Raw genomic sequence first — 72,089 nt, 5'->3', positions numbered from 1 at the left:
ATGAGGACATGAATGAGTTGTTGAAAGCTAAGGAATATTAAAGTCAAAAGAACCAAAGAAAGGCAAAGTGAGAAAGCTCAAAGAATAGGGAAGCTTGAAGAAAAGATGAACTCAATCCAAGGACAAAGCATGAAGACTCAAGAACCTAGATTGTTAGTGTCTTGGAAGTCTCATGTAAGTGCTTTAATGTTTAAAATATCGTTTGAAATATTATGAAGCTCTTAGGTTAACTTCTTGGACCTAGATACCTTTTAAAATACTTTGAAAATATTTGTATAAGGTCAAAAATTATTTTAAAAGGGTTAGAATCATTTTTGGAATGAAAAGCACCAAAAAGAGTTTTTCCAAATGCTATCAGTTTTTATACATTCGCATTGAGGTAAATTTTTCTCTATCAAAAACTCCTTATTTTAAAATATGTTCAACATGAAAGTTTTAGTATTTTCTCTTAGATTTCTTTTGACACTAATAACACCTAATTTTTAGTTATACAAAAAAATTTATAGCCAAAACACTGAAACGGGGTCAAAGCTGTCAGGCAACTGAACATTGTTCACGACAGAACTTCAGGCACCTAAATAGCAGACAGAATAACCTCAGGTGACTGACCATGTGAGTTTAGGCACCTGAACCTGTACTAACTTTGAAAATTACAGTCTTATAAAACTTCAGACGTCTGAACCCTCTCTTCAGACATCTGAACTTTGTTCAACGAGAAAATTTTTAAATTCTAATATTTTAAAATATAGCCGTTTTGAGCTCCAAATTTTCTAACAACTTCGGAAACTCTCTAAAGAAACTTTAGCAACATGGAAACAAGTTTGAAAGCCTATAAATACATGGTTTTGCAAATCAAAATATATCCAAGAATTGAAAAATCTATTTTGAGAAGCTGAAAGCACTCTTGTTCTTACAAGTTCTCTTGCTCACTCATTGCAAAACTCTTTTTCTAAGATATTCTGAAGTGCTAATCCTTCCTTCTCTGAATTCCTACTGTTAATCCTCATCTAAGAAAAATATTGGTGAATTCTACACTTAAGCTTCATTGTATTTCATATTGATATTTTACATTGAAGTATATAGTGCTGAAATTGTACTAACTTGCTCTTTGAGAGAGTATACTTGTACGCAGATCTTATCTTGTATTTCTTGTAGTTCTTTGAAGTTCCAAGGATTGTTTGGATCGTTGGCTAAGCAAGGGGATATTGCTTAGAGAGGCAGGCTCTAGCCTAAAGGAGTGACTGAACGAGGGGACATCGTTTGGAGAGGCAGACTCTAGCCTAAGTGAAGGAGTGTTTGAGCGTGAGGTATCGCTTGTAATCAGGTTTTGTTCCACCTATCAACAGAATAGGTTTAGTGAATCCTTTGGTGGTTTTCCAAAGGCGAGGGCTTAGGCTAGGTATAAGCCGAACCTCGTAAAAATCTCCGTCTCTCTCTCTCTCTCTCTTTCCATATTCTTTATTTTCAGTGCATATTTAAATTGCGTGGATGATTTAAATTTGAAAATCATATAAACTACGTATATTTGGAAATCAAACAAACTTAAGGTTTAATTTTGATTTGGGTTGCGAAAACTGAAAGGGAGTATGTTGGTTACACCATATCTTGCGGAAACCTTACGAGAGTACGTTACTTGGTTAACATCCCAAAGATAAATTTACCAAGAGTTTATTTGAGTTCTAAATATTTGGAAAGAGTGATTTGATTCATCTATACAGGGTTTTACATCAGCAAGCATAAATTCTCATTCACTACAGAGCTTGGTTCAAATTTGGCTAAAATAAACAAACAACCATCTTGAGGTTTTATATTACATAAGTGCTGTGTATTTGCTTGTTTGTTTACTTTCTAATTATAGTTGATTGGTTTGGTTGAATGATTGGATGTTTGTATGGTTAAGAATTAAATAAAGAAACTAAGTTCTTGAGTGCTTAACAAATTAAACAAATAAGTCACAAATTGGTTAAAAGAAATAAAATAAGTTTAAGAATTCTAAAAAGAAATTAAAAGAAAATTTTAAAAGCCAATTCACCCCCCCTCTTGGGAAGCTATTCCTAATTTTAGGGACTTTATCTCGTCCTTCATTGCAAGCTCCCACTTGCTCAAATCTCCCGCCTGACATGCTTCATCATAGCATTCGGGTTCTCCTCCATCTGTAAGAAGTAAATAATTTAAATAGCTCTTATTTGGTACATGCTGCCAAGAAGATCTCCTAAGCTCCGGAGCTAGAGTAGGAGGAGGTGGTGTGACAATCTGCTCCACACGTTCCTTCGCCTGAGGAATCTCGGCGTTTTGCTGTTGTGTCTCCTCTGCTTGAAGATTCTCAGTGTGTTGTGTCCCAACACCTTCTAGGACATCATCCAAGTCTACATAGGTTGTTTCATTCTGAACTGGTTCTGCGAGTTCTGTTGGTTCTGTTATGTGTCTGTCTTTGTACATCACCTTTTCATTAAAGACTACATCTCTGCTTCTGATCACCTTCTTATTTTCATCATCCCAAATGTGATACCCATACTCATCTTCACCATAACCGATGAATGTGCATTTTCGGGAATTTGGATCAAGCTTGTTTATGACATGATCATTAACATGCACATATGCTACACAATCAAAAACTTTCAAATGTTAAAGTCTCACCTCTTTTCCGCTCCATGCGTCTTCTAGTAGACTGTAGTCCAACGGTACTGATGGACTCCTATTAATCAAGTATGCTGTTGTGTTGATTGCTTCTGCCCAGAACTGCTTTTGTAACACCCTAAAAATTTTTCTATATTTTTTTTTTCATATATTAAACTCTGATACCATCAACTATAAACAAAGTTAACCCAGACCCAAAGTGGAGTACCAGGGATATACCTATTTATAAACACATATCAACTATGCAGCGGCAAACATGATATACCCAAACCTTATATACAATACCAGAGTTCTACTGTATCCATAAATACACATATACATCCCCAAAAAGAACCATAAATATCCTAGGGACACACAAAATCCATACTCTAGCTCAACACTTACCCTGCAGTTAGGGCAGTGCTAAAGTCCCCTCTATCTCGAAGTTCACTCCACACATCGGTCTGGATTTCCTAAAATGTTTGACTTTTGGGATGAGACACCTCTCAATAAGATGGGGTAAGTTATTACCAGTGTGTGGCAAATGAGTTTTACATAAATAACATACCTATTAATTAAATTGTAACTGGGATAGTAATTGAATATAAATACATATCTTTATTTACACCTTTGCCATTTAAAATACAAACTTTCTATTTAATCATACTTTTAACTGTAATACATAGTTCCCGTTTTCTATAAATATGGTTATATATATATATAACTATGAAAACTTCCTTGGATGGATAACTGTAATCATGAATTAACCCTACATGATCGGTTTGTGCGGCCCGTGGGCTGGACTTAACCATGGCTGGCCTACGAGGTTAAGTTAAACTATAAATCGTCTGTAGTATGATTGACCTGCTCAACCTGGTCCGGACTGCCAAGGAGCTTCTCTATTCTCCTCTGAGGCATAATCAATTGTCAACACCACACTCTATCTGAGATGCGTGGTTGCACTATCTATATTGTATTATCTATGGTACCGTGCTCTGTGTTCTGTTCTAGTCCATCAGGGTTCTAATACTGTATAATACTATTACTGTACATTACTGTTTTACTATGATTTTGTATAAACTGTATTACTATGATTTTGTATAAACTGTATTACCATGATTCTATAGTAACTGAAATATCATGGTTTTGTAATAAATGTAATATCATGGTTCTGTGTAACTATAATATCATGGTTCTATAAAACTATAATATCATGGTTCTGTAAAACTATAACATCATGGTTCTGTAAAAGATGTATAAAATTCTATATTAAATTATGTACTAAAGCTAGTATTTCTCATGCCACACAATTAAGTAATGCTCATAATACTATATTCTATATGAGAAAAATTGTATTTTACTACTATATGGAAAAATTATATTTTCTGTTGTCTGGAAATAGTATATATCATCTATAGGTTTTTCTTGTAATTCAAATTTCTGAATTTTCCCAATTATACATATCATATAAAAAAATTATAAATTTTCATGCCCATAATTTCATATCCTGTAATATCCAGAAAATCATACACCGCTATCTCATTATCTTATACTATACTTTAACGAGTAAAATTTCTAAAATGAACTAGTATAACTTATCCCCTTACCTGATTCTTGAGGAAACAAACGTAGGGATCCTAAATTTGTGCCTGTGGCATTCGCACAAAACCTTGTATTCCAAAATCCCCAATTTATCAGCTCAAACCCCGAATGCATACCATCCTACTATTCCTAAGTCCTCATAATCTCAATAACTATTTAAACTTAAAAATAACTCCCTTACCCTAGTTTTGGAGTGGTTCCTGAAAAGCCTAAACTGCAAATCTGCTCCGGTTAACTTGTAGAGAATCATCTCTAGAACCTTGTGGTGATGTTTGATCATCGAATCAAGCTAAAATTGAGCCAAAATTGAAGAGAGAGAAAGAAAAAGAGAGAGAGAGAGAGAGAGAGAGAGAGAGAGAGAGAGAGGAGAGAGAGAGAGAGAGAGCTAAGGCCAAAACCCTAGAGAGAGAGTGAGGAGAAAGTAATTTTTTCAGGAAAAATGACTTAAAGCCTATTTATATGCTATTGCTCCACATGTACTCGTTGACGAGAGCAGAAAATTCATCGACGAGTCAAAGAAGGACACTCATCGATGAGAACAATGGATTCATCGACGAGCCTTTAAATATGAGATTTCCTGACTCTCGGGATCTCCTCGTTGACAAGCACGAGGCACTCATCGACGAGTCCCTGTTGTGTTACCCATTTAAATTTTCTTCCTTCTTCTTTTCTTTTATTATTTTCATTGTTATTACTTTTTTGGGTCTCTACATCCTCCCCTCCTTATAAAAATTTCGTCCTCAAAATTTGCTATCCAGTACTTTTATTCTCCTTTAAAAGAAACCATCGAAATTTTATAAATCACCCTCACTTATGGCAGAGGAATACAGTGGTTACCTTTACGGTTCTAGGAGATTACAATAACCAAACCAAAATTCCCCCAAAACCACCAAACATAAAAAATTTTACATACAACTAATTAACCTACACAAAAATCTACTTACATACCATGAATTCTTACCTGAACTATTACCTTTTCTTTTCTAACTAATGTTGGGCCCACTAAATAGATGCAGGTACTTCTGTCGCATTTCCTCTTCTAATTCCCACAAAGCCTCCTCAACTGCATGGTTCCTCCGAAGTACCTTTACCAGTGGGATTTTCTTTGTGCGTAATTCCTGTTTTTTATGATCTAAAATCTGAATGGGTACTTCATCGTAGGATAAGGTACCACCTAACTCCAGTGCCTCATAACTAATCACGTGGGAGGGATCTGAAACATACTTCTTCAACATAGATACATGGAATACGTCGTGGGTTCTGGATAAAATCGGTGGAAAAGCTAACCTGTAGGCAACTGGAACCACTCTCTCAAGTATCTCGAATGGTCCAATGTACCAATGGCTCATCTTGCCCTATTTCCCAAATCTCATTGCCCCCTTCATCGATGCAACTTTCAAAAATACATGTTCCCCTCCATCAAACTCTAACTCTCGCGAGTGAGTATAACTTTTCTACTGACTCTGAGCTGCTTAGATTATGTCTCTAATGAGTCTGATCTTCTCTAAAGTTTAATAAACCATCTCTGGCCCCAAAACCTACCTCTCATCAGTTTCATCTCAATATAATGGAGATCGGCACCTCTGACCATACAACGCCTCATACAGTGTCATCCCAATGCTAGCTTGGTAGCTATTATTATAAGCAAATTTGACTAGTGGTATGTACTGGATCCATCTACCACCAAAGTCTAATACATAGGCTCGCAGCATATCCTCCAGTATCTGAATCATCCTCTCCGTCTGTCCATCGATCTAAGGATGAAAGGCTGTGTTGAACATCTGCTATGTACCTATGGCTCTCGGCAAACTTTTCCAAAACTATGATGTGGACCGTGGGTCTCAATATGAAAAAATGGACACTGGCATGCCATACAGTTTAACTATATCCTATATGTATAATTCTATCAATCTACTCATGGAGTAGTTAACTCTGATTGGAAGGAAATGAACATTTTTTGTCAATCTATCAACGACTACAAAGATGGCGTCCTGTCCATGCAGTGTCAGCGGTAACCTCGATACGAAGTCCATAGAAATATGCTCCCACTTCCATTCAAGAATGTGAAGTGGTTGCAATGGCCCTGTCGATCTCTAATGCTTAGCGTTTACTTACTGACATGTCAAACACTGCTCTATGTATTCTGCAATTTCTCTTTTCATATTGCTCCACTAGAAGGATAACTACATATCCTTGTACATTTTTGTACTTCCTGGATATATTGTATACAGGGAACGGTGCGCCTCTTTTAAGATGATCTTTTTAATTCCGACATCATTGGGTACGCACAACCTGCTACGGAACCTCAGAGTTCCATCATCAGATATATTGAAATCAGCTCCCTGTTCGCTCTGCACTTTATCTCTCATTTTTACTAATTCTATGTCATGCAATTAAGCGGTCTTATTTTTCTCTAGTAGCATCGGCTAAAGTACCATATTGGCAACAATTGTCTGGTGATCACCCTTTACAAGCTCTACCCCAAGTCTTTCCAAATCCATTCTGATATGATGCTGCACCACCACTGCTGACATTGAGGCACTCCTTGATTTTCAACTCAAGGCATCAGCTACCATATTTGCTTTCCCTTGATGGTAACTAATAATACAGTCGTAATCTTTAATTAACTCCAGTCGTCTCCTCTGCCTCATATTCAACTCCTTCTATGTGAAGAAATACTTCAAACTTTTATGATTAATAAAGATCTCACATTTCCCACCATACAAATAATGCCTCTAGATCTTTAGTGTGTATACCATTGCAGCCAACTCCAAATCATGCGTCGGGTAATTATTTTCATATTCTTTAAGTTGCCGAGAAGCATATGCAATGACCTTCCTTTGTTGTATTAAAACATATCTAAGTCCCTTCTGTGACGCATCACTGTATATCACAAATCCACCATCTTATGATGGAGTAGACAAAATCGGTGCAATGACAAGTCGCTGCTTCAACTCCTGAAAGCTCTGCTCACAATCATTGGTCCACTCAAACTTCACATTTCCTCGTGAGTCGTGTTAGAGGACCCGATAATCCGAAAAATCCTTCCACAAACCACCGATTTTATCTCGCTAGACCTAAGAAACTCCTAATCTCCTGAACATTCCTTGGTCTCACCTAATTCACTATCGCTTCTATCTTGCTTGGATCTACCAAAATACCATCTCTAGAGATCACATGTCCAAGGAATGTAACTTCCTTCAGCTAGAATTCACATTTCTTGAACTTATCGTACAACTTATTTTCTCTCAACACCTGTAGCACCATCCTCAAATGATCTTTATGCTCCTCATAATTCTTTGAATAGACCAAAATATCATCAATGAAAATCACAACAAACTAGTCCAAGTATTGGTGGAACACCCTATTCATCATGTCCATAAACGCCGTCGGAGCATTAGTCAATTCGAAAGGCATAACCAAGAACTCATAATGGTCATACCTAATTCAAAAAGCTGTCTTCGGAACATCCTCTGCTTTAATTTTTACCTGATGATATCCTCACCGAAGATCAATCTTGGAGTAGACCTGGGTTCCCTTGAGCTGATCAAACAAGTCATCAATATGAGGAAGAGGATACTTATTCTTAACTGTTACTTTATTTATCTCTCTATAGTCGATACACATCCTCATTGTCCCGTCTTTTCTTCACAAATAGAACTGGCGCTCCCCAGGACAATACACTAGGTCTGATAAATCCCTTATCTAATAATTCTTACAACTGGTCTTTCAATTCTTTTAATTCCGATGGAGCCATTCTGTAGGGAGTTTTAGAAATTGGTGTCATCCCTAGAAGCAAATCAACGACAAATTCAATCTCACGGTCAGGAGGTAATCCAAGTAGCTCCTCTAGAAAAACATTTGAAAATTCCCTAACTACCAGAATATCAGTAAGTTTCAATTCTCCCTCTGGCATTTCCTTAATACAAGCTATATACTCCTAGCAGTCGTCCAGGAGTAGCCTCCTCACCTGAATAGCTGACACTAACCGTGGTGAGGCTCGCACACATGACCCCACAAATCTGAACTCCTATTTTCTAGGAGGTCTGAATACCACCTCTTTCTTATGATAATTGATACTGGCGTAATTAGCAGCTAGCCAGTCTATACCTAAAATCATGTCAAGCACCTGCATATCTAATACTACTAGATCGACTGGTAACACTCTTCCCTGAATATCTACTAGATAACCTTTAAGCACTCTTCTACACCTCATTATTGATCTTGTTAATGTGACTACTGCTAATTTGATATCTAACAACTGAGTTTCTATCCCACATAACTTGATGTACCCAAGCGATACAAAAGAGTGCATGACCCCTAAATCAAATGAAACAATAGCATTATATGACAAACAGTAATAATACATGTCGTGTGTCGTCTCAGCATCTCTCAGTGTCAAAGCATAGACCTGCACCGGGGCGGGATTCCTCTGTTGATTCCCTCGGGGTGCTTGATTGTTTCCTCGGAACGGTCTAGGAGCTGGTGGCTAGTGCATTGTTCAATGGCCCATGACATGCTAGGGCGATGTGTCCAAGTCTCCCACACCAATAATAAACATTCTCTCCCACACAGTATTCTCCCACGTGCCTCCTGCCGCATCTAGGACATATAGGATAAGTTTGCTCGCCCTGATACCCACAGTTCCCCTTCACTTGCCTCTCACCTCCACCGTACCGGTCTCCCTTCTATGGACTCCGATTGGTACCTGCCTGAAACCCAGGAGGCGTGGGCCTCTTTCTTTGGTTCTATATCCCAGCACCCCTCTGCCTGCTTACCTCTGCTACAGCGGCCCTGTCTACCAATTTTGAGAAATCATGCTCCTTTAAAACTTCCACATGTTCATAAATTTTTTGCCTCAGGCCTCTCTCAAACTTTCTTGCCTTCCTAACCTCGTTAGGTACAATGTATGAGGCAAAGCGCAACAACTTAATAAACTTTGTTGCGTACTACTGAACCGTCAGATGCCCCTGGGTCAAATTCAGGAATTCCTCCACTTTGGCTTCTTTGATGGTGGTGGGAAAGTATTGGTCAAAGAAAAATTCTTTAAATCGGCTCCAAGTCATGGCTACTATACCGACCTCTACTCCTCGAGCAATTTCACAACTGTCCACCACCTCTCAGCCTCACCCGTTAACCTGTATGTGGCATAAAAGACCCTCTGTTCATCAGTGCAGTGCAACATCGTCAGTATTTTCTCAATTTTTAGTGTCCAATTTTCAGCAACTATGGGGTCGGCTCCCCTTGAGAATGCTGGAGGGTTCATACCAGTAAACTGCTGGATCGTGCAGCCTTGATCAGTTAATGGGCGATCCTGTTCTTTGGTATTCCATGCTATTTCGGCCATAACTTGTTGTGCTACACTACGCAACACCTGATCTGAGTCACTAGCCCCTATACTAGAAGGCCCTGCATCACTTCCTCCTCTAGCATTTGTATTGCTATTAACCGGATCCATCCTGCAAATAAAATGAACATAATTTGAGAATCCTAACTTCATAGTACAACCATTACATTAATCTAACTAAGAACCATCAATCAACTAGTTTAAGGTTCAGAATTACCATTCAGAAACAAAAACCGACAATAGTTTACCATGACTTTCCTAAAATTGTCATCCTAGGAAAATCACAGAAACCACCCCGAAGTTTCTGCTTCCAAACTATGAGACAAAACCCTAAATTCTCATCTTAATCCTTCACATTTACTTTACCAAAATCCCAGCCCATCCACTTCCTACCCTTATAAAAATCCATTCCTATACTCTGGTATTGTTTTTCGTTATACACTATAGTCTATAAAACCTAACAACCTTGGTTCTGATACCACAATGTAACGTCCCGAAAATTCTGCTATATATATATATATATATATATATATATATATTTTCATATATAAGACTCTGATACCATAAACTATAAACAAAGTCAACCCGGACCCAAAGTGGGGTACCGGGGATATACTTGTTTATAAACATATATCAACTATGTACCGGAAAACATGATATACCCTAACCTTATATACAATACTAGAGTTCTACTGTATCCATAAATACACATATACATCCCCAAAAAGAAACATAAATATCCTAGGGACACACAAAATCCATACCCTAGCTTAACACTTACCCTGCAGTTAAGGCAATGCTAAAGTTCCCTCTATCTCAGAGCTCACTCCACACGTCAGTCTGAATTTCCTGAAATGTTTGAATTCTGGGGTGAGACACCTTTCAGTAAGATGGGGTAAGTTATTACTAGTGTATGGCAAATGAGTTTTACATAAATAACATAACTATTAATTAAATTGTAACTGAGATAGTAATTGAATATAAATACATATCTTTATTTACACCTTTACTATTTAAAATACAAACTTTCTATTTGATCGTACTTTTAACTGTAATACATAGTTCTTGTTTTTTGTAAATCTAATTATATATATATAACTATGAAAACTTCCCTGGATGAATAATTGTAATCATGAATTAACCCCGCATGATTGGGTTGTGCGGCTTGTGGCCTGGACTTAACCATGGCTAGCTTACCAAGTTAAGTCAAACTATAAATCGTCTATAGTATGATTGACCTGCTCAACCTTGTCCGGACTGTCAGTGAGCTCCTCTATTCTCCTCTGAGGTACAATTGATTGTCAACACGATACTCTATCTGAGATGTGTAGTTGCACTATCTATATTGTATTAGCTACAATACCGTGCTCTGTGCTCTATTATAGACCATCAGGGTTGTCATATTGTATATTACTGTTTTACCATGATTCTGTATAAACTGTATTATCATGATTCTGTATAAATTGTATTACCATGATTCTATAGTAATTGAAATATCATGGTCCTGTAATAACTGTAATATCATGGTTCTGTGTAACAATAATATCATGGTTCTGTAAAACTATAATATCATGGTTCTGTAAAACTATAACATCATAGGTATGTAAAAGCTGTATAAAATTCTATATTAAATTCTGTACTAAAACTAGTATTTCTCATGTCACACAATGTGTAATGCTCATAATACTATATTCTATATGAGAAAAACTGTATTTTACTACTATACGAAAAAATTATATTTTCTATTGTCTGGAAATAGTATATCATCTATAGGGTTTTCCTGTAATCCAAATTTTTGAATTTTCCCAATTATACATATCATATGAAAAATCATAAATTTTCATGCCCATAATTTCATATCCTGTAATATCTAGAAAATCATACACTGTTATCTCATTATCTTATACTACACTTTAACCGGTAAAATTTCTAAAACGAATTGGTATAACTTATCCCCTTACCTGATTCCTGAGGAAACACACGCAGGGATTCTAAATTTGTGCGTGTGGCGTTTGCACAAAACCATATATTCCAGAATCCCCAATTTATCAGCTCAAACCCCAAAATGCATACCATCCTACTATTCCTAAGTCCTCATAATCCTAATAACTATTTAAACTTAAAAATAACTCCCTTACCCTAGTTTTTAAGTGTTGCCCAAAAAGCCTAAACTGCAAAATCGTTCCAATTAACTTGTAGAGAATCGTCCCTAGAACCTCGTGGTGATGTCTAATCATCAAATCGAACTGAAACCGGGCCAAAATCGAAGAAAAAGAGAGTTAAGGTCGAAACCCTAGAAAGAGAGTGAGGAGAGAGTAATTTTTTCGAGGAAAAATGACTTAAAGCCTATTTATAGGCTGCTGCTCCACATGTACTCATCAACGAGAACAGAAGATTTGTCAACGAGTCATAAAAGGACACTCGTCGATGAGAACAATGGGTTCATCGACAAGTCTTTAAATCTGAGATTTTCTGACTCTTGAGATCTCCTCATTGACGAGCATAGGGCACTCGTCGATGAGTCCCTGCTGTGTTGCCCCTTCAAATTTTCTTCCTTCTTTTTTTTATTAATTATTTTCATTGTTATTACTTTTTCAGGTCTCTACAACTTTGGTAAGCCTGACTGCATACATATGCTTTTGGCTCTTTGAGTCAATGATCGGTTCATCCACTCAGCTATACCGTTGTGCTGAGGCGTACCTGCCATAGTTCTTTCCATACTGATCACCTACTCATAATAGAATTTCTTGAACCCAGTGTCTTCATACTCACCAGCGTTATCTGTTATCAGCTTCTTGATTTTCAAACCAGTTTCATTTTCAACCATTGCTTTCCAAATCTTGAAAGCATCAAAGACATCAAATTTATATTTCAGAAAGTAAACTCATACCTTCCGAGAATGATCATCAATAAACATCACGAAGTAATTCCTTCCACCTATGGACGAGATAGTTGTCGGTCCCCATACATCTAAGTGGACTAGTTCAAGTCTCTCATTCTTTGGGGTACTGGTGAATGTCTGGAAACTGACTCTCTTCTATTTCCCGAGTATGCAATCCTAGCACATATAAATCTCTACTGACCGTATATCACTCAACTTTCCCTTTGAGTGCATCACCCTGAGTCCCTTCTCACTTATGTGGTCGAGTCGTTGATGCCAAATATTGTTATCGTCATTTTTTATAGCAACTGAAATAGACATACAAGCATTAGAGGTCACATAAAGTGTTTCACTTTTCTTACCTCGTGCAATTGTCAGTGCACCCTTTGATATCTTCCATTCGCCGCCAATGAATGTTGTGGTGTATCCCTCATCTACTAGTTGACCAACTGAGATCAAGTTCTTTCTTAGGTTTGGAATATATTTGACATCTTTTAGCTCCCATACTGACTTGTTCATCTTGTTCTTCACAATTCCCTTGTCAGTTATGTTGCAAGTTTAATCATTGCCAAGGTATACCTTACCGAAGTCATTTAGTATATACTCCTCTAGGCAATCTTTACTGCAAGTGGCATGAAATGAGGCTCCAAAATCTAAGACCCAAGACTCCTTCTTGTTCTCCAAAGAGCATATCACCTTCTTCTGAAGCAACATTTGCTTTTGTTTTCGCCTCATATTCCTTTCTTGTACCTTTGCACTAGTTTCTGAAATGACTCAACTTTCTACAGTTCCAATAGTCAATGTTCTTTGTGCCCTGGGAACCTCTGGGATTTTTAGATTTGAATCGCCTGGTCCTAAATCTACTGCGATTGTTTGATCGTCCATGCCCGCCTTTCCATGAATATCTCCCTCGACTTTCCATATTCAAAGCTGAACTTGAAGTGGAAGCACTGTTTGACTACATCCTGATCTCTTACGTCAAAATCATGCTGACGACTTCATAAAAGTTCAATTTTGATTTTCTTAAGGAACTACTGATCGCAGTAACAACACCTTTTCAACTCTCAGACAACTAATTAAGAATCAGTAAGGCACGGATTTCACTGTCAAACTTGATTTCAACTGAGGTGAGTTGATCCGATAGATCGTTGAAATTATTTAGATGTCTACTAAAACTTTCACCTGTTCATGGTAAATAACTTTTTCATTAAGTGTTGGCGGCTGATGGCTGCTCGTACATGTTGGAGAGCTCATCCATAAGAGACTTGGTGGTTGTCATATGCTTGATATTAAAGGCAACAGACTTTGCTACCGTCATCTTGATAAGTGCAACTCCTTACTAAACAAGTAGTCCTCATTTTGCATCTTCTAGAAACCAAAGTTGGTACCGTTAAACATCTAGATCTTTGAGCTCTTTCGTTCGACATATCGATTCATCAATGTAGAGATGGAATCAACTCAAACGGACAACACACTTGGATCTTGAATGATCGAAAAATCTTAGAAATGGTTCAAGTCGTTCGAAAAATGGATCTAAAATGACTCCAAAAACCTGGTTGCTGATGTGGCACTAACGTGGCATGTGGGGTCCTAGAATGACGTGGACGCTGACGTGGCAAGTGGGGCCTAGTGCTGATGTGGCATTGCTGACGTGGCAGTGGAGCCTAGTGATGATTGTGCTAAATTACATCAGGTAAATTCCCAGGGAGGTGGGGGTTCACAATGGACCACTTAAGTCCTACTTTCCTAGAAAGAATTTTCTTTAGACACATAATTAGCACAATATAGATCTTGGGACTTACGATCTGGCGACTTTGCCGTGACCTGACAATTTTGCTTTGATCTGGTGACTTTGCTCCAACATGTCTCTGATACCACTTGTTAGGGATCTAGGAACAATAATCACACACACAAGCAAAACAAGCACACAAAATAAGAACACCAGATTTACATGGTTCGGTCTAATCTAACCTACATTCATGGAACACACCAAATTTACTATAACCTGAGAGAAAAACAATAGGATGAGACACACACTCAACTCAACTCAACTCAACTCTTCTCACACTTTTCTCTCTCTCACCTTCATCACTCTCTCACTCCTTGCTTACTCACTTCACTATATTCACATTCACGTACAGTTGCTTCATTATATAGCTATATTGAATGGATAGGAAAGGAACGGAGTAATTGGGATATTTAATGGGTTATTTTAGCACGTGGGCATTATCATTCCAGTGCATGAAAGCTAGCTTCTTCGCGGCTCATTTTCATCTACAACTCATCCTCTTCAAGGTCATTTAATTTTCCGTTTCTATTTAATTCGTTTCCATTTTCTTTGTTTCCATTTCAGCTTAACATGTCATAATTTGAATGAAAGACTGGAATGTACCAACGTGATTTGTGCGGCTTTTATGTAAAATATTATTAATCTTAATGTACTCAAATGCTTTTAAATTTGCATAGACATATCACAAGTTATCTTATGTTGGGTAATTCTAATTCTACTCGAGAGAGGGTGTTAGATAAGTTAGAATATTTTGACGTCAAATAGGATAATAATTGATTAATTGCATGATTAGGATTTGTGATTGGATCGGTTAGGTGAGTCAGATGCCTTAGTATTTTCTTATTGGGTGAAATCTTCTTCCTTTTAAGTATTTAGTTAATTTAATTTAATTTTTTTTAATTTTTCAAATTCAAAATCTACCACTTTTCTTGATTTTCAAATAATTTAGAATTAGAACAGTTTCAATAGTTAATAGATAAATATTCTTTGTAGGTTCGACATCCTTCTTTATCACTATATTACTTGTTATGATTTCGTGTACTTGCGAATTTTCACAACAAATATGTTGGTTAGAATTTAAATAATTTAGAATAATAAAAATAATGGTTTTACTAAAATAAATTTATTTTTTAATTAATTATAGTATATCAAATAGTTTTAGTCTTGCAACAAATCTAAATAATATATTAACGTTTATTGTAGATTTAATATATAAATTAACATTGTACTCTCTTTTTATACTTAAAAAATTTATTTAAATATGCCCCCAGGGCATTGGCGCAGTGGAAAGCAGACAGACATTCCAGTAGGAGCATCAAGGCTTCGAATCCTGGTTGATGCACTCAGTTATAGATTCCTAGTTGACGCAGTGATGTGTCCTGAGGCAAGTGTCCTGAGACGGGTCCTGGGAAGCAAGTTAGCCGAATGCCTAACCCGACTGTGATTAAGTTGTGTCCGCATCCATTTAACCCAGGTGGTGAACTAGGGGGGGAGGCCGCCCCGTGGGTTTGGTGCCACACTGGGGGGTCCAAAGGGCTCTTTGGTAGCAAGAGTTTCCACGTAAAATAAAAAAAAAAATTGTTTAAATGTGACAATAAGAATAGTATTGGATTACTTTTACTTTGATTCATAAATATATAAATCTCTATTTCTTTATTTTATTTTTTGTATTTTGTATAAATATTAAATTTTACAACATGGGATAAGATTGAAGCATGTGATGACATGAAAATTGGTTTTGAAAGGTCTTGACTTCAAAAATTGGTTCAAACCTTGATTCCTTAAAGACTCCCTTATAACATAGTAGTTTAGTAAAGTTCTCCAAATTGTAAATGATTAGGTACAACATGACATACCCACTTCATATGACTTTGAAATTAATACTACATCTAACAATCATGCAAATCGAAATAAAACTTATACATTCATCATTTATATATTTAAATTAACATAAGATGAAATAAAACCTTAATAAAAAAATTACATTATTGATTAAACATTCAAATAATTATGAAATTAAATTAAAACCCTAACAATAAAATTTTTTAATATGAAACACATGACTTCAAAATTAAAGCTAATTTTAATAATCATGCAAATTGATAATAACAATTTCACATTCATCATTTGTAGATTCAAATAAACATGAATACAACTCTAACTTCAATAGTCCGCATATTAATATTTAAACATTCAAATAATCATGAAATATAATAAAAATAGTCACATAAAAACTTTCCACTCTAACCTTCTTACTTTAAAATTAGAACTAAATTTAATATGCATGCAAATGGATAATAAAATTTACATACAGTGAAAAACTTAATATGTATTATCATTAATACATGAAAAATTTAAACATGAAAAAAACCTAACCTCAATTTAGGGATTCCACAGTGATGCTTCAAATTACCAAATTAATTTCAATTCAAATCAATTCAAGATACAAAATAATAATTTTTACTTCAAACTAGTAAAAACTTCAACTCAAATTTCAGTTTATAAGGTTGGATGTAGGAAAACATACCTTAATTTTGTTTCTTATATAATACTCCTCCAACTTCGCTTTGTATCTTGTGGCAAAATGTTCGAATTGTACAATTTGAATAAGAACAATAACCTACAAAAAGTGGTAGACTCCCTTTTTGACTTTTGCATGGCACTCCCTCTTGTCTTCTAGCGGCTTCCTTCTATCACAAACAGAAGGGAAGGAAGAAGACGAAATTTAATTGAGTGAAAAATGCTTGATGAGCCAGGAATTTTTTTAGACATAAAGGCTTGATGGACCGCTCAGATTAAAAAACTTTGGTTCATTTATTTAATAAATTTTTAATGAATTAATGTTTTTTTTTGGATATCTTGAGCTATTATTAAATAATTTTTATAAAAATAATATTAAAATTGGAAAAAACTCAACAAGTCCCCTGTCTCTCTCTCTCTCTCCCCCCTTCGACAGCGAATATGGAGGGTCACTCATCGCACCTAACCGCACCAGTTCGATCCCGCAGCTCCCAATCGCCGTCCCCCTCTCACTCGGCCTCCGCTTCTGCCACCTCTTCTATCCACAAGCGTAAGCTCGTTTCCGACGACCACGCCCCGCTCTTCCCCCCCTCCTCCTTCTCCGCTGACACTCGAGACGGCGCCCTCACCTCCAACGATGACCTCGAGAGCATCAGTGCCCGCGGCGGAGCCGCTGACTCCGACTCCGATGCTTCCGTCGACGACGACGAGGACGACTATGACCACTCCTCCATGCGTACTTTCACCGCCGCCAGGCTCGAGAACAATGCGGCTACTGCGCCGGCGAGGAATACAAAACCCAAGTTGGAGAATTCGACGGTCAAGATTGAGGCTACCGAGGTCGGGAAGGATAGTGGCATATCCGCTGGTTCAGCGACAGTGGCGCCTGCGACCGGTTTAGTTCCCGGAATTGTGGTGAAAGAGGACTCTGCAAAGATATTTACTGACAATCTGCAGACCAGTGGGGCTTATAGTGCGAGAGAGGAGGGTTTGAAGAGAGAGGTGAGTGCTTTACTTATGGATTTCTGAATATTTTGGCTTTCTGTTGTTTGATTTAGTCGCATTGGTATATTAATTATTGAGGTTGCGACAGTTTGTTGTATTTCAATGAATTAGTCATGGAATTTTATTTATTTACAATAAAATGTATGTAGTAGTTGTTTATAAGGGTGTTCTGGAAGCTGTCATATGAAGTAGTGAAAAATATAACTTATGGTTGATTGCAGGACTGAAGAGGCTCCAATTCCAGCTCCTGACTTTTATAATAACATTCAAATTTCATGTATAAAAATCCAAAAATGATTTTCTGAATTTTAGGCAAGAACTTGCACGGAATAATAATTCTAAAAGAAACCCAACTGTGTTTCGGACTGCATCCTATTTTATCATTTTATAAAATTCTGATTATTTATTTTATGCTGAAATTTCTATGTCAATTTGAGGCCAATAGACTTGATTTCAATTTTTGCTCATTTTTCTGTAACGAGGCTAATTAGTAGGATTGAAATTACTCAATTTGAGGCCAATAGACTTGATTTCAATTTTTACTCATTTTTCTGTAACGAGGCTAATTAGTAGGATTGAAATTACTATCTTTTATTCCAAGAGTTTGATTCTGTGCATCTAGATGCAGCCTTCCTTGTTTTTTTATTGTAAACTGTGGAATCCCACCCATGGCCCCCATAGGGACCTCCACTCACAATATGTGATAACAATTTTTGTAGTCATCTCTCTCTCTCTCTCTTTGATGGAAAAAGAAGAAATTCATTATGAAAGGAAGAGAACACGAAGAGGATGATAAATACTCACCAAGCAAAAGAAAATCAAAAACAAAATCTAGTACATGTTGACAACAAGATATAAAAGCTCAAGGACTTAGGAGCCTTGGGTTATGTGCCCCCATCGAACCACATAATTTTGTGTGGGGCCACATTATTGATGCAGTACCATTTTATTGTATGGGAGACATGCCCCATGTACATCTAAGCCCTTCTTTGGTTTACAACTCTTGCAAGTTGGTAAGACACAAAATCTTAATTTTGTTGATACCCTAACATATAGTTGATTCAACACTTTTTGTTTCTCTCTCTCTCTCTCTCTCTCTCTCTCTCTCCCTTCTAGCACATGGTGGCAGCATTGTGGTGTCCTTTTAATGAAATATCACTTTATTGATAAAAACTAGTTAATAAAATAAATAAAAAAAGAAAAATAAGCTAAAAGGGCTAACCAATCGTGCTGAATATTAGGGAAGGAATACTTCCTCATGCCCAGTAGTCAACACTCTCAAACTCGAAGAGGCCAAAAAAGCAATCTTGTCCCGAATAAGATCTATAGGTGAAGCATGATGTTATAAAATCCAAGCATACCTCTACAACCAGATTACCAGATAACTGCAAAAGACTGCACATGGCCACAAAACCTTTCCCTTCTTTTCCCTTTCAAAACCAACAAATCATTCAACAAGAAATCCCTTAAATGATTGAGAACAAATCTAGTGCTCTCCTGACAAGCAAAAAGCTTACTAAGCACTGGGAGTTAGAGAAACAAAGAAATAAATGAATGTGATCCTTAGTACTATCATAATAGTAGACTTTATGTTTGAATGAATTTTTGCTCTCAGTGATTAGCAATAAGGATAGAATGGTAAGATCAATTTAGATGAAAGTGGAATGATTTACTTGAAAAATACTGCAATTAACCAAACACCAGACTGTAATATCTCCAACATGAGAATTCGTAAAAGAATCCAACAAGCCTAGGAGAAAGGAAAGCTCCTTGATCTCTCTTATCATTAAGGTTTCTACAAATGATCCCTAGAAAACTCAGTGTCATGAATATTGAGAAAAGAAGAAAAAGGTGCATTAGGACACAAAGTAAGATGGAAGATAGAAGGAAAGGTGACCAAAAATCGCAGCTTGGTGCACAAAGCTCTTGCATATGTGGGGGTCTGGGGAAGGGGCGGACCACAATGGGTCCCAAAAGCAAAATTCTCCTAGCTAGAGGTCTTTCCAAAACCAGACCCTACAACCATCTCCCGCATTATATTTGGTACAAGGAAAAAAAAAAAAAGATACCAGCCAAATGAATTTCCATGGGCTTTCATGAGTAGTAATATTAGCATCCCACCCATTCTCTCACAGACCGAATATACTTTTAGGAACCCTATGCCATAGAGAATTTGTTTCCAAATGGGAACATCATTACCATTTACCCACCAAGCAATGTTCTTAGACACCAACTTACCAAGACCTAAGCCTCCCTCCTCCTTAGACCTACAAATTACCTTCTAACTCACAAGATCATCCCTCCTCTCACCAGCCCTTGGCCAAAGGAAATCTCACATAATCCTCTTTAGATGATTCGCAACCCCCACTAGAATCTTAAACCAGGATAAAAAACTATAGGGAAACTTAAGAGAGACAATCTGGATTAAAGTAATGTGACATCTCAAGTAGAAAAATGTACCCTTCCACCCATCAAGACGTTTAGAGACCTTAGAAATAACTGGATTTAAAACCCCTCAAGGATACCCACCTAAGAGCTCCTAAATAAGTCAAAAGCTGTTGCAAAATCCCACAATTACAATAGTAACAAACCATTTGGACCCAGATTAATGGCAACTAATCCACACTTAGTTAAATTAATCTTAAGGCGGATAACTATTTCGAGAACTTGTAGAATGGTGAGAGTGTTACAAAAAAATTTCCGATAATTTGACAAGAATTGAATTGTATCATCAACAAACTGCAGATGATGGACGACTGCAACATCCGTATATACAACAATATGCAGGACAAACCCCTCTCAATGGTCCTATTGATCATCCTACTCTACACAAACATCTATATACCAAAATAAAGAGAAAGGAAGAAAAGGGATCCACTTGCCTCACACCCTATATGTAGAAAACAACCTTATCCAAAAACCTCCACTGAGCCAGCATATAATTAATCTATTCTTCCTACTCCTAGCATCCTCCACAACCTCTTTAGACTCGAGGACGACATCCAAAATAAATTTACCCTCCAAAAAGCCACCTGGGAACTAGAAATGGTGACCCCTTTCACCTCCTTAATCCTGTGACTCAGGATCCTTTCAAAGATCTTATAGACTCTCGTAATAAAACTAATAGGTTGGAAATCACTAACCCTAACTGAGCAGTTCTTCCTTGGAACTGAAGTGATAATGTTGAGTTCATAATCGCCCCATTTGCATGAAAGTCAGGAAACACCACCATCAAATTACCCTCAACATAGCCCTACAATTTGGGGAAAGGCTAAATTAAAGCCTTCTCACTCTGAAGATTTCTTCCTATTCATGTTGGACCCTGCCCATCCTCATCAAAAGATCGATCCAATCGATCAGACATCTCACTGGAAATGGGACACCAATCTCACCCCTTGATCATAGGATGACAAGTACTGCCCTCTGTAAAATGATATCTGACCTTGTACTCTCCTTAACAATAAGAGTTTGATCCCTAAGAACAACACCCCTATCAACTTCCAATTCTGAAATCGCACTCTTCTTGAATCTGCCATTGGCTATTCTATGAAGGAATCTAGTAATACGATGCCCTTCTTTATCCCAGGTAAGCTAACCTTTGGTTTACAGCTCATCTCCTCCATTAACAAAGCCCCAAAATCATTCTTAAGAGGAGCTCGCACCAACTCCTCTGAAATACTACCCAACCTTTCATGTGATCAATATCCTCAATCTCTCTTCGTATATTACTTCCTAATCTGCATATAACCACAAATTTCCCCATTCCATATTTTCTAGGCTACCTTTAAAGTTTTCAACCTCTTCCTATATGCTATATCAATACCCCGCTCCCGCCAAAACACACACACACACTCACACCATTATCCCAAGATTCCTGTACAAAGGCTAGAAAAGGAGAATGAGAAATCCACCTACTTTCAGCATGGGATTAAATAGTATTCCACCTGATATTAGACAAATAAAAAATAACGGGAAAATGATCAGAGACCTGCCTAGTATCATTGCTTTGACTGTAAACAATGGTATATGTTCTAATGACCTTTGCGTCTTACATGCACCTGCTGTAAATCTAATCTTGAATCATTGGAACCTTAGGCATTGACATTCTTTGTTCTTGTGCATAGCATGTTCAGTTCATTAGCAAGCTGCAAATTTCATATTTCTTTTCTTAGTGCTCTGCAGAGAGAGGGGGTGGGGTGGTTGAGTTATGCACGTCTTGAAATGAAATAAAAATTTGAATTTATGTCCTGGATGGTTAGTTGGGAAATTAAATTTTATGCACTTTAGAAAAAAAAAACAATTGTTTACTGTGCACTTTTTCTCTTTTTTGATTAGTTAAATTCCAAGGTGGGGAAGAAAAGCAATTGCTTATATTGGCTAATTCAAACCTAGGCTTAATATTGGTTTTCTCTGAACTTATTTTCTCTCGTTACAAATTTATTTTAATTTTTTTTGTGTTGTGATTCTATGATTTAGTTAGTATTTCTAGTTAGAAAAAAATAATAAGTGAATATTGTGGGAACACATGGAGTAATTGCATTTGTTTTAATTTGGGAATTGTCAAAAAAAAAAAATAAAAAATTAAAGGGCGTATAAACGAAGAACCTTGTGTGTCAGATAATATGATTGTTCATTTTTGTTTTCTGTAACATCATTTTTTGTTGTTGTTTTGGGGGGGGGGGGGAGGGGAGGAGTGGTGGTGATTGGGGGAGTGGGAGGGTGGTTATGTCTGCATTTTACACTCTGTTAGTCTATTAGTTGAAATTTGAAAGACTGGTCAATACAATTGAGTTGTTTGGTTATGTTATTCTTAATTAGTTTTCCAAATTCTAAAGCTGTTAAAAGATGGTTTGAAATAACATCATATTTAATTCCTGAGCTGTTGCTGAGATTTTGAAATTCTTTTTTACCAGCAAAATTGTTTGATCATGTGATGAAACAACACGAGTTTTATGTGTCTTTTCATGATATATATGTATGAATGTATTGATTTTGATTTAACGGAGCTATTCATCTGTAATCTTATAGGAGGAAGCAGGAAGACTCAAGTTTGTATGTTTTTCAAATGATGGTGTCGATGAGCATATGGTTTGGTATCTTTTTCTCTCTTCCTTAATAAGCATGCTGCATCCACTTTCTCCACATGAATATTAATATATATCCTATAATGTTCCATTTCCTTTTTTTTTTTACCATGATTATTATTTCCTTTGAACAAAAGTTCAAAATTGGAAAAATAGTGGATTGTATGGAATTCATTGTGTACTCTTTTTTCTTACTCCCCAGGCTAATAGGATTGAAGAATATATTTGCTAGGCAACTACCTAACATGCCTAAGGAATATATTGTTCGTCTTGTTATGGACAGGTGCGATTGTGAATTTCCTTTAATATAGCAGGCAATGCTTCTCAATCTTTATTTGTTTCTGTTTTACAAGTTTATTGGTCTAATGATCCAACTCTTTAACCCAATGGATGGCAACTGCTCCAAAATAGTGAGAAAAAAAAAAAGCACTCATAGCTGAGCAAATTGAAGAATAAATAGGGCAAAAGACGCTAGTTGAAAAGATGTGAATCTCCCCTGAGGTTTCAAAAATCTCATGGAGAGGTTTTGAAAAAAAAAAAAAGAAAATGCAATTGACAAAATGGTAGTATACAAATGAAGAATGGATCCAATATGAGAGTAGAATGACTTACAAGAATAAACACCTGCACTTTCAGAAGTCCAAACCACAGTATCCCCTTTTGAAGGACAAGAAGTATCAAGAAATTGAGCATAAAGATGAGCTTTAAAGCCTCTATCACTAAGATTCCTGCAAAGATGAAAACTGCAATAGACATAGTCCTGCTCCTTTTTCCTGTAATTAAAAAAAAAAAAAAAAAAAGGTGTGTTATGGGATAAGATTGAGGAAAAGCAGTAGAAAAAGGAGTATCACCAACACACAAATCTTTTCAACACCCAAAAGAGAGCTTGCATGCACTGTAGGAAAAGAATTTTCGAAATGAGCTTCTAGCGCTCTCATGAGTAACCTACTACATATATTGGCATCCCGGCCATTCTCTTTGCACATGTAAGAATGAGATTATCATGTTGCAAAAGTATATATGGTCCGGTATTCCTTTGTTCCCTGTAATGAAGGTGTTAAGTGTCGTAGCCCGTGGAGTATATACGTGTGCCCCGGAGCGGATATACAATAGAGTCAAGAGGGGGGGTGAATGACTCTTTTCGCGTATTACAAGTTTTCTCTACAAAACAAAACTCTTGGCAAGGTTCAATCAATTATATCACAATATATAAATTAAAACAAGCACAAGACAAGTAAATAAAAGAGTGTGGGGAGAGAAAAATCAACACCGGAGATTTTACGTGGTTTGGCACCAAGCCTACATCCACGCCTTGGGACCAACCCAAGGATTCCACTATCCAATCTCCTTCACTGGCAGAGAAGCCTTACACCTTGGGAACAAATCCCTACACTTGGGAATAAATCCCTATCGCTCACAAAGAGCCTCTTCGGTTCACAAAGAACCTTCACCCAACAATGTTTCACAAAGAACCTTACAACGAAGAAATGGAAGATTACAAATCAATGCTCCTCAAATGAGCAAATATGAAATACAACTCAAATCTCACACTATTCTCTCAACAATTGAATCACACAAGATTTTCTAAGCAAGAGAGAATTGAGCACTTGGAGATGAATAACTAAAATGCAAGTGTTGAGTGCTAGGATTTTGGAGTCAAATATATTTTTCACCAATATGATCAATAATACTCAAAACCCTTCCTAAACAAGTTTAGGAACATGTATATATAGCCCAAAGCCCCCTAATAGCCGTTGGGAGCACTCCCCAAACAAAACTAGCTGTTTTCTAGCCGTTATAGCGCTGGGCATGAGGCCAGTGGTCGACCATTCACCCATTGGTTGACCAATGCCCTGCAGTGGTTGACCATTCACCTGGTATGTGAGGAAAAATTAGCTACTGGAATGTCTGGTCGACCATTCCCCTATAGTGGTCGACCATTTCCCTGTCTTGGTCAACTGTAACCCTAAATCAAAAAAAGTCATCAACACAAAAGTTGTGGAAAATTTTCTTAGCTTTCCGTAGACACCAAGATCTTCCTATTTGGACCTTTCTAGCAAAAGTTATGTCCGAAATACCGAAAGGTGTTTAGGACTCGAGGTCGCACTACGTTAAACGACGATTGCTCGATTTTTCCTTGTCAAAAAGCCTTTTGATGACTTAAAACATTATTGGACAAAAGTTTATGAATTATATAAAGTCTAATGAAGATTAAAACTTGTCCAAGTGAGCTTTTCCTCAAATATAAGATATCTTGAATTATGAAAACATATTTGAAAGATCATTTAGATATCTTATATGCTTAATATATCCTTTATAAAATATTTTTGACTTTCTTAACACTTTAGGACATAAAGCTCATTTTGACACAAATGGGACTAAACTTTCTTAACACTTTAGGACATAAAGCTCATTTTGACACAAATGGGACTAAGTACGAAAATGTTTATAAAACTGAGATGTTTAAAAACTTTGTCCCTTTGAAAACGTATTTGAGTTTAGGATTCATTTGACAAACTCTTAAGTTTAACTTTGAAAACCATGAAAGTTGAGTTTGTGATTTTAGTGCAATCCTATAAACTCCTGTGTCCTAGTATGCATGCATTTGCTCAACTCTTGCTCAGAAATCATGCAAGAAGGACACCTGCAAGAGTTACAACATTGACTACTAGACACGCAACCTTTATTACATATAATGCAACAATTAAGCTTCCTTTGGTTGTGCTTGGGTTCTTCTGGGTACGTGACCTTTTGATCTTTCCGACATCAATTGTCAACTCGGTCCAATCTTTGCCTTCGATCCAGTACTTCGTGAATGTGTCACTTGTACCTATACTAAGCATAATCTACAAAGATGGGAAACATTAGGAACAACAAGTAGGTTAATATCATCAAAACACAATAAACCATGATGGTGTAGCCACCAAGGCTAACAAAAGATTTTAATTTTGATTTTGATTATGATTAAAATTTTGAAGCCTCCAAAGTACTGAAATTTCGATGGAAATTCCAATTTTGATGCCTATTTCTACTTCATTTTGAAAAGATGGAAATTAGTAATAAAGCATGAAATTCTTCTATGAACTTTAGAAATGGTTAATAAACATAATAATTTAAGTTTTAGGACTAATGTATTGCAAATTAAATATATCTATGTTGTGTATGATGTGCAATAGTTGTAATATAATATGTGTATTAAACATATTAGGTTAATATAAATGAAATTCATAAATCAGTTAAATATTATTTATTATACAAATAAAGATAATTTAGATATGAATGATAAAATAAAATGTTGTTGAAAGTGTAATTTATCATGTAATTCCAAAAGCCCTTGTAACAATCTTTTGTTTCAATAAAAATGAAATTGGATAAACTAACAGTTAAATATCACTTTGCGTTTAAATCTCAAGAATTCTAAGGAAATTTCATTATGTAGTTAAGATTTTGACATGTTTCTCTATGATTTCAAGATTTCGATAAATTTGGATGATTCGTTGAAATTTTGATGGGAATTATGCAAGACGGAAATCGGCTTGCATTTTGATTTTGAGGGTGACAGAAAGCACAACTATCAAATGGAAATTTTTGATAATTTTGTGGAAATTTAAGACCATGCTTTTAATCACCTTATGCCAAAGAGAGTTAATTTACAATGGAAAGTGCCACAGCCATTTCTTCATGTGAGTGTGCATTTAAAAGCTCCATCATTTGCAGATGTATCTGCCTGTAATGTGTGGGGAAAATATGTTGTGTAAAAGGTCTTAAATTTCATCGAAACTGTCAAAATTTCTGATTTCCATCACCTTTGAAATCGAAATGGTAGTTGATTTTTGTATTACAAAATTTCTATCAAAATTTCAACAAATCATCAGAAATTTATTGAAATATCAAACTTCAATGAAACTTGTCAAAATTTTAATTATAGGATGGAATTTCCATGGAATTCAAATGAGAGATTTAAACACACAGTGATTTTTCTCTCTTAATTTATTTTTATTGAAATAGAAGATTATTACAAGGGCTTTTGAAATTATGTAAAAAAATTGAACTTAGGTCTTAACAACTACATTTTATTTGATCATTCATGTTTAAACTATCTTTATTTGTATAATAAAACATATTTAATTGATTTATGAATTTCATTTATATTAACCGAGTATGTATGATACACATATTATATTAAACCTATTGTACTTGACAGCATAGATGAATTTAACCGAATATGTTTGATACACATAATATATTACACCTATTGCACCTGAAAAAATAGATGAATTTAAGTTATAGTATATGAGTCCTAAACTTACATTATTATGTCTATTAACCATTTCTAAAGTTTCATAAAAGAATTCTATGCTTTACTACAAATTTCCATCATTTTTTCAAATTGAAATCGAAATTTCATACTTTTGGAGCTTCGAATTTTAGTTGAAATTGAAACTAAAACCTTGGTTGTGTTTCTTGTTTATATATATATAGTGTTTAAATCTAATTCTTATGGTTGAAAGTGCCACTAAGTTTTTAAATTCCAAGGTGTTCATAGCTTAAGCATAGAACCTCATATAATTTGCATTGATGTTGATTCCTTAGTTTTAAGGTCTCATGAACTGCAATGATTAAATTTAAATCTGCTTTCAGGGCTGTCAATATTATAATTTTAATACAAAATTTAAAGTATCACTACCTTCTCATGTAGAGATGGTAACTACTAACTAGGTTATGTTGTTCTTTCTAACTTTACATACCCTCTTACGTTTCTTTATATCTAGCAGAGCTTTAATTCTTTCCAGGTTCTCATGTATGCTTTTTACGGCTGTTTGACAGAAATCATAAATCCGTAATGGTTACTAGACGTAATCAGGTTGTTGGTGGCATTACATATCGCCCGTATGTCAGGTATGTTTGTGGTCTTGTTTGTGATTGGTTTTGACCTTTCTTCATGTATCAGCTGGAGAAGAGTTTTGATTAATATTCTTTTACTTTATGATACTTTCTGATTTCAATCCTCATAACAGCATGCCAATGTAAGAATCGCTATGTTTCTCCTTTTATTTATTTCTGTTCACTCTGTTTCATATAAAGTCCCAGAATACATGGTATTTGATGCATTTGCTTGCTGAAGCTTCTCATGTGTCATCTGTATAGCTTCTCTCTTGTTTTGGGTAAAGTTCTAAATTTAGATCTCGTCCAAAAATTTGAAGCTTAAGAAATATGGACATTTCCATCTCTGAGTTTGAAATCAATTTCGATTTTGATTTTGATTGTAAAATGATGGAAATTATCAGTAGAACTAGAATTTTTTTCTTTGTGAAATATTGGACATTACTAATATATATGCATAATGATGTCCCATTTAGAACTAAATATTGCAAATAAAATGCACAAATGACAAGAGTAAGATGTATAATGTGCAATAAGTACTATAGAAGCATAGTCAAAAAGCATATTAAAGATCTTCAGTTAGTAAAAATGACTTCATAAATCAATTCAGCTCATATGCAACTGCAATTATTTAAATCATAAACAATTAATAAAATGCTAAAATTTATCTATAATTTTGCTTGAAAGTCATTATTCATATCCTTACCTCATTATCTCTGTAATTTGATAAAAAGATGATTTATTAATAGAATGAGTTCACTCAATAATAAGTTGACAAAACGTTAGACAGCAATTTATCGTAAAATCCATCTATGATAGTCTAATGAATATATATATATATATATATATATATATATAGATGTATATATATTTCTGGTCATACTTGCTCATTATTATGATTCAACTTTATTCATAGTAGTCAAAGGTGCAAGATGCAATGAGGCATCAAGAGTACTTGAAGCGTAGGTGTGAGGTGAAGGTCTGCCCTTAGAGGGTGAGAAGAGAAGCACATTTATTAAAATTGTCTGTAAAATGGCCCATATAATTGATTCTTGATTGCAATTAACTATTGCACCAGAAGAGGGGGGGGGGGGGGGGGCAGGTGTATAGAGAAGGCAAGGGGGAATGGAATAAATTGTCAGTTCATTAGTTGGAATTTTAGGAGTTTAGGGGGTATTAGGAAGAGGGATCTGATTTGGGAGGTGTTCCTGAGGCATTCTCCTGATTTAATGTTACTTCAAGAAATTAAACTATGTAGACTTTATTTTTATTTTTATTTTTTAGGGGGGGGGGGGGGAGGGGAGGTTATGAAGAGTATTTGGAGGGAAGGTGTAAGGAGTGGGAGTTTTTATCTTCTCAGGAGATGTCTGTGGGGTCTTCTTGTTGATTTTGGTATATATAGAGGAAGAGGTCAATAGTGGTTCACGTCCATTTATGGTCCTTGACTCCTCTGAGAAACCACTTCTCTATCCTCTCTCTGGGATGAGTTGTATCTGGTTTTTGGCTTTTGTTCCCCTAGATCGACCATAGGTGGTGATTAATGTTGTTAGGTTTACTGGGGAGAAAAAAGGGGGACGGAGGTTTTCTTCAACTATGCAGAATTTTGGTTGATTTATTAGATACTTTTTTAGGGATTTGCCCCTGGGTAATGTGTTTTTCTCTTGGTCATGGGTAGGGAGAGTGCTGTTGCTAGATGGTTAGACATGTTTGTGTTTTGTAGTGAGGTGAAGGATGAGTTTTCTACTCTTTCACAATTGTTTTTTCTAGACTTGTGTCTGATCATTTTCCTGTTTTGTTGTAATTTTATAAGGTGAAGCGGGTCCTTCCCCTTTTCACTTTGAGAATATGTGTCTTGATGATGATTCTTTTCCCATTTTTGGTTAGAGATTCTTGGAGTGAGGATTTGGAGGGGGTTGGGAAGGGTTTAGGTCAATGAGGGAGCTTAAGCGTCTAAAGGAGACTCTGAAGAATTGGAACAAGGAGGTATTTAGGGATATTAGGATCAAGACGGCTGTCATTTTGCGTGTGTTGGATTTTTTAGATTGAAAAGAGGAAGGTGTTAATATTTTGGAGAGTGAGGAGGCTAAACAGTCTGATGTAAGACAAGAAGTAAGACCTAAGGAAGATTCTTGCTGGAAAATAATTAAGAAGAGTTGGGTTAAGGAATTGTGCGGTTAAGTTAGTAGTTTATTATGTGTGTTTAGTATTAATTAGTATAGGATTATGTGTATTTGAGGGTTGTTTGTAACATTTGTGTGAAGTAGGGGTACATTTGTAATTTAATGTAGTTTTAGGGGTTTATGTGTAATTTCATGTAAAGAGGCTTTCTTATAAATAGTGTATGAAAGCCATGTTGTAGTCCTCCCCCACCCCCCCAGGTATCTCCTCTCTCCTCCCTTCCCCTTACTCCTCTTCTATTCTCTCCATGGCAGCAGAACCTTGATGCTGCCCCTGCATCATTTGGTATCAGAGCCCAACCACGATCTCTTTCTTCCATTTCAATTCCCCATCTTTTCTTTTCAATCTTCTTCTTTCCCCCCTCTTCTTCTCTTCTTCCTTCCCCCCACTGTTCTGCAACTTCTATCTCCCTCTGCTACAACTTCTTCTTTCCTCCATCTCCTCTGTTTTGTAACTTCTCCCTCCCTCCCCGCTCTGCTTTTTCTCCTCTTCTTCTTCTTTCCTTCTCTCCTTTGTTATGTAATTTTGCTCCCTCTCTGCTGCTGCTTCTTCTTTCTTCTCTTCTCGTTCTCTGGTTTTCTATTCTGATCTCCTGCTCTGTCCCTAATCCTTCCCTGCCCGGCAGCCTTCTGTCCCCTTGCTTCTTCTCTGTTTCTCTTCTCCTTCTCTCCTTCTTCATTTAATTCTCTTCCATAACTCTCTCAACTCTCTTTCTCATTTCTGAATTCTGTTGCTGTCTCTTGGCAGTTTCTATCCAGCAACTCCTCCAACCTCCCATCTTCTTCTTCTCTCCTGCAGTTTTTTAATTCTCTCTCTCTCTCTCTCTCTCTCTCTCTATATATATATATATATATATATATTTTTTTTTTCTGAATTTCAGTTAAAAAAACTGAAAAGCAGTTTTCTGAACTTTTCAGAAATTCACACGCCGGCCAAACATAATCCAGCCATCAGTCTTCAAGAATCCCTAGTGTCTTGTGTATTTCTCATCACACCACCACCACCACTGTGCTCCCCACCCACTGACCTGCAGTCGCCTGAAATTTCGTAGCCCGAATCTCGCCACCGGCAACTATTGTGCCTCACGTGGCAGCGAAGTGCGGCAGCAAAGCTCGTGAGAAAGTCTCCCCTGCAATTTCCTGCTGCATGAGAAATTGCCTGCCGCCATGATATTTTGAGTTTCTCCACGATTATTTGATCTGCAGCTTGATATTTTGATTGAGGGCACAATTTGTTGTAAGCAAGCACAATAATTTTGGCATGAAACCTTGAAATTGCCACTGCCACCATAAAAAATCAGGTATTGTTGCTGTAATTTGTGAGTTTTCTTTGTGAGTTTGTTTCATTTCAGCAGGACAATCAATATCAAGGTGTATTAAAAAAAGTTTTTTTGAGAAATTGGGAGTAAGGCTTGGAAATTGTGTTAAAGGATTGTGATATATAACTGCAGCATAAATCCAACAACGTGGTGACAAATTATAGGAAAAGGAATGCCATTTGCCAAACTTTGGACGCAATTTCAAGCTTTTCAACAACTTTCTCAAATGTGGAGAAAAGGTTTGCGAAATCATCATTGATGAAAGATGTCCAATGAATGTGATTTCCATAAATGGAGTCATTAGAATGCAACTTTATCCGGAACCCCATCCAAAGCCTTATGACTTATCTTGGATTGATAACACTACCTTATATGTTTATAAAAAATGTTTGGTTCCCATCCAATTGGGTGCTTACTATGATAATGTTAGGTGCAATGTCTTACCTATGAAGATTGGCCATGTACTCCTTGGTTGGATGATTTACGTATGACTCAAGGACATGAGAACACGTATGTTTTTCATTATAATGAGAAGAAAATTGTTTTGAAGTCTGCTCTACCCATGAACCAAGACAAAGAATCGATCATAATTACTCAGCTTGAAGAATATACAAGGAAGGAAATTAATGTGTTTGAAAATGTCCAAAGTTCTTCAGACATTCTAATTGTTGAGTTTGTCATTCCCAATGTGCATATTGATGCCAACTCTCAATTCAAGTCTATGATGCTGCCAAAGGATCGTGGTTTCTTGTATCACTCAAGCGCTAGCTTTCAAAGAATCCAAGTTTTGCTTCTCCCTTTTAATCACAAAATTCGAGGCCGAATTTTTTCTAACTGGGTGAGAGTTGATGTAGGACAAGAAGTGAAACCTAAGGAAGATCCTTGCTGAAAATAATCAAGAAGTGTTGGGTCAAGGAATTGTGGGGTTAACTTGGTAGTTTATTATGTGTGTTTAGTATTAATTAGTACAGGATTATGTGTTTTTGGGGGTTGTTTGTAATATTTGTGTAAAGTAGGGGCACATTTGTAATTTAATGTAGTTTTAGTGGTTTATGTGTAATTTTATGTAAAGAGGATTTCTTACAAATAGTGTATGAAAGCCATGTTGTAGGCAATTTTTGATGAATTTGAATTGAAGTGAATGTGAGACACCCCCCCCCCCCGGGTATCTCCTCTCTCCTCCCTTCCCTTTCCTCTTCTAATTTCTCCATGGCTGCAGAACCTTGACGTGCCCTTGCATCACAGTCCTGGTTGAAAAATAAGTTGGAGGATTTGATGATTGAGGAAATGAAGAGTTGGAGGCAAAAGACTAACTTTAAATGGCCAAAAGAAGGCAATAGTAATGCTAAATATTTTCATAGGTTGGCGAATGGGAAGACGAGGAAAAACATGATCAGGGAAACTCATTTGGGAGGAGATGATGTTATCTTTGATCCTCGTGATTTGGGAAGATTAGTGATTTTTCTTTTCCAATGTTTACTTGGAGTATGATGTATGTAGGCCTATGATTGAGGGTTTATGTTGATAGTCAAATTTCGAGTTCGACCAAACAACTTTTAACCCAAATGAAGATGTAGATGTCAAGGAAAAAATAAATGGAAGCACAATTTCTTCACTAGCTAGTCGACTGGCTCAGCCAATATTTAAATTCAAATTGGTGACTTGTTTGCACGCCATTGGTTGGGGATTTTGGGCTTGCCATGTGTCTTCTTGATGCCACATGTCAACTCTTGACAATGATAGTTGATAGGTAGTAGTTATTGGTAGTTAACTTTTGAACTTGAATTTTCAAAACTCAATTTCAAAGAGGTTCTCCACCATTTCCATGGGAGGTCTATAAAAGGAACTTTTATGGGAGAGTAAGGGGCACACCCAAGTGGGGGCAAGGTGAGGATTTCAAGGCATTTTCGTGGGTTAAAATGTGACTTTCTATTGAAGGAAAAAAAGAAAAAGAGAAACCACAATCCTTTTCTTTTGAAAGGGTTTTTGGGGTTGTGGTTCAAAGCAAGAGGCCTTCCACGTGATCTACAAAGGTTCATTCAGTACCAGACTCTTTACTTCATTCATTTCCATGCATTTGATCAATTTTGGAATGTGGAAGCATATTTATGTGTTTTTGAATATTAAAATTAATGCTTCATGATTTCTTTGTTAATCTATGTTGAAAATGCATCTTAGGAGTAGTAGAATATGTTTTTATCTTGATTGCATAGGAAAAAACATATTTGAATGCCAAAATTGCATGTTTATAAAGAAGTTCATGTTCAGATGGTTGACTGGCCCATGCTGGCACTTGACCGGCCTTTCCTCATTTTAAAATGTAGCCATTGGCCACAAGAAGTCGACAAGCTCCTGCAAGTGGTCGACTACCAAATCCCGAAAGTGCTATTTTCTGCACTATCTCTTGATTTCTTTCGAGATGTCAGGTATTTTGAAGTCTCTACACTTGATAGAGCACTTTTGGTAAAGTTTGATCAACCTTTTTCAGAGTTGTTCATGGTTTCTCTATAAAAAAAATCAACTTTGTCATTAAAACAATTGGATTTGTATGAGTTTTCATAAAAACTTTCATGCTTTTACAAAGTTTTCACAACATTGTAGAGTTATACATCCATGAAGTGGCGTTTGGATGTTTTGTACTCTTTTCTAACTACGTCAAGGCAAGTTTGTGGTTCTTCCTCCAAAAATCCACACTTTCTCAAATGGTTTTATGGTTTTCCTTTCAAAGAAACCAAATATGTCTTTTTAGAAAAGATAAATTTTTAATGAACCATTCATGATGTGACTATTGAATGGATTAAAAAGCTTTTTTTTTCTGAATGATAACGCAAGAGTTTTCTAGTTAGGTTTTATGGTTTTTGTCTCAAAGAAACCAAAATCATGCAAATTCAAGGGTTTTCATAAAATAACTCAAAAAATGTTTTTAACTTTGAAATTAAAAATGTCTTTTGGGAACTACAGATGACTTGATTTCTCTTTTAAGGATATGTAGGCAATCTACTTAGTAGATCTAGCCATACCACACAAAAACTTCATTTTTCTTCATTATTTGTGTATTATATGTGTTATGTATGTTCGATTTGTTTAGGCATTCAAGTAGTAAGATTCTTATGAGGTTCAGACTTCTACATGAGTTTTACAAAAGCCTTTCAAAAGGGTAAGGGTTGGATAACTTTTTGAAAATGAACAACACAATGAAATTGAAAAATGCAGGGAGGTAGTCGACTGGCTTCTATAGGTGGTTGACCATGTGATTTTCAAAAATTGATTTTCATATTTTCTAAAGATTCAAATGTTTATTTTCAAAATGGGAGATATTCACACACGCACAAGGTAAGTACGGTAACCATTCAAAGAAAAAGGGTGTCACACTAATTGATAGCAGCAGAGTTGCAGAATCACAGATTTTGGTCAATCAAGAAGAAGAAAGAAAGGAGAGAAAATCTAGTTGATCAAGAGGAAGAAGATGAAGAGAAGACTCTTGAGTTGACTTTTAACTAAAGCTTGAGAATTGGCTTTGGAAATCTAGGATTGACCTTTTATCGAAGCTCTGAGAGAATGCTAACTTGCTGAGAATTGAAAGATATAATTTACAAGATAAATAACATATTATATTGTGTTTTTCACCTTTTTTTAATTTTTGTGATCACTCATAAAAATCAGTTGGTTGAGATTAAAAGAGAAGGAAAAGAAAAAGCATAAGGTTAACATGTGTGAATTGCACCTCTCAGTGCACCTCCCTGTGCCTCTTAAAGGTAGCCTCATCTCTACTCCAATGAGGCACAATCCTCAATCGCTGCAGAGTGCCTTGCACCTAGGCATGCCTTTGACTACTATGACTCTATTAATGTGCTAAAAAAATAAAAATTATTTAATAAACAAATAAATTTAATCACTGTTATGATAACTACTTTATAACATTAACCAAAATACAATTTGTCAATTGACAAAAATTATGAACAAAGATTATAAATATATGTATTAAAAAATTGTTACATAGAAGGTGAAGTAATAACTCAGTAGTAGCAATTTATCATGATCCAAAACTCAAAAGAAGGGCCTTTGTTTGAACGAATGATTTACACTACCATTGAAGATTTGTCAAAATTCTTAAAGCTATGTTCAAAGTCCACAGCCTTAAGACTTAAGAAGTCCATCTAGATTAAGGGATTTACATAATGAAATTCTTTGAATTTTATTGAATTTTGTACGAGAATTATTGGACCCTCAAAATTTCTGTTATTTTTTTTTTTTCAGAAAAATGGTTTAATATTTAGTTTTAATATTTTAGGATTTGAAACTCAAATTTTGTTTCAAGGAAATTTTGTTTCATGGTCAATTTTCTGAAAAATTTCGTTGTAATTTCGTGATTTCAATAAAATTTGGATGATTTTTGGAAATTTTGTGAGGCAGAAATTCCTCCTTTTACAATTTTGAACATGGTGGAAAGTGGAAAATTTGAAAATTTTGTGATTTTTGAGACCTTGATTTTGGGCAAATTTCAGGGTTTGTTCAACTTCTCTAGCTTTCTACACCATAGTTGTAATTATGAATCCATTTTTCGTAGTAAAAGCAGATGGTTTGGCACCATGCTGCAGCTAGAAATTTGATTCATAAAAGTTTAGCATGGTTATACTTAGGACATTGCATTTTAGGCCAACAGATAGATTGAAATTTTTACTTTTTTTTGTTTTTGCTGCTTGTAACCATTTGAATCTATTGACCATCAATATTTGTTTTTATCCACATGACCTGTCATTTGCAACTTTACTGACAATGCCCCTTATATGATGCAGCCAAAGATTTGGGGAGATCGCTTTTTGTGCAATAACAGCAGATGAACAAGTAAAAGGATATGGCACCAGATTGATGAATCACTTAAAACAGCACGCACGTGATGTTGATGGGTTAACACATTTTTTAACTTATGCTGACAATAATGCTGTTGGCTATTTCATCAAACAGGTTGGATTATCATTTTGTTTCATTTTTCATTTTTTCATGTGGGGCAGTTTTCACTCCACTTTCAAGTTTTAAGTGTAATTTCAGCATATATTTGCTGTTGCATAACTATGTTGCTTGGTAATTCCCTGGTGGTACTCATTTAGAGGGCATTTGATTTGCAGAAGCAAATATATTCCCATGGAATAAACATCCTTGGGAAGCTGTCATTCCTAGGAATAAGTTGCTTACTGCATGGGAACATTATTATTTTTGGTTTGGTTGGCATTCTAAGATTCCTAAGAATGTACACCGGATGCATGTCAGCTTTTGGTTCAACATGGAAATCTTGGTAGGTAAAATAATTATAATATTATTTTAACTTTTTTTATTATATTATTGTGACATAATAATAGTACTTTCATTCTTGTTATTATAAATATAATAATAGCTTGTAATAATAATATATTAGGTGGGCGTTAGTGTCCAATCAGCCAATATAGTGGGGGGCAGTTTGGTCCCAAAAATCGAATTCCAATAGGAATAAGATTCCATGAAACTTACACGTGGTGGTGGATCCATGTATGGGGGAATTCTGCATTTTTGGGAATGTGAGGTTGCTGTCACGTTATAATCCAGGCCAAAACAAAGATGGGAGGGATGCCATGGACATCACATTCCTGGGAATATTGAAAGATTCTGTGAACCAAATGGCCCCTTAGAGAAAATATGGCTAGCTTGTCTGCTGTGAGAAACTTCCTTGCTGAGAAAAACTGAAAACAAGTGTCTATTGACTAAAGAACGATAACAGCAACAGAATCACCAAAAAAAGTTAAGAGAGAGAGAGAGAGAGAGAACAAGACATGAAGAGAAGAAGAAAAGGGAGGATGAAGACGGAAGGAGGAGAGGGAAACTGATGCAGGACAGAATAGAAACAGAAACAGATATAGAAAAAGAAAGAGGAGAAGGGGAGAAGGAGAAGAAAGAAAAAGGAAGTAGACAAAGGAAGAAGAAGAGCAGGTAGAGGGCTTCACTAGAGAAGGAAAAATGTTTGAATTCTGAATTCAAATCTAGACCTGTCTAATACAGTGCACGAAGTACTTATACGCCCAATTTTACAACCAAAACAAATGAAATCAAAATGAATCCAAAAGTACTTAAAATACAGAAAACAGCCCTAGGTTAATTAAACTTCTAAAATATTCAGATTTAATGACTTAAAAGAAAATCCCTAATTTTTTGAATATTCAAATGAAATATGATTGCCATGAGTTATCTCGAGCAATCCTCCATCAAACTCCCCTTAGTGAAATCTCAACCTCGAGTTTTACGATGGCACAACAAAAATGAGGAATATGTATCCATGAGAACTAGTGATTTTATATGTCCATTTTCAATTGACATGAAAATATCAATGGGAAATTACTGAAATTCTCCTCTGGATTCCGAAATCCCAAGAAAGTTGATAGTTGAAGAATTATCACATTGGAAGATGAATCACAGCTCGGGGCCTGTGCATCACAAACTTCTCACTAGATTCAACAATTTTATCCTATAGAAGCTCTTGCTTTGAATTGAATTCCCAATTTTAACATTGAATTTTACTTCCTGCTCCTGGCACTTTTCTACAACTTGAACACTTTGCTTCATTGCATTTGCTAGCTCTCAAGATGGCATCAGATGCCTATCATCCACACAATTAATGGAGCTTTCATTTCCACATTGATAATCCATGGCAACAATAATTTTAGGTTCACTAGAAATTTTCTCTTTTATGTGATCACATATGTAGTTTTATAACAACAATAATTTGTCTTTCATCTTTGATACTGTTTTGGGATATAAGATTTTTTGTCATCTCTTGAGATGGAAGATCTCATCATATCAATTAGGAAACATTTCAGATAATAACAAACTTTTCATTCTAAAAGCAAAGCATGTTTAAGGCTTACATTGCTGTCTTCAGTAGTGTTGTATTTCATCCCACTGCTCAGCCGCATGACCCAAAAGCTTATAAGATGCAAATCTGCACCTTCTCATTTGGGCATCCCATTGCATTTAAAATAAAGTTGAAGATGACACGACCAATCTATGAATTTTCTTGGAAAAATTATCATTGAAACAGGGAATATCATAAATATCAGGCATGGAAGCCCATGTAACATTTTCCAAATTTGTATTTCGCCAAGTATTAAACATAATGGTTTCTCACTTCAAATTTCTTCAAATTCGACGCAGCATTCTGAGTGCCTTTCTGATACCCCAAAAAATTTCATCATTGAACACTTTGCATGCTGACAGTACTGAATATTCTTCCATAAACATATATGAAACACTGGATCATCGTTAAAATATTGGGAATGGAAGCAAATATTTGGGGTAAATCAAAATATCACAGGTGAGTCTCAATTAAAATGCTGGCAAACATAGTTCATACTTCAAAACACTGAAAGTTGACAGTCCAAGATCCTACAGTGTAGGTCAAATTTTCCCAAAGCCAAGTTAAAATATAGTGAAAATATCCCAAAATATTGTGGCTAGAATCAATTTCTTGCAAATCTGGAAGTTGCAGAAGGAATTGGGAGTTTTCACATGCGCATGGGGTGCATGAGCTGCTGTTGAAGTCCCCCTGGCAATGGTATCTGGCTGGTGGTAGATTGAGGTGTGAATCTGTTGGTGGTGGCTGTGGGTCAAATAACTCCGGCAAGGTGGGGAATTGAAGGGTTGGCAGCCAGGAAATCTTCTGGTGATGCATAGGGCCACAACTTGCTGGATGGAGGAGAAATTTCGGGAAGTGCCTGTTTGGAATTGTCTGTCTCTGATGGTTGTAGTGGTGTTGCAAAGATGATGTTGGAAAAGTTGTGTTTGAAGTGAAGAATGAGTAATTTCAATTTTGGCTTGCCGGATGATGAACTGTGATTATTTGCCTTTGATTGCTTCAACTGCCTTTGTTATTGTAAGATTGCTCCAATTACAAACAATGGTGGCAGCAATGGAGATACTGTGGTTGCGGTTTGGGTTGGGATGACTCTTCAATGGAGATAGCTATGGCATGGATGACATGATTTGCTCTGGTACCAAATTGATGTAGGACAGTGGCAGCAACAGAAACACGGAGAAAGAATTAAGGGTGAGAGGGAGAGAGGAGAGAAGAAGAAGAGAAGGAGAGGGCTGTGCAAAAGAGGGAAATAAAGCCTGAAATTCTGAATTCGAATTGATAATCGTCTAATACAGTACACAAGGTATTACAACTAATAACCCCAAAGTGCTGAAAATAGACAAAATAACCCAAAAATAACTAAACTTATTAATATCTAGATTTACTAATCTAAAACAAAATCCATTGTTTTAAAATCTTCAAACAAAATATGATTGCCTTTAATTATCCTTGAACAATCCTCCATCAATATGTTGCTTGTATAAATATATTTATGTCCATGTGTGTGTGTGTATTTTGAAGCCAATGTGAGAAGAAAAAAAAAAAGGCGCTCACCTAATGGCTTTTCCCTCCTTTTTTAATACTTCAATAATCATGCTTGAAAATTATGCAAGTAATTTAGACATTTATATTACCAAATAAATAAGTAAATGAGAAGTTAGGCCATTTACTTATCTAGGAACAGAAACAAGGCAGGTCAGGGGTTATTGGAGTGAAAGAAAGGGAGAATAAAAAGCATATTATTTAATTAGAATACGAGTGATATATTATTATAAGATCTGATGATCTCTTGGTTATATTATTTGTTTATTTGATTATTTGAATTTTTAATATGTTGCAATTTTATAGTAGTAGCATCATTCTTCTCTGTGTATCCTTTCCTTAATCTGTTTGATTTTTCTGTGTAATATATAGGGCTTTACGAAAGAGATTGATTTGGAGAAAGATAGATGGCAGGGGTATGGTTGTTAAGCATCTCTATATTTAGAATCATTAAACTTTATCTTTTCATTGAACTGATTTTGAGGAGTCTTTATTATTTTTATATTATATTCTTTTAATGATACCACTTGTGTTTCAGTGTGTGATTTGCCCTTTCTTGGGTGTTGTGAAATGAGAGGTATGAGAGGATTTTTGGGGATTAGTTTACCTGTTGCTTTGAGATATATTTGTCTTTCTCGCCTCACTTTGGACTTTTCTTCTAGTGCACTTCGCGTATTTATTTGAGTGATTCGAAATACAAAATCGGAGTGATGTATTAATGCAACATTTTGTCTGCAATATTTAGATAACTTCTGCTTCTTCTAGTGCACTTTGTGTATTTGTTTGAGTGATTTGAAATGCAAAATTGGAGTGATGTATTAAGGCAACATTTTGTTTGCAATATTTAGATAACTTCTGCTTCTTTTAGTTTCTTTCATCTCTCTTACTAATGCTTCTTTTGATATTGGGGAAAAAGAGACTTCTGTATTTATGTAATTCAACTCAGTGCATTGGTCAGGCGAGGGTCTTACCAGAGGCAACGAATGACCTGCATCTTTCTCTATGTTGTTTTTGTGTCTGCCATTTGCTCTGAAGTTCTCATCTAGTTTGCTTATACATTATTATTAAAAACTTGGAAGTATTTCATGTATATTCTTTTCTATATTTCTTTGAGTGATTTGAAACACAATTGGAGTGTTGTGTTAATGCAATATATATATATATATTTGTGCATTATTTAGATAATTTGTGCTTCTTTTTGTATCTTTCTTCTCGCTTACTAATGCTTCTTTTGCTATTTGGGGGGAAAAAAGGACTTATGTACTTTGTGGCTCAAAAGTACATTTTAGGATTAGTAGGAATAAAACATAATATATGAAATGTAATTTCAGTAATATAAGAAGTAGTAGTAGAGAGAAGTTTAAACTTAATAATCAAGAAATTAATAGTACTAATAGATTTAGATATCTTGGATCTATTATGCAAGCGGAAGGAGAAATTGGAGAAGATGTAGTACATAAAATTAAAATAGGTTAGGTAAAATGGAGGAGACGTTAGGTGTGTTGTGTGATCGTAAAATACCCTTAAAATTTTTTTTTAAAAAATTATAAGACAAATATAAGGCCGGCTATGCTTTTTGGTTCTGAGTGTTGAGCAACTAAGAAACAACATGCACTGTTGTGAAAATTCGCAAGTGCATGAAATCGTGACAAGTAGTATAGCGATAAAGAAATATGTCAAACCCACGAGGACTATTTACCTATTTACTATTGAAATTGTTCTAATTTTAAATTATTTGAAAATCAAGAAAAGTGGTGGATTTTGTATCTGAAAAATAAAAATAAAAATAAAACAAATAAAATTAAATCAAAAAATGAATGATTGACCAAATACTTAAAAAGAAGAAGATTTCACCCAAGAAGAAAACACTAAGGCATTCGACTCACCTAACCAACCCAATCCCAAAACCTAATCATGCAATCAATCAATTATCATCCTATTTGACGGCAAAATATTCTAACTTATCTAAGTCCCTCTCTCGAGTAGAATTAGAATTACTCAACATACGATAACCCGCGATATGTCTATGCGAATTTAAATGCATTTGAGTGCATTAAAATTAATAATATTTCACATAAAAGCCGCACAAATCATCTTGGCACATTCTTGTCTTTCGTTCAATTCATGGCATACATCATACGAAACTAAACTATATGCATCATCTCTCAAATTAACCCGCACAACAAATCATTCAACTATTGGCAAGATAATTGAAAGCATTAAAGTCAATGATGTATACTCAGAAGGAATGATAAAATTATGATCACATAGAAATAAGATTCGGAATTGTCATGGAGAGGCTACATCGTAGCCTTAGCAATAGAAATTAGCTTATAATAGAATCAAAACAAACCATAATAATTTTAGAATTTGTGATGAAAATTGTACAAAGAGAAGATCAAATAGTTAAGAAGGAAGTTCTATGTAGATCGAGAATATCAATCGTCAACAACTCCAATTCGGCGTCCATCTTTTTCATCTTTTTCCAAGCTTCGAATTCCTCTATTATGGTGAAAAAATTGCCTTCCTCAAGGCTTTGGTCGTCCTCTTATCTCCCCCAAAACAAAATTCTCCAAAATCGGCTCTTCTTCTGCTGCCGCCTTGATGTGCTATTTTCTCTGTTGAGATCTTCCTATCTTGGGAAATCTTCCACACGAAAGTTGTAGGGTTTTTTCTTAGCTTTCCGTAGATACCCAGTTCGCCCTTTTTGGAGTTCTCTAGTAAAAGTTATACTTCAAATACTGAAGGGTGTTTTAGGAAATTCGAGAATTTGAATTTGAAAAAGAAAGTTTCTTCCTTAATTCCCATGACTCCTTTAATTTATTTATTCCTAAACAAAAAATAAACAAATAAATCAAAACTCTAATAAATAAGAAAATTAAACACAAACTAGCATAAAAATAAAAGTATGACAAAACATGTATAGAATTTTTTTTTGATAAGTAATAAGTTTATTGATATAAAAAATGAACACCAAATACACAAGGAGTGTACATGGAGTAAACAAATCAGAAACAGAAGAAAATGATTGGTTTCGCAAAGCAGCCAACCAATCCATCAAAGTTGTAAAGAAAAATAGCTTCAGGTCTGAAATGGATCTTTCCTTATCTTCAAAACACCTACTATTTCTCTCCCCCCAAAGACACCACAATAAACAATGAGGAACTATCAACCAAATAAATCAATTTCAATAACGACCAAATCTGCCTTGCCAACATGCTAGAAGTCCCACTATAGATTGCGGCATTACCTAGCTCACTCCAAACAAACCCAACACCATAACCCACAAGTCCATTGCAACCGGACAATGAATAAAAAGATGATCAACCGTCTCATTATTACACTTGCACATGTGGCACCAATCCAATATCCAAACCTTTCTTTTTCGTAAGTTGTCAATCGTTAAGCATTTCCCTAAAGCAGCAGTCCAAACGAAAAAAGCTACTCTAGATGGAATTTTCTGTTTCCAAATACTTGTGTAGAAATTAAACACATAATGTACAAAAAGTAAAAGTTGCATGTTAAGGTGGATAAGTGGTATAACATTAAAAGATAAAATAAAAAATGAGCATATTTGCAATAATTTAGGCATAGCACCCGTTGAAAACAAGATAAGGAAGGGACGGCTTAGATGGTTTGAGCATTTGAAACGTAGGCCTAGTAGAGCACTTGTGAGGAGGAGTGAGTTAGTTATTGTTTCTGGTATGAAAAGGGGTAGGGTTAGGCTCAAAATAACTTGGAATGAGGTAGTGAAAAAGGACTTTAATAACCCTTGATCTAATAGAGGAAAACACTCTTGATTGGGTGAGTTGGCAGAAAAGGATTTATGTAGCCAACCCCACCTTGTGGGGCTTAAGGCTTCTTCTTGTTGTTGTTGTACTTTTGTGGCTCATCTCGGTCCTTTTGTGAGGCAAGGGAATCACAATAGGCAATGAATGACCTTCATCTGTTTGCATGTTGTTTTTTGTGTATGCGCCATTTGCTTAGAAGTTCTCATCTAGTTTGGTTATAGATTATTACTGAAAATTTGGAAATATTTCAGGTACATTAAAGACTATGATGGAGGAATTCTTATGGAATGCAAAATTGATCCAAAGCTTCCATACACTGATTTGTCAACTATGATTCGCCGTCAAAGACAGGTAAAATAAAACATTTCTTTATTATTGTCATAGTTGTAATACAGTGATCTTAGACTGAATTAATATATGAAATCAATTCGAAGAATTTACACAGCATCATATTATATAGGGTCAAAGTGTTTAATTTTAGGTGTGGTGGTTTTTTGCAGCATAAGACATGCGCATTATGCTTGAAATAGCAGGAATATTATGTTTGTAACATAGTTTGCTATAAAAAAAATATTTATAGCATAGTAAATACTCCGTAAATCATCAAAAATTGGGCTTCATAGACAATAGCACATTTATTGTTTTGATTTGATGGTATGAATTCTCAGTTGAAAGTCACGAATTTTTTCCTTTGATGTCCTTGTGGTGTTCGCAGCAATGAACTCATTTATATGAAAGCTAATGGTCCACATAGGGGAGTTTTAAATGAAGAAGCTTTAATTTTTGGAAGAGATAAAGAGTGAATGTAAATTTGGTCAATATGTCCTAATAATCTTTTGATTTTGGATTTCTTGAAACTTGATAGAGGATCATTGGTTGAAAAAAAAACAGATAGATGACCATTGATAGAAACCATTGCTATTCTTACTGGGGTTTGTTAGTGTTAGCCGAGGAGTTAAATATCACTCATTTCCTCAAATTTCAACTTGTTTATCTTGCTATCCAAGAAGTAGGGTGGCTTTAGAAATATATGTTGGCAAAGAAGAAAGTAAGCAGTTAATGAGGCTAAATTTATGGCATAATGTAATTTATATAGCATGTTAGGTGAGAAGGAGTGGGAAAGGCTGAATATACAGACTTGTACAAAATTACAGAAGTGCAAAGAATATTTGATTCCTAAGTAATATAGTAAATGCATTGGTGGGAAGAAGAGAATTATTGTAGAAGATGGGATTCTAGAAATGTGAAAAAATTGTTTGTCTAACTTATCTAATGAAATACATACTAGAGATTCAAATGTAGAATGAAATAATCCAGCTGAGAGTAGAAATTAGAGGTATTGTTGAAGAATAGAATATTTGAAGAATGAATGTAATTGAAATGAAGATGTTGGATGAGTAGCAATACAAGAAAAAACAGAATAAGGATTAACTATATATATGAGAGATTAAGTTGGCAAAATAAAATAGACGTGCGCACACAGGAGATTTACATGTAGCACCAACTGATGATTAAATGAGGGAAAGGGTTAGAGATTTATAGATGCATGGATAATGAAGACCAAGTTGATTAAGTTGCAGGGCACACTCAGGACAAGAACACTAAAAAGAACATTGCTTGGAGCACAAGAAAAAAAGGTGATAGCTTTAAATGAAATTGAATAGAGAAAATGGATTCATGTAACCAATCTCAAATAGTTGGGATAGGATTAGTGGTGGCCTCCCATTTAATAGGGGATGTTAAAGCATCCACCAACTTCTATTCTATAACAATGTTAATGATTAGCATTAGAGCTTTCAAAGTGCCAGAGAATCAGGCTTCAGAACTGTGAGTCTACATCACAGGTTTTTAGGAGCCAACATCCTGCAATATATTCCAAGTTGTCGGTTTTTCCTGTTCTTCTTTTTGGGGGTCTGGAGGGGATTGGGAGTATGTTTTGCAAATATTACAAATTTGCCTACACAGATATTTAGATAGGTTTACAGAAGTGGCCATTTTGGTCATTTAAGACATCTCAACAGGTTCGCAATGTTATTCCTCAGACAGTTGTTGTACATTTCAATAGCTCTGTTTGCACTGCAGACCAAGAAGCTCCTATAAGTTAATTACAGCCTGAACCAGTTTTTTCCCACTCCACTTCGTTAGATATGACGCACTTCCCCCAGGGGGGTGGGTGGGGAGCAGTTAAGCCTTATTTGATGATATGTCATTACTTAGTATCTACAGAAAACCAAGGAGGTGGATGGTAAATTAATATTTGCCAAGGCAAGCCCCTCTGAATTTTCCAGTCTTACATTGAGGAAGACCACTGCTAAACATAGTAGGTTAGCAAATCTATGCCCTCCTTAATCCTAATTGCCACAGTGCTAGCAAACGAATGCTAAATTCTTTCGTATGCTGCCCTTTAGCACTTAAAAAAAAGTGCTTATAGCACTTATCACTTAAAATAAACACTTTTACAAAAAAGTGGCGTTTTACTTGCACTACAACAAACACTTATTGTAGTAAGTGTTTTTTCCAGAACCACTTTGTTTGAGAACTATTCAAGTAAATTTTCAGAAGCAATCTATGATAGCTTTTGGCTAAGTGATAGTGTTGGTAGGCGGGATCAATTTTGTAAATATAAGAAAATTTAGTGACTATTAAAAGTTATATTAGAAGATAATCATATATTATTTTACTATGCATTATAATATATTAATTATTAATGAAATATAATGACATTTTGGAATGAATAAGAAAAACCATCTACTAATTTAAATTAATATTAAAAATTAAAAATACTAATTTCATTAATAATATTATTTTAACATAAATTAAATGATAATCATATGTTATAAATATATATTAAGAACAAGATGATTATTAATCAAAAAATAATATTTTAGTTTTTTACTTAATAAAAACACTTAAATATTGATTAAAAATAATAGTTAAAATAATAATTATTTAATTTGTTAATTAAAAATTAATCAGACATTATTTTATGCATTATAACCTATTAATTATTGATAAATTATAATTAAATTCTGGAATGAATAAAAAACCATCTATAAATTTAAATTAATATTAAATAAATTAAAATTTTTAATTTAGTTGTTAATACTATTTTCAGCATAAATAAATGTGATAATCATATGTTATAAATATAAATTAATAACAATATTATTGTTAATTAATAAATAATATTATATTATTTTAGTTAATAGAAAATATTTAATTCTAATCATAAAAACAATAGAATTATCATTTAATTATAAAAATATTAATATTTTTATTTAAAATATATTTAAAAATACATAGTAATTATTATAATTCAATTCTGGATTGAACAAGAATTATTTATTAATTTCAGTTAACATTTATAAATTAAAATTTTAATTTTAATTAATAATATTATTTTTATTAAAATTTAATTATGATAGTAATATGTTATAAATATACATTACTAACAAGATTATTATTAATTAAAAATAATAATCTTATTTTATTTTTTAATAGAAAATATTTAAATTTTAATTATAAATAATTAAAATAATTATTAATGAAATTATTAATTAAAAAATATTAATATTTTTAATTTAAATAAGTGTCCAAATACCACTTATTTTAAACACAACTAAACACCAATACCTTTCAGCACTTGTCAGCACTTTTTTCTGAAAAGTACTTCCGCAATAGTGGGTCCATACGATCCCTTATTATTCGCTACTAGCTAATATTTTTTCACCCCATTTTTAGGATGAGTCTTCTTTCTTCATTTTTAAAGTCCTCTTATTTCTTGATTTAATCTTTGAAAACTTTTGATTATAATCTGCAGTGGGCGTTTTTGTTGTTTTGGTTATGATAGGCAATTGATGAAAAGATCAGAGAGCTCTCAAAATGCCACATTGTTTACCGTGGAATTACTGATTTTGAGAAGGTATATTACTGTCTAGAAGCTGCATGGCCCTTTTAATGATTTTATTTTGTATGCATTTAATATGTTTTCCTTTTGGATTATTTTCTTCTTTTTCATTGAGTGGAAATAAGGGAGTTTGTCTTTGACTGCTATGATACATACATACCTATATATATATAGGTTTTATGAGTAAAATTCTAGTTCTGTTTTCTGACAATGTACTGGATTTACATATACCTTTATTTTTCATTTTACAACAGGATTTGCTGTTAGCAGCCATCTTTCATCTAAATGCTCATTTAACCCATTTGGTAGATGGAAGAATTCTTAAATTTATTTAAGATTTTTGTTCAAGTACTTATTTTAAGTTGTTTCTGAAATATATATATATATATATATATATATATATATATATATATATTTTAAAGTGATTCCAGACAGGGTCTTACTCAAATTTTCTATCCAAAATAGAGCTCAAATTTGCAAAACATTTTCTAGCTTTTTTATTTCACTTGAAGCCAATGTAGCATGTTCCAAAAGAAGCATACTAAGATGTTGAACTGAAAGGAAACTCCATGCCCAAATCTTATTTTTATTTTTTTCAGGAGTCACATCCACCTAGAAATAGGAAAATTTTTGGGATTTTTAATTTAATTTATTACTCTGAGTTCAACATTTCTTCACAGTAAACAGGTTCAATAGTTGAAGAGTTCGGAGCTGATATCCCAGCGTACTGCTTAACAAAAGCAACTTTGACTGATGATGAATTTCTTTTCGCCAGATTTATTTTTGGTTCATACAATCCTTTTTTTATTTTTGAGAAGGATTTCTTTTCGCTGGGTAGAGCGATGGTTTTTTTTTTTTTTTTTTTTAATATGTTAGAACGTTGACAGAAAAGTTCATACTGTATGCAGACTCATTGCAATCATTCTCAAAGCTTTTGAGTTTTGAGTGTTTTAGACAGTCAACATTAGTGTTTTCATAACATAAAATCATGGAGTACCTTTATGTTCTATTCATATTTCAGTTTAATTTTCATTTTTTGCATGTGCCCAGAAAAGCAGACATTTTCATGAATTTCTTATGGTATCATTTTATCTGTTTTATCGCTGGATTTAGAACGAAGCTGGTATTCCAAAAAAGATCAAAGTTGAGGATATTCCTGGTTTGAGTAAGTTCTCTGTTTTGCTTGTTTGGTATTTTATTTTGAGCTTATAGATTTCTTGAAATTTTTTTAAACCATAAAATTATTTATTATTATTATTATTATTATTATTTGTTTTCATATGTTCTAATCATGTGGACTGTATACTTCATTAAAATAAATATTTTCTTACTTTTTGGCAAAATGACTTCTACTGCTCATCCTTCATCAACATTCTCTACCTTGGGAACTTAATGGATTTATTTATCAGATATTAAGATATTCTAGTAGCTAAGGTTGTCCATGTTGAGCAATGTTTAAACAGAATATAATTTTTTTAACCCCATTACAGGTAGTCAAATCCTTTATTATTTTTTAGTTGGAGTAAAAAGTGCTATTTTAAAGTTTTTTATGTGAGATCATTTTTTAAAGTCTTAGGAGTCATTTGATATCACTGTCAAAAATTATGAAAATGAAAACCAAAAATAAAAACTAAAAACCAAAAATAGAAATTAAACTAAAAACTATCAACCTACTTGGTTAATATTTCTAGAACTGAAACAAATTAAAAATTTGATTAAACAAATGCTCATTTTTGTTATTGAATCAATTAACAACTACAAAATATGGTTAAAATAATAAAATTACTAAGTAATATAAATTTAAAATACTATAATAAAAATAAAAATAATCATAATTAGTTTACTTAATTATTATATTTCAAATTCACTTTACAAAATCAATATTATTGTACATGGCAATTGAAATATAGTAAAAATATTTTGTAAATGATTATTTTATTTTATTGAAATTTTATGGGCATTTATTATTTTTTATATTTTAAATTCATATGATCATTTTATTTTAATTAAAAAGTGTGGATAAAATGAATAATCCAAAAAAAATTCATTATGGACACTAAAATATTTTGGCAACAGTTTGCCAAAACAATTGAAAAAAAACCATAAAATTCTAGTTTTTAGCTTTTTTGCAAACAGCTGAAAACCTTAGATAGAAATATAAAACTAGCAACTCAAACAAGCGCGTGTTCATTATTTGTTTTGTCATTGTACAGAAACAAAAATGATACCATACAGATCCTTAATAATTTGCTCAAGATCGTTAATGCATGTAATATTTTTATTAATGTGGTCTGTTGTTTATGCACAATCTGGTCTGTTTGTCTTACTCCAGATCAGCAATCTAACTTTGGTGGTGAATTTGATAATAGGGGATGCTGGATGGACCCCCGATCAATGGGGTCATTCACGTTTTAAAACAGTAAATGCTTCCACGGATAGTGCCTCTCATCAGAAATCCTTGACTGCATTCATGCGCACACTTCTAAAGGCAAGTTTTTTTTAAGATTCCCATTTTTGCTTTCATTTTTCTGTAGAAGTGTTTGTCCAGTTAATTTCTAAAGTAGATTCTCCTAGAAATCTTGCTGGTAAATGGCGTAATGATCATGCTTCGACTGTATATGCAAGTGATTAAAAAAGCTCAGTCATGGCAGGATTGGATGAAATTTTTCTAGAGATGATAATTTAATTTCTATTTGTCGAAGGGTGTTCTCATATTCTCTTGAATGCATGTTCCTAGCAGCTAAATTCTGTTGTTTCAGTTGCTTACCTGGAGAAGCCTACTACATGACGATGAGGCTGATTCCATCATATTTCTGTCTCTGTCTGTTTCAATTTAAAAAAATAAAAAATAAAAAATCAAGGGCTGATGGTAGAGAGATCAGTGTATTCATTTTGTTTTCATCACATTATTAATATGAACTGCCTGTTATCATGAGGGTGGACACCAGTGACCTCATTTTTTTTTTTGGCTTGGCCATTGCCCTCACCACTTTCAAAGCAATTGATATACCCTTAATGTGGATATTGAACTTCGGGAAAAGTTATAGATATCATGTTGTGGAGGCCCAAAGGGCCATGGGCTCTTTCAAATGGGGAGCATAAGAGGATACTATTCCTTAAATTTTAGAAATCAAGTGGATAGATTTGGATCATTCAGAAATGAAAACTGAAACCAGAAACAAAACTAAAAATTTGAAACTGACAAAATTTATGGTTAATATTTCTATGACTAAAACAAATTAAAAACCTAATTGAACTCATACTCATTTTTCCCTTTAATCAAATAACAATTAAAAAAAATATGATTTAAATAATGAAATGAACAAGAGTAAAAATTAGAAAAATATTATATAAAATTAAAATTAATTTATATAATTATTGTAGTTTAAACTCACTTTTTCATTCCAACAACAGCCTTGTTCTATTTGACAATTTAAAAATGGTAAAAATATTTTGAATGACTTTAATTATTTATTCAAATTTTTAGAAATTTTAAGAATATTTTATTTTAGTTATATTGTAAATTCACATGTTCATTTATTTTAATATTATATTAAAAATGTGTGTATAATGGTTTAAAAGACAAAGTTGATTGTGGATATTGAAGTACAATGACACATGTTTCCAGAGTAGAATCTTGTTTTCGGTTTTTGCAGCGATGCTGAAAAACTGATAACATAAAAAGGGAACTATTAATCGTACATATTGTCACCTGGTCCTTTGGTGTACGACAATGGAAACAGAAAATAGAAAACAAAAATGGTATCAAACATTCCCTTGGTTGCCTGTTGCTTTTGTTTGACTCTAGTTTTGCTTAGTCTTGCTTTCCTTCTCCTACCCTATCTCTCCCCGACTCCCCCCTTCCCTCCCTCTCTCCCTGTGTTGCTTTTTATATTTCCTTACTGAAAATACATCTAACAACAAATTTTGGTTTAAGCAGTCAATGCATGACCATCCTGATGCTTGGCCATTCAAGGAACCTGTTGATAAACGTGATGTGCCAGATTATTATGACATTATCAAAGATCCCATGGGTAAAAACTTCAAATCATTCTTTTTCTCTCAGACTTGTTAATTTAATTGTAAATAGTGATAGATTTGCGGGCAGCATCTAGTTTTATGCCTTGCAGTTCCTTTGTGAAGTTACCCACACTGGATATATATAACTGCCCAAGTAACACTGATGTTGCTATGGGCAATTCAGTTGTAGTTACAAAGATGTTTTAACATCTTAGCACCTAGCGTGAGGTAATTCTTGGGAGATTGTAAGTTTCAGGTATATTCTTCCAGACAATACCAAGAAAGGATAATCAAGATTATGTGGAAAACTATGGCGGGGGGGGGGGGGGGGGGGGGGGGGGGTAAAGCAGTTAATCAATTGAATTATTTCATAATTTTGGTTTTGATGCTAGAAACGATTTAACATTTATTTTTACTTTTGTTTATTATTCCTTCCATCATCCTTTTTGCTTCAGGTCATTATTCACAAAATCTTTATTTTTGGGTCAAAATACTGCTACGACTATATAATAAAATCATATTTTTGCCCATTATTCTTTTTGTATAAGAGAATTTCACTGACATCATGTTTTAGTCAACCATTATCTTATTGTATAATGGCAATTCAGCACTCACCATGTGTGTACAAGTATGACACATTAATTGCCCCCAAAATTTTAAAAAATTTTGGAACTTTCACAAAGTATGACTTGTTAAGTTGGAAATGTTGGGAGGGGATTCCTCTTTTATGGGGGAAGATGGCCTGGGAGAATAACAGCAGTGCATGGATGGGACTTTTGCCTATTTCTGTGGAGGAAACTGATGAAAAGGATATAGCAGCCCAATATCTTTTTGATAAGAGGGGTTATGGATGTTTGGTCTTGGAGGAAATGAAGTTGTATCTAGTTAATTTGCTGTGTTCTTTCATCTTTGAATTATGTAGGCAGGGGATTAAGAGGGGTTTTTTAAATTTAGGTTCTTTTAGTTTTTTCCCTTCACTTTTGCCTCTCTCTTTCTTTAGCTGCATTTTTTTAGTGTCTTGTCCCTTTAAACTGTAACTCTTTTCTTCTTCCTCGGTATATATTTTTTTTAATCCAAAAAAATTGTAAGTGAGTAGTTTTAAGTGGTTACATATTTTTTAATATATATATTTAAAAATTACTGGCACCACCTTTGAATATTTTATTTTGAGTGTTCAAGATTTGAATGATGAAAGTTTTTTTTCCTTTTTTGGGGAAAATGATCCAAAAAATGCATGTTGAGAACAACTTATTATTTTAAGCAATAGAAGATGTAAGATGACTTTAAGATATAAAGCCATAATTTTCTGCCCCCAAGTTTTTTTTTTTTTCAAATAACCCAAGGGCTTCAGCCACCACCGCGCCATTTTGGACATTATGGTGCGGTACTAAATCAGGGAGAAGGGGGGGGGGGGGGTTGAAAGCTATCCGTTCATTGACACATCCCTGATAATTCACCGGGGTAAACTTTCAGTGAGAAATCAAACTCGTGACCTTAGGGTTACCAAAGTCACAAGTCGCTCTTACCACTTGACCCAAGTTACATATTTTGTTAATTGGTGTTATATTGTTTTCACTGCAGATTTGAAAACAATGACAAAGAGGGTAGAGTCGGAGTTGTATTATGTGACATTTGAGATGTTCGTTGCGGATGTGAAGAGGATGTTTGCCAACGCACGCACTTACAACTCTCCCGAAACCATTTATTACAAGTGTGCGACCAGGCATGTCCATGCGCCCATTCCCTTGCAATCTCTCTTTCTCTCTCTTTTAACTCTGGTAGGTTATTGCAGGCTTGAAGCTCATTTCTCAAGCAAGGTTCAATCAGGCCTTCAGTCTGGTACCAAAATTCAGCAGTGAATGAATGCCTTTTTTAAGAGGATATTATCTAAAGTCACGTAGGATTTATCTGTAAATCAGTCTATTATTTGAAATTCACATGGAATTTATAAGAGCGATTCATAGAAGCCAGCTTATGCTGAGCGTATGTCCACCTGCACGTACTACTAGCCTGCCTCAAGATGATATTTATTTCCCTGTTGTTCCCAGTCATGTCCAGATTTTCATGTTCTCTACCTCTCTTTTGCCTTTTTCTTTTATATTTTAGGAATTGTAATTAAAGAAAATGATTATTAGATTGTGCTTTATTTGTTAAAATACAGCAGGTTTCTTATTCGAGTTTCAACCATGGCTGCGCATTGGTTCTATATGTAGTTTGAGCCTCAACGTGGTTGTCATTTCTTTGCTTCCAACCTGTACAACTCAAGCTATGAACTTGAAATGTGAAGTAATTCGGGGTGTTGAATTATTACTTCTTATGAGAGTGCGCAAAATTTAGTGATGAAAAAAGGGTCATGGAATCAGTATGTCATGCACCAAAATCATTATTAAACTACGTTCCAATTTGACCACTTGAAAAAAATAAGATCAGTTTCGTCATGGTACTGATTTAGAATCCTAGTTTTAGGCAAGATGAAAAATTGTATTCTTCTCTTTGAAAAAACAAAAATTCAAAACTAAAGATGATTGTTGGTGGGTATATTGGAACCTAGGGACAATTTTGTGTGTTTGAAATTTCAAGCGTAAATTTGAATGTGTTGATTCCTGCAAAATAGAGCATAAGATTATGTTGAGTTTTATTCAATATATTTTTATTATTAAATTTTAAGGGTTAAATTTATATTTTTAAGTACACTTCAAATTATCCATCATCAATAGAAAGAATTGCAAAATTCAATAATGATGTCTTTCATCTTTACACGCATGCACGTATAATAGTAGAGGTCTTGTTTTTTAAACTAGCAAGCAAGGACTTGGTATTAAAATAAACAATAGATGAATGTATAACCAATTTTCAAAAATACAAAATTTATCTTCACATGATCCAAAATGTCTATTGGGTGTCGAAATCCTTGAAAATCTGCTGATGAACCTTGGTTGTAAACTCAACTACAATGACGGAGAATGTCTCTAAATGGTCCGTCGGATTTGTGTTGTCAAGAGACTTCATGATTGCCATCCAAAATTTTGTGGGTAACAATGCTTCCATTATCTCCCTTGTGAAAAGGAGATTTCTCAATTCTCTTCTTTAATCCGTCAAGAGTGTGCTTCAAATCTGCCAGGGCTCCTTGGTTGCACTAACCCACTCCATTGTCCTTGGTACAGGCTTAGGTTACTTGGTGGACCTTAGCAATGCCCAGTTGCTATGTGCGATCAAGCTCTCTTGGGCCTTTAAGGCGTAAATCTCTTGGATGGGGGTGGGTGGATATCCCAAGGACTGCGAGTTGCTTCTCCTTTGGTTTTCATAGGGTTGTGCTTAAGCAGAACCTAGAAGTTCTCGATTATGCCTTCGTTTGGTCTCACATGACTTGGAACTACTGTTGTTGGGGAAGCCTGAGATGATGGTTCTCCTTGCTGAGAATGGTTGGCAAGGCCAGTGAACATGGAAATATGCCCTTAATTGTCCTCATGTTTGGGTTTTCTTTTCTTTCCTCAATGAGGTCCTAACCATGCCATGGCTTTCTTCTTGCATTCCCCATAGATGACACCAAATTGTTGATGCAAACTTTGGTTGAGTACACTAGTGGTTATAAATCTGGCTTGCAGTCTCCCAAGAGTAGGCATAGCCTCCTTGCATGTGCATCTTTTGTTGCAACGTCCCAAAAAGGGGTTTGGAATTGCAAGGGGTAAGAGAATGGTATTAATGAAGGTTCGATGGAGTCGCCACTAACCTGTTATTTATCTATGTGCAGTTAGTTCATCTGATTACTAGTCCTAAGGTCAAGAGACCAATAATTTCAGTCTGATTTTACCAGAACTAGGTTCGGGAGTACAATTATGTGAGGGGAAGATATTAGCACTCTCTACACATTTATTCCACAAACGGTACCTAATTAACTATAAATTAGTTCAAATTGATTGATATAATCCTTACTTAACTCTTGAGCAATCAAATTGAACATTGCAATTTTAAAAGAGAATGCAAAACCAAGTGCAATTTAGAAATGTCTAATAAAACTTCCAAAGAATGGGGTCTTGCTAAATAAACTCCCTTAAGAATTGATATAAGTAAGGCCTGAAACACCTCTTTATCCTTCGTTTTATCATTGGGTTACACACATGTATATACACACAAAATATGCTACATATGAAATTAAACATGCAAAATTGTCATGCAAATGCATTAAATTTAAGAAACAATAATCTCCAAAACATTCCCAAATTTTCAACAACAAAAAAAAATTCCTAAAATTTTTTGAAAATTTTAAGATTTTTCTGTATTTTATTTTTATATTTTTAAGGAATTTCTTCCAATTTTATTTGTTTTTTGGTAGTGTTGTTTTTCCATTTTTCAGTCCCTTGAGTCAAAAAGAGTCAAAGAATTCTTTTTATTTTTTCCTAAGTTTTTGTGATTTTTCTGCAATTTTTCTCAATTTTTTTTTGGATTTTTAATTATTTAAAAATGAAATTAAAAATTTATTTTAATTAAAGAAAAAGGGGATTAGTTCAAGCGAATTGAACAAGGTCAAACCGGTTCAACCAATATGACAAGTTCAACTGGGTCAAACTAGGTTAACCTGTTTCAAGAGAGGGGAGGTGAGAAAATGCCTTGACTTGCCACGTGGTAAGACAACATTGATCCTAGGGGTAGGGCAAGGACTGTTGATGTGGCAATGATCTAGTTATCCAAAGAAAACACACAATGGATAGCCCATATTGTGCTACATCTTTAGGTAATGTCACTCATAACATATGGGCGTGATTGCGCCATATGTCACCATCTGAATGGTAACATGTGTCCCTACCTTGGTTTTTTTTACGTTAACACATGGCAGGGTGATGTCATGATGACATTACTTGCCACGTCACCTTGACACATGACACTCTACCAAAAAACGATACCAAACGCATGTGGATTGCTTACGTGACAACAATCCAACCGTCTTCAGAAAATACAATGTGGATGGACAAAATCATGCCATGTTGCTAGATTACGTCACCCAGTAGACACTATAACACCCTAGACCCAGTGAGGCCCGGAGTGCTATTCCCTATACTTGGCATGCATAATTCTCTGATACCATATAACAAAAAAAAATCACCCGACCCTCAACTGGGATACCGGGAATACTTGTCCATAGTTCAAACTAACACCACAACGGAAGCATATTAATACACAATCCCCATATACAATACCAGAGTTCTAATAACACCATGAATACATACTTATCTCCTCTGAACTATAATACATCCCAAAATATACAACCACAATCCCTGTCCACAAATACATACCCTGCACTATAGTAGCTAAGTCTCCTCTCTCCCTCGAAGCCCCTTAAGCACTTCCTAGATTTCCTGAAATATTGAAATTATTGGAGTGAGACATCTCTCAATAAGAAGGAATAAATTATTATCAGTGTATGACAACATGAGTTTTTGTGTTCCAAATGTACATCCATTATCTACCCTTTTTTTTTTCTATGAAATCATGTAAAACTGAACGCATGCATATACAAATTATATTTCAAAATACTTACTTTCCTTTCAAATCATACTCTGGCATATAAATATCTCTGTATAAGTAAATACGCATATATTGTAACGACCTGCTATTTAACTGGGTTTTTTTTTTTAAATACTGTGACATTTATAAAGCTCTGATACCAAACTAAATTAAACACAACCATCAACCTAAGCAGCGAGAAGTAAAAATCAAATAAACATAACCATATGTAATTATATACAATACCAGAGTGCTAAAATGTTTTCCAAAATATACATATGTGACTGTTTCCTAAAATACCCTCAACTGGCTAGGGCTATACAAAATACTCCCAAAATACTCACTCTATTATCAGGGTTGAATTGAGACCCCTATATCTGCGAACCTAATCTGCTCGCCTACTTGGATTACCTGAAAAATGTTAAAGTAATGGGATAAGCCAACGCTCAGTAAGACGAAATATGCTATTACTAGTGTGTGGCAAATGAATTACAATACTATGAAAATCTATTACTATATAATCATGTATCACTGAATCTATAAATACAATACCAGTAATATCAACCATCACCTTTTCCCTGTTGCTTAACATATCTGTACTTTAGGTTTTTACTCAAAATACTTCTAATATATATAAGTATATTTTTCGTCTCTGTAAATTTGTATATACATAATACTAATTGAAAACTTCCTTGTGGATAATTGTGTGTCATGATTTAACCCCTCATGACAGGGTTGTGTGGCCCGTAGGCGGGATCTACCCTGGCTAGCCGACCAGGGTAAACCACTATACTCCCTCAGTTAGATCGGCCACTCCTTAACCCACATCTGATGGGGAGCCTGTCCACGTCTAGGCACGATCGACCTACTACCACGTATTATCTGAATAGGTGGTTGCACTCTGAACTGAATATCTGTAGCTACGGTACTGTGCTCGGCTATATGGTCCAACAGGGTCTGATACTATATGTAACAACCCGGGATTCTCACACAAGGCTTCGTCGACGAACACAGGGAATTCTTCGATGAGCGCATAGTGGACCTCGTTGACGAAGCCATGACTCGTCAATGAGAAGATACCGAGAAGGGTTTTTGGGACAGTCTAAAATTCGTCGACGAGGGAGGAAATTCGTCGACGAAATTATTGAAGGACTCGTCGATGAGGTGACGTGTCTCATCGATGAATCCAGACCTATAAATAGCTGAAACTCGGATTTTTTTATCAAATTTCAGTGCAGAACCCTTCTCTCTCTCTCTCTCTCTCTCTCTCTCTCTCTCTCTCTCTCTGTCTCTCTCTCTGTCTCTCTCTCTATCTCTCTCTCTCTCTCCTACAACTCCCTCCCCTTCTTTCTTTGATCTTGGCCCCATTTCTAGCTAGATTGAAGATCCGAGGCCACCACGACGCTCCTAGCGAAGTTCTCTACAAGTCTGCCGAGCAGATCGTGGGGAAAGTTAATTTGAAATTCATCCCAAATCCAGGGTAAGGTATTTTATTCAAATTATACCTTCCTTGTAGTTATAAGAAATGTTGTAGGTAAGGAAATACTGATATTTTGTTCTAGGAAATATTATTTTCAGGATGTTGAGTTAGGAACCCTGCGGGTATAGAGCCAAAATTTTATAGGGGCTTTTCATATTTAAGGTAAGGGAAATATGCTATGCTAGTAGTTTTAATATGTATACCAAATATTATGAATGTGTATTTACAAGCATGCAAATCAGATTATTTTTCCAGAGAATTATGAATATTATTTTTATAGTAGAATTACATAAATTGAGCATGAGATTGTGTTTATTCAAATGTGTGGCATGAGTTTATTATAGTACAATATATATAGATTTTACAATATTACAGATATTCAGATATTTCAAATTATTAGCAATGAATGAGAATTACAGTATTTCCCAGAGAAAAACATGATTTCTAAATCATAACACTCAGACAGTTTATTCAGACAAATTATACAGTGATAGCATCAAGATGCTACATCAGATTATTCAGAGATTACAGATATTATATACAGAGTATACATATATTATATACATATATTTTATACAGATATTATAGATAGTACAGACAGAAAACACAGATGTTACAGACAGATAATATATATATATTTCAGTCAGAAATCTCAAATAATACAGTTCAGAATTACAGTATTATGGTTTTTTTTGAAATCATGTTAAAAGTAACAAGATGATTATATATTTATATATGTATATAGTATTACACGATATAAGATCCCTGTGGAAATTACAGACAAATATATTTATAGCAGAGCACAGTACCGTTGCTAATTTCAGACATGTGCAACCACAAGACTCAGATAGCATGTGGATTCCGTTTAACCGTGTTAGGAGAGATTTGTAGTCTCCCCAGCATGCTGGGTTGAGGTAGCCGGTTAGACGATGACAGAGGTTTAAGATAGCCCGGAGTGATTGCAGTGGGCCAGGATCTGCATAGATCATCACAGATTGGCGAATGATAAAGATTGACTTACCTGGAGGGCCGACCAGAGTAAGTCCAGCCTAAGGACCACACAACCCTATTATAAGGGGATATATTATGATATACAGATCCCAAGGTATAGCAGAAGTTCCTATATAAAGATATATCACATAGCAGCAATTTATATTATTATATTAGCAGTACCTTCAGATAGTAAACTCAGATACACAGTCATATTTTAAAAGATTACATGATAGATAAATATATTTTGTACAGTTTATCAGTTTTCTCAGATAACAACATTTTTGGGATAGTCTTCAGATTGTAGTGACGTCATTGGGTATTTTGTATTGTAAATATATTGCAGAGCGGTATAGTTTTCTAGTATATTGTATTGTATTTAGCAGTTCCCAGTTTTATGTACCGCTGCTTAGTTATATATGACAGAAAAAGTTTCCTCAGCGCTCTTTGGGCCTGAGATGTTATTATCAGTATTTAGGCATATGACATTTATTATATTCAGAAAAAAAAATGTTGAATAAATAGCTGGTCGTTACAGTTTGGTATCAGAGCATAGGTTGTTAGGTTTTGTAGACTTTAGAATGCAGCGGGTACAATACTAGAAAATGGGAAAAGAATTTGAGGATTTTTTTTGTGGTCTGAATACATGATTATCATGATGGGTTCTGTGTTTTTCCTGGGGTGACGATTTCAAGAAAATCATAGTAAACTATGTCACGCCCCGAACCCCAAAATGGGACCCGGAGGTGAGAATGTAACCTAACCTATCCCTGTATCAAACAAATCATCAAAAGATACAGTACACTAGATGAGGGTCCGACCCCGTGGGGTTCCCAAGCACCCTAAACACATACAATCATAAACATATACGCAGTGAAAAAAGTCATTCTATATCAACATATGCAATACCATACCAGAGTCTATACACGAGCCAAACATAGCTCTATCCAAACGTACAAACTGGATGCCCAAATAAAATCAAAATGGCAACCCAACAAAACTACAGTCCTAGCACTTACCCAAGTGCTAACGCAGTACACCGGCCACTACGCTCCCTACACCAGAACGCTAGTTTCGGTTACTCGAAGGACCTGTAAAAATGTACGTACAATAGGGGTGAGACACCTCTCAGTAAGGAAGAACATAGGTAATATCGGTGTGTGGCATTTGAGTGTTATCATGAGAAAAACATACATATAGTTGAATGGAATCCAGTACTAATTTACACAATGCATACACGCACATATACGGCGGCCATTTATATGCAGCCCCGTCATAATACACACACATGATCAGTAACCTGGTGTCGTCAAACCCTTCGGCCCGAAGCCGGTTCGCGACAATCCGGCATTGGCCTAGAGCCAACCCGCGAAGCACGGCGCCACTGGCACATGGCTAGTCCTCGACTCCCATGGCATCGTACCGGCGCTAAATGGTGGATCCACACCCTTCGGTCTGATCTGTCGAACAAGGCTCACTCCCTCGGATATAGAGCCAGAACTCTTACCTACGTGGCAAGCGATAAACACACGCCCTCGAATATAGAGTCGGACACTCTCAGTACCTAGACTCATTTTGGAACTGCGTTCCCATCAGCCATTCCGCAATCACACACACATGCATGCTCATATAACCAAAAAAACCGCACTCATTTGGTAATCTAAATCATGGTTTTCCAAAAAAATACAGTTTAAACAAAGTCAAGGCACGGTCATCCCAATATTACAGTATAAATCACACATATACTCGATTTTCAACAAAACCCGGGATTCAGCCCATCGCCCCCTTTTTCCCAAAACTGCAATAATGAAAAAACTCATAGTTTTCCCTGTTAGATCCCCCCAAATGAGTAGCCAAAACACACACAGGACCGTGGACCACAGTTCCACCAAGTTCGATTTCGAAAAGGACCAATATAAACAAAGTTCCCCGTACCTTAACCCCGTATAAAAAATCCTGAACTCCAAGGCTCCTAAACAGCGAACCGAGTTCCAAAACCTATAAATCACAATATAGAATATGTTTACAAGACCGTTGCCTACAAAACTACCAGATCAGAAATGAAAATCGAGCCTTACCTCGATTTTTTGCCAAAACTCAAAAACCTCCGAAACGAGATTTTGATCCATAGAAGTTGTAGAGAATCCTTCCATGATCCTTGTGGTAACTTTCGTTTCTCGATTCTAGCAACGATCGGTGAGGAAATCTAGAGAGAGAGAGAGAGTAGGGAGAGGTTTAAAGAGAGAGAGAGAGAGAGAGAGATATTTGAGATTTATTAATGAAGAAGTAAAGAGAATTTCCTTTTATACCCCCTTGACCCGGGGGAATTCGTCGACGAAATGGTGCCTTCGTCGACAAATCTTTCACTGGCTTCATCGACGAATCGGTGGCCTCATCGAAGAATCTGAGATCGCCAGCTTTTCCAAGACCCCTCAGCTTCTCCTCATCGACGAGTCTCTGAATTTTGTCAATGAGAAGAACACAGGCTTCGTCGACGACATCCGGCTTTGTCGACAAATCTACTTTTTTACCAAAATGTCCCTCTTTATATATATATATATATATATATATAAACCCATTATCACGGTTCGGGTTCTTACAAACTGTCGACGAGTCGTGTGTTTGGGTCGCAGGATTGGATTTTTGGGGTAGGAACAAGGGAAATAGTTGATAGTGAATTTGAGGTTTTAGTTGAATGGGGTAAAGTAGATCTGTATAGGATTTTAAAATAGTGTTTTGTGTATTTTCAGGGATGGATCCTGGTAGCAGTGGTACAGATGCTGGAGGTGACAAGCCAGGACCCTCCAGTATGGGAGGTGGAGATACAGATGTTGTACTATGCAGCGTCACTCAGCAGGTGATGGTTGAGATGGCTAGGAGTGGAGGAAAGCATGGCTGTACAATCGAGTAGTTTACGCGGATGAGACCTCCTTCTTTTTCTAGAGGACCTAACCCGATTGTGGCTGAGAATTGGGTTCAGGATGTCGAGGAGATTTTAGTAGTACTGGTATGTACAAATGAGCAGAAAGTGGTGTTTGCGACGTGTAAACTGATAGGAGAGGCAAAGCACTGGTGGAGATCAGCGCGTATGATTGAGGAGCAAAGGCCGAATCCAGTGCCAGTGTCGTGGAGTCGGTTTAAGGAATTATTCTTCGAGCAATATTTTCCTGCTATCATTCAGAACACAAAGGCAGCGGAGTTTCTGCATCTGACTCAGGGGTTGATGACGGTGACACAGTATGCTGCACGATTTCTTGAGTTATACCGTTTCGCCCCACATTTAGCACCAGACGAAGAGAAAAATGCCAAAAAGTTTGAAGAGGGATTAAAGTAGAGTTTATTTAAGCAAGTTATCAGCTTTTGAGCTCAGAAGTTTGCCAAGGTGGTGGATAGAGCTGCTGTTATTGAGAGTGGTATGCAGAGGAGCGCTACAGCTCAAGGTCAGAGGAAGAGATCTGCGCCTCAGGATTTACAAGCGAGCTCTAGCCGAGGGCCATGGAGAGGAGATCGCTTTGGAGGTGGTCAGGGACGGATGATGGGCCATGGTGGTTTTCAAGGTGGACAGGCTGCTCCTACCTATCCTAGATGTGGCCGCAGACATCCAGGTGAATGCGGGATGGGTGAGAACGTCTGCTACGGTTGTGGGAGACCCAGGCACAGATCTTGGTCGTGTCAGGGATTGACAGCTCAGGCACCAGCTCCTAGACCATACCGGGGTAGTTATCAGGCACCCTGTGGAGGATAATAGAGAAATACGGCACCAGCGAGAGTGTACGCATTGACACCGAGTGATGCTGATGCAGCTGGAGACATAGTTACAGGTACCCTTACTGCTTTCTCATTTATAGCTATTGTTTTATTTGATACAGGTGTCACCCACTCTTTTGTTTCTGCGGTATATGCTAAGCTAACGGGGTATGAGGCACAGTTTTTGGATATTGGGTTAGCAGTAGCAATGCCTACTGGGTTAGTCGTGAGATGTAAAAGGGTACTCAGGGGTTTTCCAGTAACTATTTAGGGGAAAATATTGCCAGCTGATTTGGTGCTATTAGATATGCAAGGTTTTGATATAATTCTGGGTATGGATTGGTTAGCAGATAATCATGCTAGTATTGACTGTCACTTGAAAGAAGTGATTTTCAGACCTCCAGGCGAGGCCAGAATATAAATTTCTTGGTTCGCGGGTTCGTTCTTCGCCACAGCTTGCGTCAGTTGTTCAGGTGAGAAAATTGATCCAAGAAGGTTGCCAGGGATTTGTCGCTTACATTAAGGAATCACCGAAAGAAGAATTGAAACAAGCTGATGTCCCTGTAGTTAGAGAATTTTTAGATGTATTCCCAGAAGAATTACCTGGTTTTCCACCAGACCGTGAAGTTGAGTTTACTGTGGATCTTCTACCGGGGTCAACGCTAGTATCTAAAGCCCCTTACCGAATGGCCCCAGTCGAGTTAAAAGAATTAAAAGATCAATTGCAAGAATTACTGGATAAGGGATTCATCAGGCCCAGCGTATCGCCCTGGGGAGCACCAGTCTTATTTGTGAAAAAGAAAGATGGGACCAAGAGGATGTGTATATATTATAGAGAAATAAATAAACTAATAGTTAAGAATAAATATCCTCTTCCTAGGATCGACGATTTGTTTGATCAGCTCCAAGGGACCCAGGTTTATTCTAAAATCAACCTGCTGTCGGGTTACCATCAGGTGAAAGTAAGGGCAGAGGACATCTCGAAAACGCGTTTCGTACAAGATATGGGCATTACAAATTCTTGGTGATGCCATTTGGGTTGACTAATGCACCAGCGGTATTTATAGATTTAATGAACCGAGTGTTCCATCAGTACTTAGACCAATTTGTAGTTTTATTTATTGATGATATACTGGTCTACTCGAGGAGTTTTGAGGAGCACGAGCATCATTTGAGGCTAGTATTGCAAACATTGAGAGAGAGAAAGTTATATGCGAAGTTCAAGAAATGTGAATTCTGGCTGAAACAAGTTTCTTTTCTTGGTCTTGTGATTTCTGATGCGAGTGTATCTATTGATCCGAGTAAGATAGAGGCAATGTTTAATTGAGCGAGGCCTAGAAATGTTCAAGAGGTTCGGAGTTTTCTAGGATTGGCAGGCTATTACCGACGCTTCGTAGAGGGATTTTCCAATTTATTAGGTCCATTGACGTGACTTACTAGGAAAAATGTAAGGTTTGAATGGACTAATGACTGTGAGCGGAGCTTCCAGGAGTTGAAATAGAGATTGGTTACAGCCCTAGTGTTGGCTATTCCATCAGGAGAGGATGGGTTTGTAATATACAGTGACGCATCCCTAAAGGGGCTTGGGTGTGTATTGATGCAGCATGGCAGGGTCATTGCATATGCATCTAGATAACTTAAAGAATATGGGAAGAATTACCCTGTGCATGATTTGGAGTTAGCTGCAGTGGTGTATGCTCTTAAAATATGGAGGCATTATCTGTATGGTGGGAAATGCGAAATTTTTATAGATCACAAGAGTCTGAAATATTTCTTCACTCAGAGAGAATTGAATATGAGATAAAGAAGGTGGTTAGATCTTATTAAAGATTATGACTGTACTATTAATTACCACCCACGAAAAGCGAATGTAGTAGCAGATGCATTGAGCAGAAAATTAGTCGAACCAGCACTAGAAGCCATGGAGATTCAGCACTCGATCCTGATGGATTTGGAGAGACTCGGCATAGAGTTAGTAAAGGATAGTCGTTAGGGTTTTTTTGCCAGCCTAGTTATACAACCTACCCTATATGAGAAAATTAAAGCAGCTCAGGGAGATTATGCAGAGTTGGCAGAGGTGATGGCTAGAGTGAGGGATGGTCAGGGAGAGGAGTTCAGCATATCAGATGACGAAGCTCTATGTTTCTGTACTAGGCTATATGTTCCCGCTGATACCGAAATCAGAAGAACTATATTGGAGGAGGCTCACAGATCACTATACACAGTCCATCCTAGCGGTACTAAAATATACAGGGATCTGCGAGAGTACTTTTGGTGGAGTGGAATGAAGAGAGAGATAGGCGAGTTTTGGGTCCAGAGATCATTTAGCAAGTTGTGACAAGGTCCGACTAATTAAAGAAACAATCAGTACCGCCTAGAGTTGGCAGAAAAGTTATGCAGACACTCGCCACCGAGAGTTAGAATTAAAAGTGGGGGATCGGGTATTTTTGAAAGTAGCTCCAATGAGAGGGATTATGAGATTTGGGAAGAAGGGCAAGTTGAGTCCTAGGTATATTGGTCCTTTTGAAATAATAGAGAGAATAGGGTCAGTTGCCTACAGGCTAGCCTTGCCGTTAGTTTTATCCAGAATACACGACGTGTTTCATGTTGCTATGTTAAGGAAATACGTCTCAGGCCCGTCCCACATCATTAGCTATGCAAAGATAGAGCTTAAGGATTCATTAGCTTATAAAGAAGCACCAGTACAGATATTAGACAGAAAGACACAAGAATTACGTACAAAAGAAATTCAGTTAGTAAAAGTTTTGTGGAAGAATCATGCTATAGAGGAAGCTTCTTGGGAACTTGAGGAGCAGATCAGATAGAAATACTCGAAGTTGTTCCAAGAGGTACAGAGGTAATTAGGTAAAGTATAGTATCTAGATAGTGTTTCTTTTGCAGGTACATGTATTAAATAGATAAAAGTAGTTATTAGTTTTATACATGTAATCTTCCAGAACATAGTATGTAATCATGGTATTCCTTTGCCAGAAGTGAGGGCAAGTAATAAAATAAGTAGACCATTTTCCTTTATGGGATGATAAATGGAGATACAGATGGTAAATTTCGAGGACAAAATTTTATAAGGATGGGAAAATGTAATAACTCGGGATTCTTACACAGGGTTTCGTCGACGAACACAGGGAATTCGTCGATGAACACATAGTGGACCTCGTCGACAAAGCCATGACTCGTCGATGAGAAGATACCGAGAAGGGTTTTTGGGACAGTCTGAAATTCGTCGACAAGGGAGGAAGTTCGTCGACGAAATTATTAAAGGACTCGTTGATGAGATGACGTGTCTCGTTAATGAATCTAACCCTATAAATAGCTGAAACTCGGATTTTTTATCAAATTTCAGCGCAAAACCCTTCTCTCTCTCTCTCTCTCTCTCTCTCTCTCTCTCTCTCTCTCTCTCTCTCTCTCTTCTACGACTCCCTCCCTTTCTCTCTTCGATCGTGGCCCCATTTCTAGCCGGATTGAAGATTTGAGGCCACCACGACGCTCTTGGCGAGTTCTCTGCAAGTCTGCCAGAGCAGATCGTGGGGAAAGTTGATTTGAAATTCATCCCAAATTCGGGGTAAGGTATTTTATTCAGATTAGACCTTCCTTGTAGTTATGAGAAATGTTGTAGGTAAGGAAATACTGATATTTTGTTCTGAGGGATATTGTTTTTAGGATGTTGAGTTAGAAACCCTGCGGGTATAGAGCCAGAATTTTATAGGAGCTTTTCAGATTTAAGGTAAGGAAAATATGCTATACTAGCAGTTTTAATATGTATACTAAATATTATGAATGTTTATTTACAAGCATGCAGATCAGATTATTTTTCCAGAGAATTATAAATATTATTTTTATAGTAGAATTACAGAAATTGAGCATGAGATTGTGTTTAATCAAATGTGTGGCATGAGTTTATTATAATACAATATATATAGATTTTATAATATTAAAGATATTCAGATATTTCATATTATTAGCAATGAATGAGAGTTATAGTATTTCCCAGAGAAAAACATGATTTCTAAATCATAACACTCAGATAGTTTATTCAGATAAATTATACAGTGATAGCATCAAGATGCTACATCAGATTATGCCGAGATTACAGATATTATATACAGAGTATACAAATATTATATACAAAGTATACAAATATTATATACATATATTTTATACAGATATTACAGATTATACAGACAGAAAACACAGATGTTACAGACAGATAATATATATATTTCAGTCAGAAGTCTCAGATAGTACAGTTCAGAATTACAGTGTTATGGTTGTTCTTGAAATCATGTTAAAAGCAGAAAAATGATTATATATTCATATATGTATATAGTATTACACGATATCAGATCCCTATGGAAATTACAGACAAATATATTTACAGCAGAGCACGGTACTGTTGCTAATTTCAGACACGTGTAACCACATAACTCAGATAGCGTATGGATTCCGTATAACCGTGCTAGAAGAGATTTGCAGTCTCCCCAGCATGCTGGGTTGAGGTAGCCGATTAAACGATGATAGAGGTTTGAGATAGTTTGGAGTGATTGCAGTGGGCCAGGTTCTACATAGATCATCACAGATTGGCGGATGATAGAGATTGACTTACCTGGAGGGCCAACCAGAGTAAGTCCAGCCTACGGGCCGCACAACCCCATCATGAGGGGATATATCATGATATACAAATCCCAAGGTATAGCAGAAGTTCCTATGTATAGATATATCAAATAGCATCAATTTATATTATTATACTAGCAGTACCTTCAGATAGTAAACTCAGATACACAGTCATATTTTAAAAGATTACATAATAGATAAATATATTTTGTACAGTTTATCAGTTTTCTCAGATAACAACATTTTTGGGATAGTCTTCAGATTGTAGTGACGTCATTGGGTATTTTGTATTGTAAATATATTGCAGAGCGGTATAGTTTTCTAGTATATTGTATTGTATTTAGCAGTTCCCAGTTTTATGTACCGCTACTTAGTTATATATGACAGAAAAAGTTTCCTCAGCACTCTTTGGTCCTGAGATGTTATTATCAGTATTTAGGCATATGACATTTATTATATTCAGAAAAAAAAATATTGAATAAATAGCAGGACGTCACACTATATAATATATTTCTATATACAACTATTTGATTTACCATGATTCTAAAATAACTGTATTAACCATGATACTAAAATAAAGTGTAACTGTGTCAACTGTATTTCTGAACTGAACTGTAATCTGTAAGTCATGGTACTGAAAATTGTATAATCATGGTATTCTGTAATTGCTATAAAACATATCCACTGGCTATATATTCTGTAAAACATACCCTGAAAATACTGTAAAACATGATTCTGTACTATATTTATATTCTCAAGCCACATAGTAATTTAAAACATAATATTCATAATCAATAAACTGTATAAAATTCTTCTGTGAATAATAACCTGGTAAAAATACACATTCCATACTGAAAATCATTTTAGAACTGCCTAGCATAGCATATTTCCCTTGCCTGATTTTTGCTAAAATCCCCCTACTGAGATGGGTCCTACACCCGCAGGGTTCTCCACTCAACACCCTGAAAACCATATATCCCAGAACAAAACGTCACTATTTCTACGTCTACAGCATTTCCTACAACTATTGGAAAGTCAACTTCCGACTAAAAGACCTTACTCTGGATTTGGGATGAATTCCAACTTCGTCCCACCGACGATCCGTTCCGGCAGACTTGCAGAGAACTCCGCCAGGAGTGTCGTGGTAGCCTCAGATCGTCAATCCAGCGACTATCGAAGTTGAAATTGAAGAAAGAAGAGGAAGGAACCATAGGGGAAAGGAGAGAGAGAGAGAGAGAGAGAGAGAGAGAGAGAGAGAGAGAGACTGCGGCCAAATTTCTGCAATTAAAATCAATTTAGGGCTATTTATACTACGTGATTCATTGACGAGCCACGTCACCTCGTCAACGAGTCCTGTAGAAAGTTTGTCGACGAACCTGCACCCTCATCAACGAATTTCAGACTTCCAAAAATCCTCTCTCGGCATCTTCTCGTCGACAAAACTTGCCCTCATCGACAAGGCCATAAGAAAATCCCCAAGGTTATTATATTCAAAATGTAATGTCGTTGACGAACGCGGAGCGTTTTTCGACGAAGTCGACTGCCTCCTTCTATTACTGTTTCCATTTCTCTCCCTCTTTATTATTTAAATACTATTATTCTTCGGTTCACTACATTCTCCCCTCCTTATAAAATTGCGTCCTCGAAATTCACTTATTCATATTATCCTTCCTTCTTAAAGGTAAATGGTCCACTTATTTTATTACTAGCCCTCACTTATGGCGGAGGAATACCGTGGTTACATAGGTAGTCCTGGGAGATTACAACCATAAAAGAAAATTTCCCCCAAAACCAAAATATTACTTAACCTATGCTCTACTTTACAATTACACTGGACTAAACAAAATAAAATTACCATCCTAGCATATACATCAATACTATAATTCATCAAACAAGTGGGGGAGAGGGGCGGATATTTTGGATTATTTTAGTTGATTTCATCTTCAAGCTCCCATGAGCCTCCCTCAATCGCGTTGGTTTTCTCCATAGATAAAACTTTTTTACTAACAGTAATCTCTGCTGCGCAATTCTTTGTTCTTTTCTATCTAAGATTTTTGTTGCTACTAGAGCTTTTTCAAATACTAACGCCTCACTGACTTCTAGGTTCGCATGGCTGATGATTATGGATTGGATCTGATCTGAGATGTATTTCCTTTAGCTGGAAACATGAGAAATACGTCATGAACTCGAAAAAGTTGGGCGCTAAGCTAACCGATAGGCTACGGAACCCAATCTTCTCAAGTTATCTCAAAATGGGCCAATATAACTATGGCTAAATTACCATCTCCAAAATTCAAAGATCCCCTTTTTTAGGGAGGGGGGGGGGGGTGTTATTTTAGAATACTATGACACCCACCTTCAAATTTCAGTTCTCGACGGGAGTATTGCGTTAGGCCTTTTTGCCGACTCTGCGCTGGCATTGATTCCTTGTCTCGAATAATAGTCGGGACTTGTCACCTTTGCTGAATTATCTCTGGACCAAACTCGTTCTTTCACTACTTCATCTAGAAAAGAGGAGGGACTGATCGGCATCTCCTACCATATAATGCTCATAGGGTTGCCATGTGTTTGATGATGTGGTGATTGCTAGTCTAATAACTGTTTGTGTTATATAAGCAAGTCAAAAATAGCGGGCAAAAAACTGAATCTAAACTACCTCCATAAGTCTAGCACACAGGGAACGAAGCCTATCTTCTAATACCTAGATTGTTCTCTGGTCTGGACATCGGTCTGAGGTGTGTGGAAAAGGGAGATGGTGAAAATGTGAAAGTGAAAGGAAAAAAAGGAAGGAGGGGAAGATGAAAAAAGGTTTGGGAAAGGGATGAAATGGAAAAAAAGGAAAGGGTGGGGGGGGTGTGGAAAAAAAAGCAGTTGCTGAATGCCTAAATTGCATCCTCAAAGGGCCTCCTGCAGACTCTTTTCAAAACAATGATGTTTTTAAATGAGGGGTAACGGATCTGTGTCTTTGAGGACTCTATAGATACCGGCACACTCCCAGGGATTTGAAACACAATTCTCCTGTATCTAAACTCTGCTAACCCCAGTCATAGGGTTAATGTTCATGGGGTATGGGTATTTAGTGGTAGGTTATTTAGCTGGACTTTACTCTTTTTTTCTTTAATGGGATGAAAATAGAAAAGATGCTTCCTTGTCAATCCAATCAACAATTACCCAAGATGGCATTTGTTCTGGACATGAGGCGCTGGGCGGCAAGGCCCCAGTAGTTAGTTAGTAAGTAACTAAAATCCATAAGATAGATACGTGATTCCCACTTCCATTCCAGGCAATGAAAAAGTGGATACAACAGACACAGGCCCGGTTTTCTGGTGCTTGCTCAGTTATTTAACCTGCTTTTTTGTCTTTTTGGGGCACGTCAACACTTTTTGGCCGGCATATATACATATAAATTCGTTTTTGTGTTCTTATTTTATTTTGTTTTGTTTTTTATTTCCCTCTTTTTGATGACCATCCCATCAAAATTAATCCGTAAATCCCTAATACATTTTCGTAACCGCCAGGCATTAAGTGAATATGAAATTATGAAAGTGCTAGGAGATTCTGTTTTGTTGTGCCTTTCTAGAATCGTCCATCCTGATTGCATTTGTTCAATCTGCAGAGAGGCACCATACACAATATTCTCGTTGTGTGAAAAATGTGTGGAATGAAAATTCAAAGCCCCCCCAATCGTTAGATTTAGAGAGAAGAAAGAAGGAGAGGAAATGCTTAAAACTTTCTTCCCCCTGACACAATGCTGATTCTAGTTATTCACTTTTAACAATTCTTGGATCATCCCTTTGAGCAGCTTTTTTTCTTTTTTTCTCTTTTCTTTAATTCCTCGATTAAGTGTAGGTGTAGGCTGTGTTACAACCGACTGGAAATAAAATAAGGCGCTTTTCTTTGAGGATCATCTGTTACTAATTTCACGCTAAGGGCCCTTTTCCAAGTCCCAATCTTTAATTGGGTGCTGAACCTTTTGCGGCTAATTGAGCTCATAATCCTCTGAATTTACGGTCAGGGCATGCATCAGCTACCACTTTGCTTTACCGGGTTGGTAATGATTGGTTACAGTCGTAATCCTAATGAGGTTTCCAACCTCTCCTATACCGCAAATTGTCAGGTTCAATTTCGTTTTGTATGTGAAGAAATACTTTAGGGCTTCTTGTGATCAGAAAAAGTTAACAATTTTCTCACCATATGTGATTGTAAAGTAAGTCATCCAGATTTAATTTTTTTCAGTGCGTGTGCCAACAAACCGTTTAGCCAATTCCAAATCCTGAGTAGGATAGTTTCTTTCATATTCTTTCAACTGCCTTGGAGATTGTCAATATAATCTGCCATATGGCCCACCACTCTACCACGGCTACAGCAGTACCCACA

The 72,089-nt window shown here is 35.7% G+C and overlaps 3 protein-coding genes across 4 annotated transcripts; 2 read left to right on the top strand and 1 right to left on the bottom strand.

Moving 5' to 3' along the window:
* Positions 1-5,201: 5,201 nt before the first annotated feature.
* LOC131163364 (uncharacterized) lies at positions 5,202-6,752 on the bottom strand. Its single transcript, XM_058119960.1, has 3 exons — positions 6,654-6,752; positions 6,511-6,569; positions 5,202-5,478 (listed from the first exon to the last, which is right to left on the bottom strand). Exons 1-3 carry the CDS (start codon positions 6,750-6,752, stop codon positions 5,202-5,204), a joined length of 435 nt encoding a protein of 144 aa, XP_057975943.1.
* A 10,375-nt stretch (positions 6,753-17,127) lies between these two features.
* On the top strand, positions 17,128-53,548 carry LOC131164658 (histone acetyltransferase GCN5). Of its 2 annotated transcripts, XM_058122009.1 has the most exons (13): positions 17,128-17,757; positions 22,789-22,853; positions 23,047-23,127; positions 27,672-27,743; positions 36,021-36,189; positions 40,019-40,062; positions 43,689-43,788; positions 47,288-47,359; positions 48,458-48,509; positions 49,714-49,832; positions 51,285-51,378; positions 52,946-53,087; positions 53,157-53,548. In XM_058122009.1, the coding sequence occupies exons 1-13, from the start codon at positions 17,197-17,199 to the stop codon at positions 53,221-53,223; spliced, it is 1,638 nt and encodes a 545-aa protein (XP_057977992.1). In that variant the 5' UTR covers positions 17,128-17,196; the 3' UTR covers positions 53,224-53,548. The 2 variants fall into 2 exon arrangements, with proteins under 2 accessions (XP_057977992.1, XP_057977990.1); XM_058122007.1 differs by having other exon boundaries at positions 52,946-53,548.
* Positions 53,549-62,256: 8,708 nt separating this feature from the next.
* Positions 62,257-63,354, top strand: LOC131163363 (uncharacterized). The gene is made up of 3 exons (XM_058119959.1): positions 62,257-62,648; positions 62,730-63,052; positions 63,206-63,354. Exons 1-3 carry the CDS (start codon positions 62,257-62,259, stop codon positions 63,352-63,354), a joined length of 864 nt encoding a protein of 287 aa, XP_057975942.1.
* Positions 63,355-72,089: the final 8,735 nt, after the last annotated feature.

This window comes from Malania oleifera, chromosome 9 (genome assembly GCF_029873635.1).
Source record: "Malania oleifera isolate guangnan ecotype guangnan chromosome 9, ASM2987363v1, whole genome shotgun sequence".
Taxonomy (NCBI): domain Eukaryota; kingdom Viridiplantae; phylum Streptophyta; class Magnoliopsida; order Santalales; family Ximeniaceae; genus Malania; species Malania oleifera.
Note: the sequence above shows the minus strand (reverse complement) of the source record. Positions and strands in the feature narration are given on the sequence as shown.

Coding starts and splice junctions, on each gene's coding strand:
- LOC131163364 (XM_058119960.1), bottom strand. CDS start 6,752: ATGTCAGCAGTGGTGGTGCAGCATCATATCAGAATGGATTTGGAAAGA. Junction 6,570..6,653: donor AGACAATTGTTGCCAATATG/GTACTTTAGCCG, acceptor GATAAAGTGCAG/AGCGAACAGGGAGCTGATTT. Junction 5,479..6,510: donor ACTCTGAGGTTCCGTAGCAG/GTTGTGCGTACC, acceptor GATTTTATCCAG/AACCCACGACGTATTCCATG.
- LOC131164658 (XM_058122007.1), top strand. CDS start 17,197: ATGGAGGGTCACTCATCGCACCTAACCGCACCAGTTCGATCCCGCAGC. Junction 36,190..40,018: donor TTGGCTATTTCATCAAACAG/GTTGGATTATCA, acceptor TGTAATATATAG/GGCTTTACGAAAGAGATTGA. Junction 49,833..51,284: donor TCATGCGCACACTTCTAAAG/GCAAGTTTTTTT, acceptor TGGTTTAAGCAG/TCAATGCATGACCATCCTGA.
- LOC131163363 (XM_058119959.1), top strand. CDS start 62,257: ATGAGACCTCCTTCTTTTTCTAGAGGACCTAACCCGATTGTGGCTGAG. Junction 62,649..62,729: donor GAAGAGAAAAATGCCAAAAA/GTTTGAAGAGGG, acceptor GGTGGTGGATAG/AGCTGCTGTTATTGAGAGTG. Junction 63,053..63,205: donor AGCTCCTAGACCATACCGGG/GTAGTTATCAGG, acceptor TATTTGATACAG/GTGTCACCCACTCTTTTGTT.